A 55,386-nucleotide genomic window follows, 5' to 3' on the forward strand; every position below is an offset into this window, starting at 1 on the left:
TCACCAGAATCCAGCTTTATATCCATGGGGAAGTGGAATAAGAATCTTTCCTCCGTAAGCCATGCGTGTTGTAAAAGTCAACTAAAATGCCGGGAACAATGGGCTAGTAACCCCTTTTCCTGTAAAGATTACTAAAAAGAATAAGAAAATTGTCAAAGTGGGAAGTCTGAATGTGCGTGGATGTTGTGCAAATGATAAGAAAGAGATGATTTTGGATGTTATGAATGAGAAGAAGCTGGATGTCCTGGCTTTAAGTGAAACAAAGCTGAAGGGGGTGGGAGAATTTCAATGGAGAGGAATAAATGGGATTAGGTCAGGGGTTTCAAATAGAGTTAGAGCTAAAGAAGGAGTAGCAATATTATTGAAGGATAAGCTATGGCAGGAAAAGATGGACTATAAATGTATTAATTCAAGGATTATGTGAAGTAAAATAAAGATTGGATGTGAAAAGTGGGTTATAGTAAGTGTGTATGCACCTGGAGAAGAAAGAAGTGTAGAGGAGAGAGAGAGATTTTGGGAAATGTTGAGTGAATGCGTGGGGAGTTTTGAATCAAGTGTGAGAGTAATGGTGGTTGGGGATTTCAATGCTAAAGTGGGTAAAAATGTTATGGAGGGAGTAGTAGGTAAATTTGGGGTGCCAGGGGTAAATGTAAATGGGGAGCCTTTAATTGAGCTATGTGTAGAAAGAAATTTGGTAATAAGTAATACATATTTTATGAAAGAGGATAAATAAATATACAAGGTATGATGTAGCACGTAATGAAAGTAGTTTGTTAGATTATGTATTGGTGGATAAAAGGTTGATGGGTAGGCTCCAAGATGTACATGTTTATAGAGGGGCAACTGATATATCGGATCATTATTTAGTTGTAGCTACAGTTAGAGTAAGAGGTAGATGGGAAAAGAGGAAGGTGGCAACAAAAAGTAAGAGGGAGGTGAAAGTGTATAAACTAAGGGAGGAGGAAGTTCGGGGGAGATATAAGCGACTGTTGGCAGAAAGGTGGGCTAGTGCAAAGATGAGTAGTGGGGGGGTTGAAGAGGGTTGGAATAGTTTTAAAAATGCAGTATTAGAATGTGGGGCAGAAGTTTGTGGTTATAAGAGGGTGGGGGCAGGTGGAAAGAGGAGTGATTGGTGGAATGATGAAGTAAAGGGTGTGATATAAGAGTAGCTTTGGGTGTCTTTCGGGAGACTGGTGTATCTCTGGAAGCCACCTTTCGGATTCCGGGGGTGGTGGCCGAAGGAGGTATGCTTTGTGGTGGATATCTGGCCGCCCTCTCTCTTGTCCACCGAGGTAGCTCGGCAGATGTGAGGTTGCTATCCCGGATTGCTGGTTTACTGGCATGAAGGGTAGGGTATGGCACGGGTTCCATGCTGCATCTGCGCTACTAGCAGTGCTGAGGTCCTCTTGGGCGCGGAGGGAGATTTCCGGCCCTTTCATTCCTCCTGGGAACTATTCCTCCCCGCTCCCCCCCCCCTTTTTTCTTTTTTTTTATTTTTATTTTCTTTTCTTTTTGTTTTTAAGAAAAAAAAAAAAGAAAGCAAAGGAGTAACCTAACCATGGAGAACCCAATCCATGAACCCACTACCCCCGGGCCCCTTCTTGATACCGCACCCCATTCTGACCCTGCCTTGTTTTTAGACCACTCTTCGGACACTCCTGATGCCCCTGTACCTCTTGCTGGTGCTGTTTCCTCACCTGCTTCAGGTACCAGGGCTTCGACTGACTCCTTCGATTTGTCTGAACTCTGCTCTCCTTTGACTATGGTTCCGGCTTCTCCCTCTATGGTACGGCAATTTTCGAATCGCCTGCCCATTTCACACCGGACCAACTCCGGTCCTACTCCTAAACGCCAACATCAATCTCCTGATGATGCTCCTTCGTTACCTTCCCATTCTACTCGGAAAAGACCGACACGTCATGCACTCCCTCTCCACGCTCAGTTTCGGACCACACAATGGACTAAATTCTTTAAGACCGACTTCTTCTTCTGCCTACCTTTCTGACCATAGTATTGGCAAAGCGCTCCTGCGTCATGTTGGTAGAGATATTTCATTTCATGCTCTCAAAAGCGGTACGCGCATCGTCACTGTCCAGAATGCTACCCAAGCTCATGATCTTTCTCTCCTTTCGAATATCGATACTACTACTATCACTATTGAAAAACATCTCTCTCTCAATTCCTGTAGTGGTACTGTCATTCTGCCCCATACCATAGTCCAACAGAATTTCCAGTCATGTGGCAATGACATTCTTGAACAGCTGGAACTCCAGGATCTCCCAATCCTCAAAGTAGTCACTTATGTCCTTCCTGCCCGTGGGCGGAGACGTTATTATTATTATAATCAAGGGGAAGCGCTAAACCCGTAGGATTATACAGCACTGGGGGGGATGTGGAAGGCATTCAGGCTTAATTCGGGGAACTGGAGCACAGATCCAATTCCCTAAATCAAGAGCCCCTCACCAACATCAAGGAACCTTCCCTGAGGGGGCGGAGACGTTACCCTTGCAATGTGGCTCGTTTAACTTTTGACAGCCGAGAACTCCCGTCCTCTGTGTCGCGGGACATCGGTTACAAGTTCGAAAGGTGATACCTACACCGCAACAGTGTAGAAATTGCTGGCGTTTTGGTCACCCAGCGAAATATTGCAGATCTATGGCCGAATGCCCACTGGTGCCGACGACCATTCTAATACATCTTGCAGTCAACCTCCATCTTGCCTTAATTGTAATGAAGCTCGCCCTTTGTACTCCCGCCGTTGCCAGGTCTACTTAAATGAACGTGAAATCCGTTGCCTCAAAGAGGCAGAAGGTCTCCCTTATGCTATGGCAGTTACTCATCTCCACCTCCAAGGGAGACTACCCCGTGTTTCTTATTCTCGTGTTTCAAAACATCCCCCCACTTCTGGGGTCCCATCTTCTGCAGCCTCCTCTGTTGTTACCCCTCCCAGAGCCACTCCGGCATCTAATCCTTTTGCTGTCCTTGGCTCTGACATCCCGACTACAACTCAGTCTGTTCTTACATCTTCTCTTCCTCACAAGCCCCAGTATCGACAAGACCTCATACGACACCTAATACCAGTCGCCCCTCTACTTCTCAGAAGTCCAAAAAATCCACATTGCTCAAATCTTCTTTGCCCCTTCCTTCCCTTCTTCCACCTCCACACTTTACCTTTCCAGTCTCTGGGCCTAGTTCTTCCCCTCTCTCTGGCTCTATTACAAGTGTGGAGATTCACCCTCCTCCTCGTACTATGCCTTCCACCCCCGTCCCCTCCCAAGTTTCTCCCTCTTCTGCCACCTCCCAGGTTTCTGCCTCTTCTGTCCCCCCCCCACACTTCATCTCCAGTCCCTTACACTTTCCTCCCCCTCTACTTTGGTACAGTCCATTACTGTCCCAATCTTTACTCACCCTCCCCCTTCTATCTCCAATATGGTCTCCCATACATCTTTGAATTCAGAAACACTTGAAGCCATTTCAGAATATATTGCAGAGACTAAACCTTCAATGGACACTGATTCACTTCCTGTTCCTTCTCTTCCCTCTCCTCCATCTTCACAACCCCATTCGTCGCAACGCTCCGTTCCTTCGCTGCTTGAACGTCTTGCAGTGCCACCACACGTTGACTTTTCTAACCCCTCTAGTCCGTAAGTGCCTTTCCCTACGGATTCCTGGTATTTTCTTCATCGCCAATCATGGCCTATTTACAGTGGAATATCCACGGCCTCAGGGGTAATCGGGGTGAGCTTCAGATGTTGCTTTCCAGGTTTTCCCCTGTTGGTGCTTGCTTACAAGAACCAAAATTACACTCGGCTGTTTTCCAACCTATCTCAGGCTATAATTTATTGTATTCTTAGGATCCTTTCTCAGATGGGACCTTTAATGAAAGTGCCCTTCTTCTACGCAATGATATTCCGTACTGTCAACTATTTGTCCATACCTCGCTGCATTACACTGCAGCCCGTATCCACTTGAATAAGTGGTTTACAATATGTTCTTTATATCTCTCTCCTTCTCGAGCATTTTCTATCCCAGACTTTGCCTTTCTTGTTTCATCCTTACCACCACCACTTCTGTTATTTGGTGATTTTAATGCCCACCATTTCCTCTGGGGGGGTCTCATTGTGACTCACGTGGCGTCCAGTTGGAGGCTTTTCTCGCCTCTCACCCCCTCCATGTTTTAAATACGGGTACTCCCACCCATTTTGATCCTCGTACTCATACTCTCTCTTGCATCGATCTATCAGTCTGCTCTTCCTCCACTGCACTAGACTTCACCTGGTCTGTTCTACCGGACTTACATGACAGCGATCATTTTCCAATCATTCTTACTTCTCCTTCCTATTCACCACCTTTCCGTAGCCCTCGCTGGCAATTTGATCGGGCAAATTCGGATCTTTACTCGCACCTCACTGCTTTTAGTGAGGTTCCTTCTTCGTCCTCCATTGATGAGCTCCTACACCTCTTCTCGACGTCAGTTTATACCGCAGCTTCTCTTCTATACCCCAAACCTCAGGCAGGCATTCTCAGAAGTGCGTGCCTTGGTGGTCTCGTGCTTGTGCTCGTGCAGTATGTTTGAAACGCGCTGCATGGGGCAGGTACCGGTACAATAGAACCGCTGAGAGACTTCTTGATTTTAAGCAGAAGCGTGCGATCGCTTGCCGTGTCATCCGTGAAGCTAAACGCACTTGTTGGCGAGACTGTTTCCACCATCACCTCTGCTTTTTCTATGAGTGCAGTCTGGAAAAAAGTGAGGAAATTGAGTGGTAAATACTCTCCTGACCCGGCTCCTGTTCTACGGGTCGCTGGTGTTGATGTAGCAAACCCTCTCGACGTTGCCATTGAACTTGGCACACATCTGGTCCGTATTTCCCGGGGGCTCCATCTATGCCCCTCGTTTCTTTCCTCAAAGTCTGCCAGAGAGTTAGTACCCTTGGACTTTTCTTCTCTCAGAGAACAGTATAATGTGCCTTTTACACTTCAAGAACTAGAGGCAACGCTCTCAGCTTGCTGATCATCGGCAGCTGGGCCTGACGACATTCATATTCATATTTGTATGTTACAACATTTACATCGGTCAGCCCTTGTAGTCCTCTTACACCTCTTCAATCTTATTTGGGCACAAGGAGTTCTTCCCCAGCTGTGGAAATCTGCCATTGTTCTCCCTTTCAGCAAACCGGGTACTACAGGACATGATGCCTCCCACTATCGTCCCATCGCTCTTACTAGTGCAGTTTGCAAAGTGATGGAACGTCTCGTAAATCGACGTTTAATGTGGTATTTAGAGACACACAACAGTCTCTCCGCTAGTCAATATGGCTTTCGTAAGGGTCGTTCTACCATAGACCCCTTACTACGCTTGGATACGTATGTTCGTAATGCCTTTGCGAATAATCACTCGGTTATTGCCATATTTTTTGACCTTGAGAAGGCATATGACAACTTGGAGGTATAATATTTTGGCCCAGGCCCATTCCTTAGGCCTCCGAGGCAATCTACCATCCTTCCTTAAGAACTTTTTAACTGACAGACATTTCCGTGTTAGTCAATAATGTTCTTTCCCCGGACTTCGTCCAAGCTGAAGGTGTCCCTCAGGGATGTGTTCTAAGTACAACACTTTTTCTCCTTGCTATAAATGATTTGGCCTCTGTTCTTCCACCCAATATTTGGTCATCACTTTATGTTGATGACTTCGCTATTGCTTGTGTAGGCGCTGACTGTCGTCTCATTGCAGTTTCTCTCCTGCATGCAGTCGACCATGTTTCCACTTGGGCCACCACGCATGGGTTTAAATTTTCAAGTACCAAAACTCACCAAATTACTTTCACTAGACGCTCTGTCATCTCCGATCATCCTTTGTATCTCTATGGCTCCCGTATCCCCGAACGTGATAGTCAGGTTTCTAGGCCTTCTCTTTGACCGTAGGTTATCCTGGAAACCTCACATTACCTCTGAAGGCAACTTGTCACAGCCGGCTAAACCTTCTTAAAACCCTTGCTCATCTTTCCTGGGGAGCTGGTCGTTGAACTCTGCTTCGCCTACATTCAGCCCTCGTTTTATCGAAACTCGATTATGGTGACCAGATTTATTCCGCGGCCTCTCCTGCTACTCTCTCTAGCCTTAACTCTATCCATGACCAAGGATTACGTTTGTGCCTTGGTGCTTTTCACTCTTCCCCTGTTGAGAGCCTCTATGCAGAAGCGAATGTTCCATCCTTGTCTGATCACCGTGATGCCCATTGCCTTCGCTACTATGTACGCTCTCACGATCTCCACAATCCTTCCATTTATAGAATGGTCACCGATATTAGTAGACATTCTTTATTCGTTCGCCGCCCGTTTGCTCCGTCCCTTTTCTCTTCGCCTACATTCACTCTTGTCTTCCCTTCAGTTACCACCTTTATATGTTCATGTAGTATCTCACTTTTCCCTACCCCCCTGGGAAGTTCCAGCTGTTCGGGTCTGTTCTTTCTCACTCCCTTGCTCGAAAGCTCAACTGCCTACGGTGGCTTCCCGCTCTCTTTTTCTTTATCACTTCCACTCCCATTCTCATGCCACCGCTGTGTACACAGATGGCTCTAAGTCTTCAGACGACGTCGGATTTGCAGCAGTGTTTCCGGACAGCGTCGTGCGGGGGCATTTACTATCTTCGGCTAGCATTTTTATTGCTGAACTGTATGCCATTCTTGCAGCACTTATTCGTATCGCATCTATGCCTGTGTCATCATTTGTGGTAGTCTCAGACTCCCTTAGTGCTCTGCAGGCTATACGAAAATTTGATACATCTCACCCCCTAGTTCTCCGTATCCAACTTTGGCTATGCCGTATCTCTACGAAGCATAGATATTATTTTTTGTTGGGTCCCTGGTCATGTCGACGTACAGGGCAATGAACAGGCAGACACTGCTGCGCGGTCAGCAGTACATGACCTACCAATTTCCTATAGAGGTGTTCCATTTCTGGACTATTTTGCTGCAATAGCTACCCACCTTCACACCCGTTGGCAACAACGTTGGTCAACTCTGCTTGGTAACAAACTTCATTCTATTAAACCGAGCATAGGTTACTGGCCGTCTTCTTGTCATCAGTGGCGTGGTTGGGAGACCACTCTCTCCCGTCTTCGCATTGGCCACACACGTCTTACTCACGGGTATCTCATGGAGAGGCACCCTGTACCTCTCTGTGGGCAGTGTCAAGTTCCAGTATCGATTAGCCACATTCTGTTAGACTGCCCTCTCTATCAACGAGCAAGCAGAATTTACCTCCAACGCCGTCTTCATTCTACTACTCTCTCTTTACCTTCCCTTCTTGCTGATGGACCCTCCTTTAATCCTGACTCATTGACTTCTTGACAACGTCTGATTTACTCCACAAACTCTGATGATACCTTACTCACTCCCCTCAGCCCTTTCTAGCTCAGTCTCTTGCTGCCCTTTACCCTTTCACCATCCACTGCTATCCGTAACCTATTACTCATCCACCTCCCTTTTGCCACCTGATGCCCTCGCTTCCTTCCTGCCCTGCAGCGCTGTATAGCCCTTGTGGCTTAGCGCTTCTTTTTGATTATAATAATTGGAGAGGGTTTCAGGGGTCAATGCCCCCTTGGCTTGGTCTGAGACTAGCCTCATGGTGGATCAGGGTCTGATCAACCAGGTTGTTACTACTGGCTGCATGCATCTGACATACGAGCCACAGCCCAGTTGGTCAGGTACTGACTTGAGGTGCCTGTCCAGTGCCACCTTAAAGACAGCCAGGGGTCTATTGGTAATCCCCCTTATGTAGGCTGGGAGGCAGTTGAACAGTCTTCGACCCCAGACACAATAAGTGTTCTCTCAATGTACTCGTTGCACCCCTGCTTTTCGTTGGGGGAATGTTGCATCTCCTGCCGAGTTTTTTGCTTTCATAGGGAGTGATTTTCTTGTGCGGGTTTGGTACCAATCCCTCCAGGACCTTCCAAGTGTATATCATGCATGTCTCTCGCCTGCATTCCAGGGAATACAGATCAAGGACCTTCAACCGTTCCCAGTAATTTAGGTGCCTTACCATACTTATGTGCAGTGAATGTTCTTTGTACACTCCCCAGGTCTGCAATGTCGCCAGTGTTGAAGGGAGCCGTGTACAGCAATATTCCAGCCTAGAGAGCACAAGCAATTTGAAGAAAATCATGGGCTTGGCATCCCTAGTCTTGAAGGTTCTCATTACCCATCCTACCATTTTCCTAGCATATTATTATTATAATAAAAAAAAAAAAAGCGCTAAGCCACAAGGGATATACAGCTTCCTAGCAGACGAGGTGGAAACATTGTTGTGGTCTTTGAAGGCCAGGTCCTTCACATTACTTTCCCGCTCTATTGTATATCTAGAATTTGTACACCCTGATACATTTTTGATTTCACAAGTTTCCCCATATCTGAGCAGATGAAATTTCTCCTCGTTGAACTTCATATTGTTTTTTCAGTGGCCCATTCAAAGATTTGGTTGCTGTCCACTTAGTCTCGTGGTGTCTTCGATGGAGGTCACTGCCATGGTAATCCGGGTGTCATTCACAAAGGAAGACATGGAGCTATTATGACTCATCTCTCAGAAATGAGAATGAGGAATAATTGAGAGCGAGTACTGTGCCTTGTGGAACAGAGCTTTTTACCGTGGCTGCCTGGGACTTTACTGTGTTCTATATCAGACACAGCATGCATGGGAGGGAGAAAGATAAACGGCAAACTGTAAACCATAGGTGTAAATAAATACGAGCTGCAGTACAATGCAGCTGGGAAGGAATAAAAACTTGATACAGTACATCAGCGCGTAAAAGCACACTTTTATTAAATGATTCATCAGGTAAAGGATCGGAAGTGTATCAGCAAGTAGCCCGAAACACGGCGAATGACATTTATTATTATAATCAAGGGGGAAGCGCTAAACCCGGAGGATTATACAGCACCTGGGGGGGGGGGGATGTGGAAGGCATTCAGGCTTAATTCGGGGAACTGGAGCACAGATCCAATTCCCTAAATCAAGAGCCCCTCACCAACATCAAGGAACCTTCCTTGAGGGGCGGCGAATGACAGCAGAATGAATTTTGGGCTCTTCCAATCCAACACATACTGAGGGAGCAACAATTGGACCTCTCGATTGCCCCTAAGGCCACAAATATTGCATTGTAAAAGACTATGTACAGAAATAAGTGACTACTGATCCTCAAAGCCCATTGCTTTTATTTCTTAAAGTTAACACATGGGGACGTGGAAGGAAGAATTAGAATATTGTGGAGGAATACTCTTGCATGGGTTGTGAAATAGAAGGGGTAGGACACGCATTGGTGTCCATCGGGATGTCGTTTCTGCTCTATCTGGAGGTGGTATTATAATCAAGGGGAAGCGCTAAACCCGGAGGATTATACAGCGCCTGGGGGGGCCCCTCAAGGAAGGTTCCTTGATGTTGGTGAGGGGCTCTTGATTTAGGGAATTGGATCTGTGCTCCAGTTCCCCGAATTAAGCCTGAATGCCTCCCACATCCATTCCCCCCAAGGCGCTGTATAATCCTCCGGGTTTAGCCCTTCCCCCTTGATTATAATAATATAGTGCTGGGGCAATAGCAGTTTTTTTTTTTTTTTTTTAGACAATGGGGTTTAGTGCTCCCCTGGATTTTTTTTTTTTTCAACAAGGCCGTCTCCCACAGAAGCCCCCCCCCCCCCCCAAGGAAGGTATCTTGATTTAGGGAATTGGATCTGTGCTCCAGTTCCCCGAATTAAGCCTGAATGCCTTCCACATCCCCCTCCCCCCAGGCGCTGTATAATCCTCCGGGTTTAGCGCTTCCCCTTGATTATAATAATAATAATCCCACCGAGGCAGGGTGACCCAAAAAAAGGAATCCCCAAAAAGAAAATACATTCATCATTCAATACTTTCACCACGCTCACACATTATCACTGTTTTTGCAGAGGTGCTCAGGATACAACAGTTTAGAAGCATATACGTATAAAGATACACAACATATCCCAAACTCATCCTTTAAAGTGCAGACATTGTACTTCCCATTTCCAGGACTAAAGTCCGACTATATGAAAATAACAGGTTTCCCTGAATCCCTTCGCTAAATATTACCCTGCTCTCACTCGGGTCCCAAGTACCATTCGTCTGCATTCACTCCCATCTAACACGCTCAAGCACGCTTGCTGGAAGTCCAAGCCCCTTGCCCACGAAACCTCCTCTCTCCAACCCTTTCGATGACGACCCCTACCCCGCCTTCCTTCCCCTATAGATTTATATGCTTTCCATGTCATTCTTTGATCCATTCTCTCTAAATGACCAAACCACCTCAACCACCCCTCTTCTGCCCTCTGACTAATACTTTTATTAACTCCACACCTTAACCTAATTTCACCACTCCGAATTTTCTGCATATTTACCACACATTGCCCTTAACAGGACATCTCCACTGCCTCCAACCGCCTCCTCGCTGCTGCATTCACAACCCAATCTTCACACCCATATAAGTGTGTTGGTACTACTATACTTTCATACATTCCCTTCTTTGCCTCCATAGATAACATTTTTTGACTCCATATATACCTCAATGCACCACTCGCCTTTTTTCCCCTCGTCAATTCTATGATTAACCTCATCCTTCACAAATCCATCCGCCGACACCAACTCCCAAGTATTTGAAAACATTCACTTCTTCCATACTACTCCTCAATTTGATATCCAATTTTTCTTTATCCAAGTCGTTTGATACCCTCATCACCTTACTCTTTTCTATGTTCACTTTCAACTTTCTACCTTTACACACATTCCCAAACTCATCCACTAACCTTTGCAATTTTTCTTTAGAATCTCCCATAAGCACAGTATCATCAGCAAAATAACTATTCCCATTTTGAATTTGATTCCCCAAAATTTAATCCCACCCCTCTCCCGAACACCCTAGCATTTACTTCCTTTACAACCCCATCTATAAATATTAAACAACCATGGTGACATAATTTAGACAATGGGAAAACTGGAGCACCACAATACTGCTACCCCAAGGCAAACTTTCCTGTTGCACTCCTACCTGCACAATAGTCTGTATTCCTCCATGCTCTGTATAGCCCTTGTGGCTTTAGCGCTTTTACTATAATCTGTATTACTCCGTTCAGTCATCCCACCCTGGAGCACTGTATAACTTCGGGGTTTAATGCTCAAATTGGTTATAACAGATCAGAATTATTTTTGCACAATATTGTTTCATGGCATTTATTTTACATCTATTTTAATTTGATTTCTTGTCGGCCATTTAAAAAAAGCAAAAATGATGTATTTCACACAAATTTCTGGAAACTTCAGTTACCCTTCCTGATGGTCTGTTGAAGTGTGAGCAGGGTAATATTTAGTGAAGGGATTCAGGGAAACCGGTTATTTTTATATAGCGGGACTCGAGTCCTGGAAATGGGACATACAATGCCTGCACTCTAAAGGAGGGGCTCGGGATATTGACAGTTTGGAGGGATATGTTGTGTATCTTTATATGTATATGCTTCTAAGCTGTTGTGTTCTGAGCACTGCTACAAAAACGGTGATAATGTGCGAGTGAGGTGAAAGAGTTGAATGATGAAAGTATTTTCTTTTAGATTTCTTTCAGGGGATTTCTTTTTGGGTCACCCTTCCTCGCTGGGAGACGGCCGACTTGTTAAAAAAAAAAAATTTATCCAGGGAATCCAGCATCTTGGATCAAGTTCTTCGCCAGCAAATGGCACCTTTAAGGTGCAAAGGTAACCATCGCACCCACCACGGAAGTTGCCCTGGTTGTCACATTAAATGGAGGCACTAAACATGGTCATTTTTTCCATGAAGCACTAAATACTTAAGGGCTATACAACATCTGTGTAAATGGAGAGGCAATGAGGGTAACAACACTGGCATTAAGGAACCTCCTTTGAAAAAGACATTCTGCATAGTAGGGGAAGCTCTAACCTAAACCCAGTGGTTATACAGTACTTGTTGAATGGGAAGCAATCAGGTTCAATCCCGAGAGGATAAATCTAGTCAATAGGGCCTCAAATATATCAGGATTTCACATGGGATGAACTAGGCAAGTATCAAATATTCCACCATTTACAAAAGGGGTTATAAATGGTAATTGAAACATTCTATGGTTTTAAAAAAACATCCTGCTACTTTTTATTTTTTTGTGCTACAGGGGTGCCAAGAATGAAGCCTTTTCAACACTTGTCTGGAAACTACCATGACATCTTCCTACTGGTAACAATGAGGCTAGGCAGATCTTTTCAGAGGCACTGCACCACATTTGAAGAAGGATCTGAAATGTAAATCTTGTGGAGTCAAGTTTTCACAGAAGGCACTTCTTCCAATTTATAGTCGAATCAGTCCTATCATTGAATATCACATTAAATTCATAAATTCGGCTTCATTTTCTCATCATATTAAATACCTTTAAAGTATTACCAAACTGCCTAGCAATTAAACTGCCAGCTACATACCTTCCTTAGACGTGTTTCTTGGGTTCTGCATAGCAACCCTTAATCGTAACAGTCCTGGTTCACTTCACCTTGAGGGAAACACCATTCACTGCAGTGAGACTTCAATCTGTGGCAGCGTTGTTCTTAACCTAGTATACGTTTGTACATTATTCACCTACACCAAAAATCTACTCTAAATTAAAGCCAAAGTGGTAAACTTTAATAAAAATTCTAGTTACTAAAAACTCAATCCACTATACTTTTAACTACATTTTCGGAACACCTGAGATTATAACCAATGCAAACATGTACGAAGTAAATGAATGAATTTAAAAAAATAATAAAGGGGAGCATGAGCCTACCTCTAACAAGACAGCTGATTACACACCTCTGAGGACTCGCCTTTCCATGCTTGGTGTGTACACCCTGTCCACTGCAATACGTTTCTGTTCATTTCAGGCCAGCATGTGCAACTGAGCTGAACTCTGCCTGGATGCCATGCTCCAATGCAGACAACTTTTCGAAGACCATTGTGGATCTTCCATAGTAGCTTCTTTGTATGTCACTCAAATGTTACTCCTGTTGAAAGTCAAATCTTTAGAACTGAATTTCTATATTCAATATATCAATCACTATCCTCTCATCAGAAGGAAGGCAACAGCTTTTAGTATCAACATATGTTATCTGAGCAGCTGATCATCATAGAATAACAATATTCACCATTCCAGTACAAGCAATACAAAATGTGCGTGTCTTAGTCAGATCATGACCTGCCATTGGAGCATTGGTCATCTGACCGAGGCCTTCCGCTGGATTACGGGCCCACCCCTTTAAAAATTAAGGTCGGTTATAACCATTTTTATATAAAACATGTGAAGAAATTAAAATCTATCTGGGCACACCAAATGCATAGATCAGAGGTGAGGAGTTGGTTAGGTCATTTTGAGGTTGGACATGTATAGGATAGCTGTTAAATTTGGTAGTGAAAGGAAGAGTAGGGGAGGGGGCAGAATAAAGGAAGCTTTGAGCATTAGGGGCTTGAGCACTGATCAGTAGGATTGTGCAATATTAGATAGTGAATAAAGATAAGTTGGTGGGATGTGAATAAGGTAATATTTATGAAAATATTTAGGGAAATCCTGGAGGCAGGAAGGATCCAGCTAACCACTTTCCCTGAATCCCTTCTTGTTACCTTGTTCTCACTCCAACACATCAATGAATACTAAATTTTATCCATTCACCATTAACACTCAAGCCTGCTGGATGCTTATGCCTAAATCTCAAAATATCCCTCGCACCCTCCCTCCATTCCATGACAGCCCCCACTCCTACCTTCCAACCCAGATTTATGCACCATTTCCCTCTTCTACCTTCCCAACATGTTAACCCCTCCTCAGCCTTTTCAATCATCTCCACATTGCTTTTAAACCTCTATACCAATTTCAACATTCACACCACATCACCCTCAAGAATATTACTGCCTCTAGCCTGCTCGAGCATCCAAAACCCAGGCATCACACAGCATTTTGGTACTAAAATACTTGGATGTGAAAAGTGGGTTATAGTAAGCATATATGCACCTGGAAAAGAGAGAAGTGTAGAGGAGAGAGAGATTTTGGGAAATGTTGATTGAATGCATGGGGAGTTTTGAACCAAGTGTGAGAGTACTTCTGGTTGGGGATTTCAATGCTGGTGGGTAAAAATGCCATGGAAGAAGTAGTAGGTAAATTTGGGGTGCCAGGGGTAAATGAAAATGAGGAGCCTTTAATTGAACTGTGTAGAAAGAGGTTTGGTAATATGTAATACATATTTTATGAAAAAGAGGATAAATAAATATACAAGGTATAATATAGCACAAAATGAGTTTTTTTAGATTGTGTATTGGTGGATAAAAGGTTGATGGGTAAGGGCAACTGATATATCAGATCATTAGTTGTAATTACAGTTAGAGTAAGAGGTAGATGGGACAAAAGGAAAATGTTAACAAGAGAGGTGAAAGTGTATAAACTAAGGGAGGAGGAAGTTCAGGCGAGATGAGCAACTACTGGCAGAAAGGTGGGCTGGTGCAAGTATTATTGGGGAGGGGGGGAGGGGGGGTGATTGGTGAAATGATGAAGTAAAGGGTGTGATAAAAGAAAAACGTAGCTTATGAGAGGTTTTTACAAAGCATAAGTGTCATAAGAAGAGCAGAGTATATGGAGAGCAAAAGAAAGGTGAAGAGACTGGCGAGTTAAAAAGGAGAGTAGACGAGAGTGGGAGAGGCACCGTCAAGAAATTTTAATGAAAGTAAGAAAAAAAAATTTTGGAGTTAAACAAGTTAAGAAAGCCTAGGAAATGAATGGATGTCAGTTAAAAACAGTAGGGGAGCTAGCAGATGGGGAGATGGAGGTATTGGGTAGATGGCAGGAATATTTTGAGGAACTTCAAAATGTCGACAATGAAAGGGAGGCGGTAATTTCATGCACTAGTCAGGGAGGTATACCATCTTTTATGAGTGAAGAGCAGGATGTGAGTGTGGGGGGGAAGTGCACTAGGCATTACATAGAATGAAAGGGGGTACAGCAGCTGGAACTGACAGGATCATGATACAAATGTTAAAAGCAGAGGGGGATATAGTGTTAGAGTGGTTTTTTTTTTTTTCAAGTCGGTCGTCTCCCACCGAGGAAGGGTGACCCAAAAAAAGAAAGAAAATCCCCAAAAAGAAAATACTTTCATCATCATTCAACACTTTCACCACACTCACACTATCACTGCTTTTGCAGAGGTGCTCAGAATACAACAGTTTAGAAGCATACACGTATAAAGATACACAACATATCCCTCCAAACTGCCAATATCCCAAACCCCTCCTTTAAAGTGCAGGCATTGTACTTCCCATTTCCAGGACTCAAGTCCGACTATATGAAAATAACCGGTTTCCCTGAATCCCTTCACTAAATATTACCCTGCTCACACTCCAATAGATCGACAGGTCCCAAGTATCATTCGTCTCCATTCACTCCTATCTAACACGCTCATGCACGCTTGCTGGAAGTCCAAGCCCCTTAATTTTTGCAGGCCAAAGAGTGAAAAGGTTAAGAACCAAATCAAATACAGTGGACCGTCAAATTTAGTAGTGCCTTTTTTGTATACAAAACATTTTTATTATCTATAAAATGTATGTTTTGTTAATATTTCCCATAGGAAATAATGTAAATCCAATTAAACCATTCCAGACACCCAAAAATATTAAACAATACATTTTATAGGTAATATATAGTTTTGCATACAGAAAAGGCACTACTAAATTCAAGGGTCCACTGTACATAGTATTTGATTTGGTTCTTAGTAGTACTTCACCTTGGCAAGGGCTCTAAATCACTTTCTCGCTAACCTGGTCCTACCACTGCAATGAGAGATTTGCGAGTGCCTCCTTTGCCTTATGCCAGCTAGAAAATCAGTAAAACATACCATCCTTTAAGTCAAAATAGTCTAATATTCATGGGCAATTGAAACTGCCATGGTAGTAAAGGGCTTCCAGTGGAAATATAAATCTATTAACAATTTTTTCTAACTAACAGATGATAGTAGGAATGTTAAGCATAAAATGGATAAAAATTTACAAGTACGTATTTACCAACTTTAAAAATTTTAGAATTTTAAACTGATTATCTTACCAGGTCTTACAGAAGTGTGTTCTGCATTCTTCCAAAATATGCTCAGACCAAACAGTTGGTGGGTTCAGCCAACTACATACAGAAAAAACCACAGGGATATTTTCCAAGATGGTTACACCAACTTCCATGTTTGCTTCTGTAAAGTACCATACATTACAAATTATTATTATTATTATTATTATAATCAAAAAGAAGAGCTAAGCCACAAGGGCTATACAGCGCTGCCATACATTACAAAACAAGTGCTTGCAAATACATCAAATGCTTATAAACTAAACAGTCTTGTACATACATAAAATTAAAGTAACATGGTTTTGTAGAGTATATGGCTTATCCCCTTGATCATAGCCCACTAGGAGCTTCAAGAAGTTATGGAATATACACACTCCAATCCTCACCTGGTTGTTACACCAGGGGACTAGTTTATCTCTGATGCACGACACGGAATTGCTGTACTAACAGCTTCCAAAGTCATACGGTGGGCAAGCTTGAGGTAGCTGCCAGACATCAGGTTTATATTAACCAACACATGAAATTACACTAATTCAATTCTTAGTGAACACTGACTACTTCAGTAGTCAGTGTTCTAACAAAATGCAAAAAAGTTTGATAAGCAAAGCTTTACAAGGTCAAACCATTTTTAAAACACACACATGATAATCAGAAGAGTTCTGAACCACTCAAGATTATACATTGTATGGGAAATGGGAGGATAGCAGGAAAGATTCAAGGATAGGTCTGCTTTGACCGAGAGCCCATCCCTGCATCAATGCAACTGGAGAGGTAAACGTCTAAGCGTCAGGACGGGATATTCATTGCATCATTACTTAAATTCTGCTAACTTGTGTTAAAATATTACTGAAGTCAGTGAAATCGTTGATGCATAAAATACGTGAAGACTGATAACTTTGCGCCTGCATAAATAAAGTTTTCCATCAAATTTCATTCTTTTGGTGTTATTACCTTCATAAAACATTCTCTATCTTCAAATTTTTTAAGGACACACAGTAATAATCTTTGAAAACTTAAAAATATCAGTTGCAATGACAATTCACTGGTAAGTATGCTGGTGTTTCAACAAACACCTTCCACATGTGGCATATGAACTACTCTACAAATTTCAACACTTAACTAAAATCTACAACTCTCAGCCAAAACCAACAAAAATCAATTAAACACGTGCTAAAAATATATCACGGAAGTGAGCCATCACAATCTGAAAAAGGAGGACAGGAGGGCACATCTTTGCTATAATAGACCAGAGCAATGCATTTTTAGTAAAGTCCCTAAACATAGAATGAAAAATTTATTATCAAAGATTATTTGGGTATTTATTAAAATAAGACTAATTGGCAGTTTGGAGGGGTATGTTGTGTATCTTTATACATATATGTTTCTAAACTGTTGTATTCTGAGCACCTCTGCAAAAACAGTGATTATGTGAGTGAGGTGAAAGTGTTAAAATGTTAAAAGTATTTTCTTCCTGGGGATTTTCTTACTTTTTGGGTCACCCTGCCTCAGTGGGACGGCAGACTTGTTAAAAAGAAAAAATGATGAATGCCTAGTTTTTGCTAAAATAGATGGAATTGTGCTTTTCATTAGGGCTGTGGCACCCCCCCCTGGTAGTGCGTGCACCCGAGTTTGGGAACCCCTGCCCTAAATAAAGACTAACCTTCCCTGATTCTGCTTCATTATTCGACAGGGCAAAAACCCTTGACGAACTGAAAATGGAAGGCTAGTGTAATATGAGAGGCCTGAGAAAGTGATTAATGAAGAGGAAAAATTGCTTTAGTCTCTGGAATGCCAAATGTTTATTCTGAACTTTTTAAATTGTAATTTTTGTAATTGTTTAAACTGACCAAATTAAAGACTTGTGCACTTTACTGGGTAGTTCTGATAGTTTAATGAGCAGTTTCATGTGCTTGAGCAACAGAACAGAAGGTTTACCGAATGAAAAGGCACAATTCCACATCTTGAACACACAAATAACCTACACAAGAATGAAACTTGCGTTTCGATCTAACTGACCAACTAGTTAATGGTCAAATTCGGACCAAAATGTCAGCACAAGTCATTATGTATACCTCGAGATTGTTTCAGGGGTCAATGCCCCCACAGCCCAGTCTGTGACTAGTCTAGTGGTGGATCAGGGCCTGATCAACCAGGCTGTTACTGTTCACCACATGTAAACAGGTATGAACTACAGCCCAGCTGATCAAGAACTGACTTTAGGTGCCTGTCCAGCACCTTAAAGACAGCTAGGGGTCTATTGGTAATCCCAGTATACAGAAGGGGGAGGCAGTTGAACAGTCTTGGGCCCCTGACAGTGTTGTCTCCTACCATACTCATGGCATCCCTGCTTTTCATCAGGGGATGTTGCATCTCCTGCCCAATCCTTTGCTTTGATAGTGAGTGATTTTCATGTGCAGATTTGGGCCTAGTCCCTTTAGGATTTTTCAAGTCTATATTGATATGCATCTTTCTTGCCTGCATTCCAGGGAATACAAATCAAGGGACTTCAACCATTCCCAGTAATTTAGGTGCTATATTGTACTTATACATGCAGTGAAAGTTCTCTGTATGTTCTCCAGGTCTGCAATTTTGCCTGCCTTGCAAAGGACTGTAGTGTACAACAATATTCCAGCCTAGAGAGAAAGATTGGAAGAGAATCAATGCCTTGGCATCCCTAGTTTTGAAGGTTCTCATTATCCATCCTCCATCCTATCATTTTCCTAGCAGATGTGGTAGAGATATTGTTTAATCTTTGAAAGCGAGATTCTCTTGACGTTATCACTCCCAGGTCCTTCACGTGTATGGAAGGCATACCGACAAATTTGACACGAATTTGGTCATATGGAATTAGCTTAAAATAGGACTCGAAGTGGGCAAAATTATGACCGAGTAAACTGCACCCAGACTTTTTGCCCATTTAATTCTACAAGTTTTAATCTAATTTTGTATTTGCAGTGTCTTTAATTACCTTCAGAAAAAGATTCACCTTTGATATACCTTTGAAGAGTTGAGTCTTACTACTATGAGCCCAGCTCATCTGGCACTAGCCTGGTCAACCAGGCTGTAGCTGCTGGAGGCCTGCTGCCCCTACACATCCATCACAGCCCAGTTGATCAGGCACCTGAAGATATTTGTCCAGTTCTCTCAAAGACTTCGTGTTCTAGCAGTGTTTCAGATCTGGCGAGATGTCAAATAATTTGGGGCCACGAATGCTGATACAGTGTTCCGTTGCTGCACCCATAGCACCCCTGCTTTTCACTGGGTTTATTTAGCACTTCCACCCATATCTTTCACTCCAGTATGTCAGTATGTTATGGCACTGTGCAGATTTGGAACCAGGCCCTCTAGTACTCTCCAGGTATATATCATGTACCTCTCCTCCACTCCAGTGAGTACATGTTTGAGACCAAAGCATTTCCATTAATTTATATGGCTTTATATGGGCCGTAAACGATCTTTGTTCAAGCACCGATATTTCTCCTGCCTTCATAGGAGATGTCAACAATGAGCAATATTCCAAACAAGGAAGCACTAACAATTTGAACCGTCACCATTAGCATTTTTCCCTTGCTTTGAAAGTTCTCAATACCAACCCATCATCCTCCTGGCTGCTGTGATCTTCGTCTTATGTTCTTTGAAAGTCGACTGACAATTATTCCCAAGAATTTCAAGTGTTCCTTTCATTCTATTTAGTGATCCTCCCAAGTTTTGTATACTGTGTTCCTTTTGAGTTCATTCTTTCCATACCTAAGCAGTGAGAACTTATCACCATTCATGACTTTTTTAAATATTCCAGACATTTTGGCAGGCCAAAGAGTGAAAAGGTTAAGAACCAAATCAAATACAGTGGACCATCGAATTTAGTAGTGCCTTTTCTGTATGCAAAACATTTTTATTATCTATAAAATGTATGTTTTGTTAATATTTCCCATAAGAAATAATGTAAATCCAATTAAAACATTCCAGACACCCAAAAATATAAAATAATACATTTTATAGATAACATATAGTTTTGCATACAGAGAAGGCACTACTAAATTTGAGGGTACACTGTACATAGTATTTGATTTGGTTTAGTAGTACTTCACCTTGGCAAGGGCTCTAAGTCACTTTCTTGCTAACCTGGTCCTACCACTGCAATGAGAGATTTGCGAGTGCCTCCTTTGCCTTATGCCAGCTAGAAAATGAGTAAATATACCGTCCTTTAAGTCAAAATAGTCTAATATTAATGGACAATTGAAGTTGCCATGGTAGTAAAGGGCTTCCAGAGGAAACAGAAAAAATTGTTAATAGATTTATAACAGATGATAGTAGGAACGTTAAGCATAAAATGGATAAAAATTTACAAGTACAGTGGACCCCCGGTTAACGATATTTTTTCATTCCAGAAGTATGTTCAGGTGCCAGTACTGACTGAATTTGTTCCCATAAGAAATATTGTGAAGTAGATTAGTCCATTTCAGACCCCCAAACATACACATACAAACGCACTTACATAAATACACTTACATAATTGGTCGCATTGGGAGGTGATCGTTATGCGGGGGTCCACTGTACGTATTTACCAACTTTAAAAATTTTAGAATTTTAAACTGATTATCTTACCAGGTCTTACAGAATGTGTCTTCTGCATTCTTCCAAAATATGCTCAGACAAAACAGTTTTTAAGGTTTGCACACCTCTTGGTGGGTTCAGCCAACTACATACAGAAAAAACCACGGATATTTTCCAAGATGGTTACACCAACTTCCATGTTTGCTTCTGTAAAGTACCATACATTGCAAATTATTATTATTATTATTATTATTATTATTATAATCAAAAAGAAGCGCTAAGCCACAAGGGCTATACAGCGCTGCCATACATTACAAAACAAGTGCTTGCAAATACATCAAATGCTTATAAACTAAACAGTCTTGTACATACATAAAATTAAAGTAACATGGTTTTGTAGAGTATATGGCTTATCCCCTTGATCATAGTCCACTAGGAGCTTCAAGAAGTTATGGAATATACACACTCCAATCCTCACCTGGTTGTTACACCAGGGGACTAGTTTATCTCTGATGCACGACACAGAATTGCTGTACTAACAGCTTCCAAAGTCATACGGTGGGCAAGCTTGAGGTAGCTGCCAGACATCAGGTTTATATTAACCAACACATGAAATTACACTAATTCAATTCTTAGTTAACACTGACTACTTCAGTAGTCAGTGTTCTAACAAAAGGCAAAAAAGTTTCTGATATGCAAAGCTTTACAAGGTCAAACCATTTTTAAAACACACATTATAATCAGAAGAGTTCTGAACCACTCGAGATTATACATTGTATGGGAAATGGGAGGATAGCAGGAAAGATTCATGGATAGGTCTGCTTTGACCGAGAGCCCATCCCTGCATCAATGCAACTGGAGAGGTAAACGTCTAAGCGTCAGGACAGGATATTCATTGCATCATTACTTGAATTCTGCTAACTTGTGTTAAAATAGTACTGAAGTCAATGAAATCGTTGATGCATAAAATACGTGAAGACTGCTAACTTTGCGCCTGCATAAATAAAGTTTTCCATCAAATTTCATACTTTTGGTGTTATTACCTTCATAAAACATTCTCTATCTTCAAATTTTTTAAGGACACACAGTAATAATAATCTTTGAATGAAAAGTTAAAAATATCAGTTGCAATGACAATTCACTGGTAAGTATGCTGGTGTTTCAACAAACACCTTCCACATGTGGTATTTGAACTACTCTACAAATTTCAACACTTAACTAAAACCTACAACTCTCAGCCAAAACCAACAAAAATCAATTAAACACGTGCTAAAAATATATCACGGAAGTGAGCCATCACATTCTGAAAAAGGAGGACAGGAGGGCACATCTTTGCTGCTATAATTGACCAGAGCAATGCATTTTTAGTAATGTCCCTAAACATAGAAATTAAAATTTATTATAAAAAATTATTTGGGTATTTATTAAAATAAGACTAAATAGACACCAAAGAATTTGCTGACTAAAATTTAAAAGGTTTACACAATTACAATTTTAGCATTTTAAAAAAAACTTATTATTAAGCTTACTTGATATTATAGAAGTGCCTTTTGCATTCTTGATGAAGATATTCAACCAGTTTTGAAGGTCCACATACCTCTTGGAATGTTTATATAATAAAATCATTATATCAACACAACCCACGGAGTGTTTCCAAGGTAAGTTACACCTCCAATAACTCTGCATTTCTGAAAATTGAATGTACATAAATAAACAGAATTGCTGATATACAATTCAATACAGCAATACCATGCATAGTAGTTTTGAAGAGTGGTGAGAGTGCAAAAGCGGAGCAGTTGATAGAGTAGGAGAGGCACTGTCAAGAAATTCTGAAGAAAACAAGAAAAAAAGTTTGGAGTGAGATAAACAAGGTAAGAAAGCCTAGGGAATGAATGCATTTGTCAGTTAAAAACAGGGTAGGGGAGTTAGTAGATGAGGAGCTGGAGGTATTGGGTAGACGGCGGAAATATTTTGAGGAACTTCTTAATGTCCACGAAGAAAGGGAGGCGATCATTTTAAGCACTGGCCAGGGAATTATAACATATTTTAGGAGTAAACAAGAGCAGGATGTGAGTGTGGGGAAGGTGCACAAGGCATTGCGTAGAATGGAAGGGGGTAAAGCAGCAGAAACTGATGGGATCATGATAAATGTTAAAAGCAGGGGATGGGGTGGGATATAGTATTGGAGTGGTTGGTATTTTTGTTTAATACATGTATGAAAGAGGAAGGTACCTAGGGATTGGCAGAGAGCATGTATAGTTCCTTTATATAAAGGGAAGGGGGACAAAAGAGATTGTAAAAATTATAGATGAATTAGTTTACGGAGTATACCAGGAAGTGTACAGTCCAATTATTAAAAGAATTACAGCTAAGAGTGTAGGACTGCTGATGAGCAAGGTTTTAGAGTGGGCAGGTGATGTGTAGATCAAGTGTTTACATTGAAGCATACAAGAACATAAGAACATTAAGAAGGAACACTGCAGCAGGCCTACTGGCCCATGCAAGGCAGGTCCAAGTCTCCTACCGGCTTAAGCCAATGCCCCAACCTAGTCAGGGCAGGTCACATTCACTTAAGGAACAAGACAACTGACCTAATAGCACAAGCAAATCGGTTCCAACTCACACCCACCCACACATACTCATGAATTTATCTAATCTATTTTTAAAACTACACATTTTAGCCTCTAACTACACTTGGGAGTTTGTTCCACTCATCCACAACTATTACCAAACCAGTGCTTTCCTATATCCTTCCCGAATCTAATTTTTCCAACTTAAAACCATTGCTACGAGTCCTGTCTAAGCTAGATATTTTCAGCACATTTACATTATTTATTCCTGTCTTCCATTTATATACCTCACTCATATCCCTCCTAATTCTACGCCTTTCTCGAGTGCAGATTCAGGGCCCTCAGTTCATCCTCATAGGGAAGATTTCTGATACATGGGATCAACTGTCATCCTCCTTTGTATGTTTTCCAGAGCATTTATATCCATTCTGTAATACGGTGACCAAAACTGTGCAGCATAATCTAAATGAGGTCTAACCAAGGATATATAGAGTTGAAGAACAACCTGAGGACTCCTATTATTTATGCTTCTTGAATTGAAGCAAAGGATTCTGTTAGCTTTATTGCAAACACTTATGCACTGTTGTCTTGGTTTCAGATTACTGCTAACCAGAACACCTAAATCTTTTTTGCAGTCCATAATATTAAGATCTACATTATTTAGTTTATGTGACATGGTTATTTTCCTGTCCAACATTTAGAACGTTGGCAGAAAAAGAATCACAACCAGGATATAGTCTCCAAAGACTGTTTTAATACTTTTGTTAGGTGGTAATGCATCTGGTGACTTTAAAGCTCATGCTGGTGTACACAGCAGAAAATCCAAGGGCTGTTAAATTCTTTTCAAAAAAAAAAAAAAAAAAAAAAAAAAAAAAAAATGCTCCTCCTTTTATACGAGTCAAATAAGAAAGCCTGGATAACGAGACAAGTTTGAAGATTTTAAAATTTTATTGGACAATGCACCAGGTCATCCTGCTTCTAACTCGAATGAAAATGTCATCGTAATTTTCCTACCACCAAACACTGCAGAAAATGGATCAGTCATTGCTACAGTTAAGACTTACTTTTCTATATACATGTATATGTATGGTACATGATTTATTCACAACTGTAATAATGTTTAGTACTACTATTTTTTTCATTTTTATCTTTTAATTTCTTCATTTGCATGTGTGCAAGAGTTCTGTGCATTGATCTGTACTAAGCAAAAGGTAAATATTTTTGCAATCAGATGCACTTAATTGCTAGAATGCATTACATTAAAACTCATTAATATACGTACCTTGATCAGTAAAGTAATGCATAATACGGTATTTTTGACACATTAACCATATTAGGAATAGGAGAAATTTTTTCCTGGATAGAGGCATGGTTGGCAGATAGGCAGCAGTTTGCATAAATAGGGAGAAATCGGAGTGGGGAAGTGTTACAGTGTTCCACAGGGGGTCAGTGTTGTGCCCCTTGTTCGCAATCTACATAAACAACAGATGAGGGAATAAATAGTGATATAAACAAGCGATATAAACAGCTATTGGAGGATAGATGGGCTAATGAGAACATAGGCAATGGGGTCGAAGAGGTATGGGGTAGGTTTAAAAATGTAGTGTTGGAGTGTTCAGCAGAAGTTTGTGGTTACAGGAAGGTGGGTGCGGGAGGGAAGAGGAGCGATTGGTGGAATGATGATGTAAAGAGTAGTAAGGGAGAAAAAGTTAGCATATGAGAAGTTTTTACAAAGCAGAAGTGATGCAAGGAGGGAAGAGTATATGGAGAAAAAGAGAGGTTAAGAGTGGTGAAGCAATGTAAAAAGAGCAAATGAGAGAGTGGGTGAGATGTTATCAACAAATTTTGTTGATAACATCTGTTGATAAAGTTTTGGAGTGAGATTAACAAGTTAAGGAAGCCTAGAGAACAAAAGGATTTGTCAGTTAAAAATAGGAGAGGAGAGTTATTAAATGGAGAGTTAGAGGTATTGGGAAGATGGAGGGAATATTTCCAGGAATTGTTAAACGTTGATGAAGATAGGGAAGCTGTGATTTCATGTATAGGACAAGGAGGAATAACCTCTTGTAGGAGTGAGGAAGAGCCAGTTGCGAGTGTGGGGGAGGTTCGTGAGGCAGTAGGTAAAATGAGAGGGGGTAAGGCAGCCGGGATTGATGGGATAAAGATAGAAATCTTAAAAGCAGGTGGGGATATAGTTTTGGAGTGGTTGGTGCAATTATTTAATAAATGTATGGAAGAAGGTAAGGTACCTAGGGATTGGCAGAGAGCATGCATAGTTCCTCTGTATAAACACAAAGGGGCCAAAAGAGTGCAAAAATTATAGGGGAATAAGTCTGTTGAGTATACCTGGTAAAGTGTATGGTAGAGTTATTATTGAAAGAATTAAGAGGAAGACACAGAATAGGATAGCAGATGAACAAGGAGGCTTTAGGAAAGGTAGGGGGTGTGTGGACCAGGTGTTTACAGTGAAACATATAAGTGAACAGTATTTAGATAAGGCTAAAGGTCTTTGTGGCATTTATGGATTTGGAAAAGTCGTATGACAGGGTGGATAGGGGGGCAATGGGGCAGATGTTGCAGGTGTATGGTGTAGGAGGTAGGTTACTGAAAGCAGTGAAGAGTTTTTACGAGGATAGTGAGGCTTAAGTTAGAGTGTAGGAAAGAGGGAAATTATTTCCCAGTAAAAGTAGGCCTTAGACAAGGATGTGTGATGTCACCGTGGTTTAATATATTTATAGATGGGGTTGTAAGAGAAGTAAATGCTAGGGTCTTGTCAAGAGGCTTGGAATTAAAAGATAAAGAATCACACAAAGTGGGAGTTGTCACAGTTGCTCTTTGCTGATGACACTGCTCTTGGGAGATTCTGAAGAGAAGTTGCAGCGATTGGTGGATGAATTTGGTAGGGTATGCAAAAGAAAATTAAGTGAATACAGGAAAGAGTAAGGTTATGAGGATAAAAAGATTAGGTGATGAAAGATTGGATATCAGATTGGAGGGAGAGTATGGAGGAGGTGAATGTATTCAGATATTTGGGAGTGGACATGTCAGTGGATGGGTCTATGAAAGATGAGGTGAATCATAGAAATGATGAGGGGAAAAGGGTGAGTGGTGCACTTAGGAGTCTGTGGAGACAAGAACTTTGTCCTTGGAGGCGAAGGGGAATGTGTGAGAGTATAGTTTTACCAACGCTCTTATATGGGTGTGAAGCATGGGTGATGAATGTTGCAGCGAAGAGAAGGCTGGAGGCAGTGGAGATGTCATGTCTGAGGGCAATGTGTGGTGTGAATATAATGCAGAGAATTCGTAGTTTGGAAGTTAGGAGGAGGTGCGGGATTACCAATACTGTTGTCCAGAGAGCTGAGGAAGGGTTGTTGAGGTGGTTCGGACATGTAGAGAGAATGGAGCGAAACAGAATGACTTCAAGAGTGTATCAGTCTGAAGTGGAAGGAAGGCAGGGTAGGGGTCAGCCTAGGAAAGGTTGGAGGGAGGGGGTAAAGGAGGTTTCGTGTGCAAGGGGCTTGGACTTCCAGCAGGCATGCGTAAGCGTGTTTGATAGGAGTGAATGGAGACAAATGGTTTTTAATACTTGACGTGCTGTTGGAATGTGAGCAAAGTAACATTTATGAAGGGGTTCAGGGAAACCGGCAGGCCGGACTTGTGTCCTGGAGATGGAAAGTAGTGCCTGCACTCTGAAGGAGGGGTGTTAATGTTGCAGTTTAAAAACTGTAGTGTAAAGCACCCTTCTGGCTAGACAGTGATGGAGCAAATGATGGTGAAAGTTTTTTCTTTTTCGGGCCACCCTGCCTTGGTGGGAATCGGCCAGTGTGATAAAAAAAATAAACAAGTTTGCCAATGACACCAAAATAGGCCGACGAATTCATTCTGACTAGGACATTAGAGCACTCCAAGAAGACTTGGAAAGATTGATGCAGTGGTTGGAGAAGTGGTAGATGAAGTTTAATGTAGACAAATGCAAAGTTCTAAACATTGGTCAGGAAAATAACCATGCCACATATGAACTAAATGTAAATCTTATTACTGATTGCAAAAAGGAGTTGAGACTTCTGATCAACAGTAATCTAAAACCAAGACAACAGTGCACAAGCGTTTGCAATAAAGTGAACAGAATCCTTGGCTTCGTATCAAGGAGCATAAATAATAGTCCCCAAGTTGTTCAACTCTTACATATCCTTGGTTAAACCTCATTTAGATTATGCTGCACCATTTTAAAGCCAAAGTGGTAAACTTTAATAAAAATGCTGCAGTTACTAAAAACTCAATCCACTATACTTTTAACTACATTTTGGGAACACCTGAGATTATAACCAATGCAAACAGCTACAAAGTAAATGAATGAATTTAAAAAAATAATGAAAGAGAGCATGAGCCTACCTCTAACAAGACAGCTGATTACACACCTCTGAGCAGAACTCGCCTTTCCATGCTTGGTGTGTACACCCTGTCCAATGCAATACGTTTCTGTTCATTTCAGGCCAGCATGTGCAACTGAGCTGAACTCTGCCTGGATGCCATGCTCCAATGCAGAACTTTTCGAAGACCATTGTGGATCTTCCATAGTAGCTTCTTTGTATGTCACTCAAATGTTACTCCTGTTGAAAGTCAAATCTTTAGAACTGAATTTCTATATTCAATATATCAATCACTATCCTCTCATCAGAAGGAAGGCAACAGCTTTTAGTATCAACATATGTTATCCGAGCAGCTGATCATCACAGAATAACAATATTCACCATTCCAGTAAAAGCAATACAAAATGTGCGTGTCTTAATCAGATCATGACCTGCCATTGGAGCATTGGTCATCTGACCGAGGCCTTCCGCTGGATTACGGGCCCACCCCTTGAAAAATTGTCGTCGGTTATAACCATATTTATATAAAACATGTGAAGAAATTAAAATCTATCTGGGCACACCAAATGCATAGATCAGAGGTGAGGAGTTGGTTAGGTCATTTTGAGGTTGGACATGTATAGGATAGCTGTTAAATTTGGTAGTGAAGGAAGAGTAGGGGAGGGGGCAGAATAAAGGAAGCTTTGAGCATTAGGGGCTTGAGCACTGATCAGTAGGATTGTGCAATATTAGATAGTGAATAAAGATAAGTTGGTGGGATGTGAATAACGTAATATTTATGAAAATATTTAGGGAAATCCTGTTAGATTAGCCCTGGAGGCAGGAAAGATCCAGCTAACCACTTTCCCTGAATCCCTTCTTGTTACCTTGTTCTCACTCCAACACATCAATGAATACTAAATTTTATCCATTCACCATTAACTTTAAAACACTCAAGCCTGCTGGATGCTTATGCCTAAATCTCAAAATATCCCTCGCACCCTCCCTCCATTCCATGACAGCCCCCACTCCTACCTTCCAACCCAGATTTATGCACCATTTCCCTCTTCTACCTTCCCAACATGTTAACCCCTCCTCAGCCTTTTCAATCATCTCCACATTGCTTTTAAACCTCTATACCAATTTCAACATTCACACCACATCACCCTCAAGAATATTACTGCCTCTAGCCTGCTCGAGCATCCAAAACCCAGGCATCACACAGCATTTTGGTACTAAAATACTTGGATGTGAAAAGTGGGTTATAGTAAGCATATATGCACCTGGAAAAGAGAAGTGTAGAGGAGAGAGAGATTTTGGGAAATGTTGATTGAATGCATGGGGAGTTTTGAACGAAGTGTGAGAGTACTTGTGGTTAGGGATTTCGATGCTGGTGGGTAAAAATGCCATGGAAGAAGTAGTAGGTAAATTTGGGGTGCCAGGGGTAAATGAAAATGAGGAGCCTTTAATTGAACTGTGTAGAAAGAGGTTTGGTAATATGTAATACATATTTTATGAAAAAGAGGATAAATAAATATACAAGGTATAATATAGCACAAAATGAGTTTTTTAGATTGTGTATTGGTGGATAAAAGTTTGATGGGTAAGGGCAACTGATATATCAGATCATTATTTAGTTGTAACTACAGTTAGAGTAAGAGGTAGATGGGACAAAAGGAAAATGTTAACAAGAGAGGTGAAAGTGTATAAACTATGGAAGGAGGAAGTTCAGGCGAGATGAGCAACTACTGGCAGAAAGGTGGGCTGGTGCAAGTATTATTGGGGAGGGGGGGGTTGAAGAGGGTTAGAACAGTTTTAAAAATGCAGTACACATATTAGAATGTGGGGCGGAAGTTTGTGGTTGTAGGAAGGTGTAGGAGGAAAGAGGAGTGATTGGTGAAATGATGAAGTAAAGGGTGTGATAAAAGAAAAACGTAGCTTATGAGAGGTTTTTACAAAGCATAAGTGTCATAAGAAGAGCAGAGTATATGGAGAGCAAAAGAAAGGTGAAGAGACTGGCGAGTTAAAAAGGAGAGTAGACGAGAGTGGGAGAGGCACCGTCAAGAAATTTTAATGAAAGTAAAAAAAAAAAAATTTTTTTTTTGGAGTTAAACAAGTTAAGAAAGCCTAGGGAACAAATGGATGTCAGTTAAAAACAGTAGGGGAGCTAGCAGATGGGGAGATGAAGGTATTGGGTAGATGGCAGGAATATTTTGAGGAACTTTTAAATGTCGACGATGAAAGGGAGGCGGTAATTTCATGCACTAGTCAGGGAGGTATACCATCTTTTAGGAGTGAAGAAGAGCAGGATGTGAGTGTGGGGGGAAGTGCACTAGGCATTACATAGAATGAAAGGGGGTACAGCAGCTGGAACTGACAGGATCATGATACAAATGTTAAAAGCAGAGGGGGATATAGTGTTAGAGTGGTTGGTATTTTTGTTTAATAAATGCACTTAATTTTGGCAGGCCAAAGAGTGAAAAGGTTAATTACCAAATCAAATACTGTGGACCCTCAAATTTAGTAGTGCCTTTTCTGTATACAAAACATTTTTATTATCTATAAAATTTATGTTTTGTTAATATTTCCCATAGGAAATAATGTAAATCCAATTAAACCATTCCAGACACCCAAAAATATTAAACGACACATTTTATAGATAATATATAGTGTTGCATACAGAAAAGGCACTACTAAATTCGAGGGTCCACTGTACATAGTATTTGATTTGGTTCTTAGTAGTACTTCACCTTGGCAAGGGCTCTAAACCACTTTCTCGCTAACCTGGTCCTACCACTGCAATGAGAGATTTGCGAGTGCCTCCTTTGCCTTATGCCAGCTAGAAAATCAGTAAAACATACCATCCTTTAAGTCAAAATAGTCTAATATTCATGGGCAATTGAAACTGCCATGGTAGTAAAGGGCTTCCAGTGGAAATAGAAAAAATTGTTAATAGATTTATAACCAACATATGATAGTAGGAATGTTAAGCATAAAATGGATAAAAATTTACAAGTACGTATTTACCAACTTTAAAAATTTTTAGCATTTTAAACTGATTATCTTACCAGGTCTTACAGAAGTGTGTTCTGCATTCTTCCAAAATATGCTCAGACCAAACAGTTGGTGGGTTCAGCCAACTACATACAGAAAAAACCACAGGGATATTTTCCAAGATGGTTACACCAACTTCCATGTTTGCTTCTGTAAAGTACCATACATTACAAATTATTATTATAATCAAAAAGAAGCGCTAAGCCACAAGGGCTATACAGCACTGCCATACATTACAAAACAAGTGCTTGCAAATACATCAAATGCTTATAAACTAAACAGTCTTGTACATACATAAAATTAAAGTAACATGGTTTTGTAGAGTATATGGCTTATCCCCTTGATCATAGCCCACTAGGAGCTTCAAGAAGTTATGGAATATACACACTCCAATCCTCACCTGGTTGTTACACCAGGGGACTAGTTTATCTCTGATGCACGACACGGAATTGCTGTACTAACAGCTTCCAAAGTCATACGGTGGGCAAGCTTGAGGTAGCTGCCAGACATCAGGTTTATATTAACCAACACATGAAATTACACTAATTCAATTCTCAGTGAACACTGACTACCTCAGTAGTCAGTGTTCTAACAAAAGGCAAAAAAGTTTGATATGCAAAGCTTTACAAGGTCAAACCATTTTTAAAACACACATTATAATCAGAAGAGTTCTGAACCACTCAAGATTATACATTGTATGGGAAATGGGAGGATAGCAGAAAAGATTCAAGGATAGGTCTGCTTTGACCGAGAGCCCATCCCTGCATCAATGCAACTGGAGAGGTAAACGTCTAAGCGTCAGGACGGGATATTCATTGCATCATTACTTGAATTCTGCTAACTTGTGTTAAAATAGTACTGAAGTCAGTGAAATCGTTGATGCATAAAATACGTGAAGACTGCTAACTTTGCGCCTGCATAAATAAAGTTTTCCATCAAATTTCATACTTTTGGTGTTATTACCTTCATAAAACATTCTCTATCTTCAAATTTTTTAAGGACACACAGTAATAATAATCTTTGAATGAAAAGTTAAAAATATCAGTTGCAATGACAATTCACTGGTAAGTATGCTGGTGTTTCAACAAACACCTTCCACATGTGGTATTTGAACTACTCTACAAATTTCAACACTTAACTAAAACCTACAACTCTCAGCCAAAACCAACAAAAATCAATTAAACACGTGCTAAAAATATATCACGGAAGTGAGCCATCACATTCTGAAAAAGGAGGACAGGAGGGCACATCTTTGCTGCTATAATCGACCAGAGCAATGCATTTTTAGTAATGTCCCTAAACATAGAATGAAAAATTTATTATCAAAGATTATTTGGGTATTTATTAAAATAAGACTAATTGGCAGTTTGAGGGGTATGTTGTGTATCTTTATACATATATGCTTCTAAACTGTTGTATTCTGAGCACCTCTGCAAAAACAGTGATTACATGAGAGTGAGGTGAAAGTGTTAAAATGTTGAAAGTATTTTCTTCCTAGGGATTTTCTTTCTTTTTGGGTCACCCTGCCTCGGTGGGACGGCAGACTTGTTAAAAAGAAAAAATGATGAATGCCTAGTTTTTGCTAAAATAGATGGAATTGAGCTTTTCATTAGGGCTGTGGCACCCCCCCCCCTGGTAGTGCGTGCACCTGAGTTTGGGAACCCCTGCCCTAAATAACCTTCCCTGATTCTGCTTCATTATTCGACAGGGCAAAAACCCTTGACGAACTGAAAATGGAAGGCTAGTGTAATATGAGAGGCCTGAGAAAGTGATTAATGAAGAGGAAAAATTGCTTTAGTCTCTGGAATGCCAAATGTTTATTCTGAACTGACCAAAATTAAAGACTCGTGCACTTTACTGGGTAGTTCTGATAGTTTAATGAGCAGTTTCATGTGCTTGAGCAACAGAACAGAAGGTTTACCGAATGAAAATGCACAATTCCACATCTCGAACAACACACAAATAACCTACACAAGAATGAAACTTGCGTTTCGATCTAACTGAACAACTAGTTAATAGTCAAAGTCGGACCAAAATGTCAGCATACGTCATTATGTATACCTCGAGATTGTTTCAGGGGTCAATGCCCCCACAGCCCGGTCTGTGACTAGTCTAGTGGTGGATCAGGGCCTGATCAACCAGGCTGTTACTGTTCACCACATGTAAACAGGTATGAACTACAGCCCAGCTGATCAAGAACTGACTTTAGGTGCCTGTCCAGCACCTTAAAGACAGCTAGGGGTCTATTGGTAATCCCAGTATACAGAAGGGGGAGGCAGTTGAACAGTCTTGGGCCCCTGACAGTGTTGTCTCCTAGCATACTCATGGCATCCCTGCTTTTCATCAGGGGATGTTGCATCTCCTGCCCAATCTTTTGCTTTGATAGTGATTTTCGTGTGCAGATTTGGGCCTAGTTCCTTTAGGATTTTTCAAGTCTATATTGATATGCATCTTTCTTGCCTGCATTCCAGGGAATACAAATCAAAGGACTTCAACCATTCCCAGTAATTTAGGTGCTTTATTGTACTTGTATATGCAGTGAAAGTTCTGTATGTTCTCCAGGTCTGCAATTTTGCCTGCCTTGCAAAGGACTGTAGTGTACAAAAATATTCCAGCCTAGAGAGAAAGATTGGTAGAGAATCAATGCCTTGGCATCCCTAGTTTTGAAGGTTCTCATTATCCATCCTATCATTTTCCTAGCAGATGTGGTAGAGATATTGTTGATCTTTGAAAGTGATTATTATTATAATCAAAAAGAAGCGCTAAGCCACAAGGACTATACAGCTTTGAAAGTGAGATTCTCTTGACGTTATCACTCCCAGGTCCTTCACGTGTATGGAAGGCATACCGACAAATTTGACACGAATCTGGTCATATATAATTAGCTTAAAATAGGACTCGAAGTGGGCAAAATTATGACCGAGTAAACTGCACCCAGACTTTTTGCCCATTTAATTCTACAAGTTTTAATCTAATTTTGTATTTGCAGTGTCTTTAATTACCTTCAGAAAAAGATTCACCTTTGATATACCTTTGAAGAGTTGAGTCTTACTACTATGAGCCCAGCTCATCTGGCACTAGCCTGGTCAACCAGGCTGTAGCTGCTGGAGGCCTGCTGCCCCTACACATCCATCACAGCCCAGTTGATCAGGCACATGAAGATATTTGTCCAGTTCTCTCAAAGACTTCACGTGTTCTAGCAGTGTTTCAGATCTGGCGAGATGTCAAATACAGTGGACCCCCGCTTAACGATCGCCTCCAAATGCGACCAATTATGTAAGTGTATTTATGTAAGTGCGTTTGTACGTGTATGTTTGGGGGTCTGAAATGGACTAATCTACTTCACAATATTCCTTATGGGAAAAAATTCGGTCAGTACTGGCACCTGAACATACTACTGGAATGAAAAAAGTTCGTTAACCGGGGGTCCACTGTAATTTGGGGCCACGAATGCTGATACAGTGTTCCGTTGCTGCACCCATAGCACCCCTGCTTTTCACTGGGTTTATTTAGCACTTCCACCCATATCTTTCACTCCAGTATGTTATGGCACTGTGCAGATTTGGAACCAGGCCCTCTAGTACTCTCCAGGTATATATCATGTACCTCTCCTCCACTCCAGTGAGTACATGTTTGAGACCAAGGCATTTCCATTAATTTATATGGCTTTATATGGGCCATAAACGATCTTTGTTCAAGCACCGATATTTCTCCTGCCTTCATAGGGGATGTCAACACTGAGCAATATTCCAAACAAGGGAGCACTAACAATTTGAACCGTCACCATTAGCATTTTTCCCTTGCTTTGAAAGTTCTCAATACCAACCCATCATCCTCCTGGCTGCTGTGATCTTTGTCTTATGTTCTTTGAAAGTCGACTGACAATTATTCCCAAGACCTTCAAGTGTTCCTTTCATTCAATTTAGCGATCCTCCCAAGTTTTGTATACTGTGTTCCTTTTGAGTTCATTCTTTCCATACCTAAGCAGTGAGAACTTATCACCATTCATGACTTTTTTTTTTTAAATATTCCAGACATTGCCAGCACTTAATTTTGGCAGGCCAAAGAGTGAAAAGGTTAAGAACCAAATCAAATACAGTGGACCCTCGAATTTAGTAGTGCCTTTTCTGTATGCAAAACATTTTTATTATCTATAAAATGTATGTTTTGTTAATATTTCCCATAGGAAATAATGTAAATCCAATTAAACCATTCCCGACACCCAAAAATATTAAATAATACATTTTATAGATAATATATAGTTTTGCATACAGAGAAGTCACTACTAAATTTGAGGGTCCACTGTACATAGTATTTGATTTGGTTCTTAGTAGTACTTCACCTTGGCAAGGTCTCTAAGTCACTTTCTCGCTAACCTGGTCCTACCACTGCAATGAGAGATTTGCGTGTCCCTCCTTTGCCTTAAGCCAGCTAGAAAATCAGTAAATATACCGTCCTTTAAGTCAAAATAGTCTATTATTAATGGACAATTGAAGTTGCCATGGTAGTAAAGGACTTCCAGTGGAAATAGAAAATTTTTTTTAATAGATTTATAAGACGATAGTAGGAACGTTAAGCATAAAATGGATAAAAATTTACAAGTACGTATTTACCAACTTTAAAAAGTTTAGAATTTTAAACTGATTATCTTACCAGGTCTTACAGAAGTGTGTTCTGCATTCTTCCAAAATATGCTCAGACCAAACAGTTGGTGGGTTCAGCCAACTACATACAGAAAAAACCACAGGGATATTTTCCAAGATGGTTACACCAACTTCCATGTTTGCTTCTGTAAAGTACCATACATTACAAATTATTATTATTATTATTATAATCAAAAAGAAGCGCTAAGCCACAAGGGCTATACAGCGCTGCCATACATTACAAAACAAGTGCTTGCAAATACATCAAATGCTTATAAACTAAACAGTCTTGTACATACATAAAATTAAAGTAACATGGTTTTGTAGAGTATATGGCTTATCCCCTTGATCATAGCCCACTAGGAGCTTCAAGAAGTTATGGAATATACACACTCCAATCCTCACCTGGTTGTTACACCAGGGGACTAGTTTATCTCTGATGCACGACACGGAATTGCTGTACTAACAGCTTCCAAAGTCATACGGTGGGCAAGCTTGAGGTAGCTGCCAGACATCAGGTTTATATTAACCAACACATGAAATTACACTAATTCAATTCTTAGTGAACACTGACTACTTCAGTAGTCAGTGTTCTAACAAAAGGCAAAAAAGTTTCTGATATGCAAAGCTTTACAAGGTCAAACCATTTTTAAAACACACATTATAATCAGAAGAGTTCTGAACCACTCGAGATAATACATTGTATGGGAAATGGGAGGAGGCAGGAAAGATTCAAGGATAGGTCTGCTTTGACAGAGCTCATCCCTGCATCAATGCAACTGGAGAGGTAAACGTCTAAGAGTCAGAACATAAGAACATAAGAACGAAGGAACACTGCAGAAGGCCTACTGGCCCATGCGGGATGGGATATTCATTGCATCATTACTTGAATTCTGCTAACTTGTGTTAAAATAGTACTGAAGTCAGTGAAATCGTTGATGCATAAAATACGTGAAGACTGCTAACTTTTTCGCCTGCATAAATAAAGTTTTCCATCAAATTTCATACTTTTGGTGTTATTACCTTCATAAAGTAGGAGAAACTTTTAGAGAGGGTGTGGTAGGTAAGTTTGGGGTGCCAGGTGTAAATGATAATGGGAGCCCTTTGATTGAACTTTGTATAGAAAGGGGTTTAGTTATAGGTAATACATATTTTAAGAAACAGAGGATAAATAAGTATACAAGATATGATGTAGGGCGAAATGACAGTAGTTTGTTGGATTATGTATTGGTAGATAAAAGACTGTTGAGTAGACTTAAGGATGTACATGTTTATAGAGGGGCCACAGATATATCAGATCACTTTCTAGTTGTAGCTACACAGAGTAAAAGGTAGATGGGATACAAGGAGAATGGAAGCATCAGGGAAGAGAACAAATGGATTTGTCAGTTAAAAATAGGAGAGGAGAGTTATTAAATGGAGAGTTAGAGGTATTGGGAAGATGGAGGGAATATTTTGAGGAATTGTTAAATGTTGATGAAGATAGGGAAGCCCCACACACACACCAGCCTAGCATGGGTCTCGTAGCCCCCACACACACACCAGCCTAGCATTGGTCTCAGCCCCCACACACACCAGCCTAGCATTGGTCTCGTAGCCCCCACACACACCAGCCTAGCATGGGTCTCGTAGCCCCCACACACACACCAGCCTAGCATTGGTCTCGTAGCCCCCACACACACACCAGCCTAGCATTGGTCTCGTAGCCCCCACACACACACCAGCCTAGCATTGGTCTCGTAGCCCCACACACGCCAGCCTAGCATGGGTCTCGTAGCCCCCACACACGCCAGCCTAGCATTGGTCTCGTAGCCCCACACACGCCAGCCTAGCATGGGTCTCGTAGCCCCCACACACACCAGCCTAGCATTGGTCTCGTAGCCCCACACACGCCAGCCTAGCATGGGTCTCGTAGCCCCACACACACCAGTCTAGCATGGGTCTCGTAGCCCCCACACACGCCAGCCTAGCATGGGTCTCGTAGCCCCCACACACGCCAGCCTAGCATGGGTCTCGTAGCCCCCACACACCAGCCTAGCATGGGTCTCGTAGCCCCCACACACACCAGCCTAGAATGGGTCTCGTAGCCCCCACACACACCAGCCTAGCATGGGTCTCGTAGCCCCCACACAACCAGCCTAGCATGGGTCTCGTAGCCCCCACACACACCAGCCTAGCATGGGTCTCGTAGCCCCCACACACGCCAGCCTAGCATGGGTCTCGTAGCCCCACACACGCCAGCCTAGCATGGGTCTCGTAGCCCCACACACACCAGCCTAGCATGGATCTCGTAGCCCCACACACACGCCAGCCTAGCATGAGTATCGTAGCCCCCACACAACCAGCCTAGCATGAGTATCGTAGCCCCACACACACCAGCCTAGCATGGGTATCGTAGCCCCCACACAACCAGCCTAGCATGGGTATCGTAGCCCCCACACACACACCAGCCTAGCATGAGTATCGTAGCCCCCACACAACCAGCCAAGCATGGGTATCGTAGCCCCCACACAACCAGCCTAGCATGGGTATCGTAGCCCCACACACACCAGCCTAGCATGGGTATCGTAGCCCCCACACACAACCAGCCTAGCATGGGTATCGTAGCCCCCACACAACCAGCCTAGCATGGGTATTGTAGCCCCCACACAACCAGCCTAGCATGGGTATCGTAGCCTAGCATGGGTATCGTAGCCCCACACACCAGCCTAGCATGGGTCTCGTAGCCCCCACACGCGCCAGCCTAGCATGGGTCTCGTAGCCCCCCACACACCAGCCTAGCATGGGTCTCGTAGCCCCCACACACGCCAGCCTAGAATGGGTCTCGTAGCCCCCACACACACACCAGCCTAGCATTGGTCTCGTAGCCCCACACGCCAGCCTAGCATGGGTCTCGTAGCCCCCACACACACACCAGCCTAGCATTGGTCTCGTAGCCCCACACAACCAGCCTAGCATTGGTCTCGTAGCCCCACACACGCCAGCCTAGCATGGGTCTCGTAGCCCCCACACACGCCAGCCTAGCATGGGTCTCGTAGCCCCCACACAACCAGCCTAGCATGGGTCTCGTAGCCCCCACAAACACCAGCCTAGCATGGGTCTCGTAGCCCCCACAAACACCAGCCTAGCATGGGTCTCGTAGCCCCCACAAACACCAGCCTAGCATGGGTCTCGTAGCCCCCACAAACACCAGCCTAGCATGGGTCTCGTAGCCCCCACAAACACCAGCCTAGCATGGGTCTCGTAGCCCCCACAAACACCAGCCTAGCATGGGTTTCGTAGCCCCACACACGCCAGCCTAGCATGGGTCTCGTAGCCCCACACGCCAGCCTAGCATGGGTCTCGTAGCCCCACACACACACCAGCCCAGCATGGGTCTCGTAGCTCCACACACGCGCCAGCCTAGCATGGGTCTCGTAGCCCCACACACACCAGCCTAGCATGGGTCTCGTAGCCCCACACACCAGCCTAGCATGGGTCTCGTAGCCCCACACACACCAGCCTAGCATGGGTCTCGTAGCCCCACACACACACACCAGCCTAGCATGGGTCTCGTAGCCCCACACACACACACCAGCCTAGCATGGGTCTCGTAGCCCCACACACACACACCAGCCTAGCATGGGTCTCGTAGCCACACACACCAGCCTAGCATGGGTCTCGTAGCCACACACACCAGCCTAGCATGGGTCTCGTAGCCCCCACACACACACCAGCCTAGCATGGGTCTCGTAGCCCCCACACACACACCAGCCTAGCATGGGTCTCGTAGCCCCCACACACACACCAGCCTAGCATGGGTCTCGTAGCCCCACACATACACCAGCCTAGCATGGGTCTCGTAGCCCCACACATGCACCAGCCTAGCATGGGTCTCGTAGCCCCACACATACACCAGCCTAGCATGGGTCTCGTAGCCCCACACATACACCAGCCTAGCATGGGTCTCGTAGCCCCACACACCAGCCTAGCATGGGTCTCGTAGCCCCACACACACACCAGCCTAGTATGGGTCTCGTAGCCCCACACACACACCAGCCTAGCATGGGTCTCGTAGCCACACACACACCAGCCTAGCATGGGTCTCGTAGCCCCCACACACCAGCCTAGCATGGGTCTCGTAGCCCCACACACACCAGCCTAGCATGGGTCTCGTAGCCCCCACACACCAGTCTAGCATGGGTCTCGTAGCCCCACACAACCAGCCTAGCATGGGTATCGTAGCCCCCACACAACCAGCCTAGCATGGGTATCGTAGCCCCCACACAACCAGCCTAGCATGGGTATCGTAGCCCCACACACACCAGCCTAGCATGGGTATCGTAGCCCCCACACACAACCAGCCTAGCATGGGTATCGTAGCCCCCACACAACCAGCCTAGCATGGGTATCGTAGCCCCCACACAACCAGCCTAGCATGGGTATCGTAGCCCCACACACGCCAGCCTAGCATGGGTATCGTAGCCCCCACACAACCAGCCTAGCATGAGTATCGTAGCCCCACACACACCAGCCTAGCATGGGTATCGTAGCCCCCACACAACCAGCCTAGCATGGGTATCGTAGCCCCCACACACACACCAGCCTAGCATGAGTATCGTAGCCCCCACACAACCAGCCAAGCATGGGTATCGTAGCCCCCACACAACCAGCCTAGCATGGGTATCGTAGCCCCACACACACCAGCCTAGCATGGGTATCGTAGCCCCCACACACAACCAGCCTAGCATGGGTATCGTAGCCCCCACACAACCAGCCTAGCATGGGTATTGTAGCCCCCACACAACCAGCCTAGCATGGGTATCGTAGCCTAGCATGGGTATCGTAGCCCCACACACCAGCCTAGCATGGGTCTCGTAGCCCCCACACGCGCCAGCCTAGCATGGGTCTCGTAGCCCCCCACACACCAGCCTAGCATGGGTCTCGTAGCCCCCACACACGCCAGCCTAGAATGGGTCTCGTAGCCCCCACACACACACCAGCCTAGCATTGGTCTCGTAGCCCCACACGCCAGCCTAGCATGGGTCTCGTAGCCCCCACACACACACCAGCCTAGCATTGGTCTCGTAGCCCCACACAACCAGCCTAGCATTGGTCTCGTAGCCCCACACACGCCAGCCTAGCATGGGTCTCGTAGCCCCCACACACGCCAGCCTAGCATGGGTCTCGTAGCCCCCACACAACCAGCCTAGCATGGGTCTCGTAGCCCCCACAAACACCAGCCTAGCATGGGTCTCGTAGCCCCCACAAACACCAGCCTAGCATGGGTCTCGTAGCCCCCACAAACACCAGCCTAGCATGGGTCTCGTAGCCCCCACAAACACCAGCCTAGCATGGGTCTCGTAGCCCCCACAAACACCAGCCTAGCATGGGTCTCGTAGCCCCCACAAACACCAGCCTAGCATGGGTTTCGTAGCCCCACACACGCCAGCCTAGCATGGGTCTCGTAGCCCCACACGCCAGCCGAGCATGGGTCTCGTAGCCCCACACACACACCAGCCCAGCATGGGTCTCGTAGCTCCACACACGCGCCCGCCTAGCATGGGTCTCGTAGCCCCACACACACCAGCCTAGCATGGGTCTCGTAGCCCCACACACCAGCCTAGCATGGGTCTCGTAGCCCCACACACACCAGCCTAGCATGGGTCTCGTAGCCCCACACACACACACCAGCCTAGCATGGGTCTCGTAGCCCCACACACACACACCAGCCTAGCATGGGTCTCGTAGCCCCACACACACACCAGCCTAGCATGGGTCTCGTAGCCACACACACCAGCCTAGCATGGGTCTCGTAGCCACACACACCAGCCTAGCATGGGTCTCGTAGCCCCCACACACACACCAGCCTAGCATGGGTCTCGTAGCCCCCACACACACACCAGCCTAGCATGGGTCTCGTAGCCCCCACACACACACCAGCCTAGCATGGGTCTCGTAGCCCCACACATACACCAGCCTAGCATGGGTCTCGTAGCCCCACACATACACCAGCCTAGCATGGGTCTCGTAGCCCCACACATACACCAGCCTAGCATGGGTCTCGTAGCCCCACACATACACCAGCCTAGCATGGGTCTCGTAGCCCCACACACCAGCCTAGCATGGGTCTCGTAGCCCCACACACACACCAGCCTAGTATGGGTCTCGTAGCCCCACACACACACCAGCCTAGCATGGGTCTCGTAGCCACACACACACCAGCCTAGCATGGGTCTCGTAGCCCCCACACACCAGCCTAGCATGGGTCTCGTAGCCCCACACACACCAGCCTAGCATGGGTCTCGTAGCCCCCACACACCAGTCTAGCATGGGTCTCGTAGCCCCACACAACCAGCCTAGCATGGGTATCGTAGCCCCCACACAACCAGCCTAGCATGGGTATCGTAGCCCCCACACAACCAGCCTAGCATGGGTATCGTAGCCCCACACCCACCAGCCTAGCATGGGTATCGTAGCCCCCACACACAACCAGCCTAGCATGGGTATCGTAGCCCCCACACAACCAGCCTAGCATGGGTATCGTAGCCCCCACACAACCAGCCTAGCATGGGTATCGTAGCCCCACACACACCAGCCTAGCATGGGTATCGTAGCCCCCACACACCAGCCTAGCATGGGTATCGTAGCCCCCACACACCAGCCTAGCATGGGTATCGTAGCCCCCACACACACACCAGCCTAGCATGGGTATCGTAGCCCCCACACAACCAGCCTAGCATGGGTATCGTAGCCCCCACACAACCAGCCTAGCATGGGTATCGTAGCCCCCACACAACCAGCCTAGCACGGGTATCGTAGCCCCACACACACCAGCCTAGCATGGGTATCGTAGCCCCCACACACAACCAGCCTAGCATGGGTATCGTAGCCCCCCACACACACCAGCCTAGCATGGGTATCGTAGCCCCCACACAACCAGCCTAGCATGGGTATCGTAGCCCCCACACAACCAGCCTAGCATTCGTATCGTAGCCCCACAAACACCAGCCTAGCATGGGTATCGTAGCCACACACAACCAGCCTAGCATGGGTATCGTAGCCCCCACACAACCAGCCTACCATGGGTATCGTAGCCCCCACACACGCCAGCCTAGCATGGGTATCGTAGCCCCACACACACAACCAGCCTAGCATGGGTCTCGTAGCCTCCACACACCAGCCTAGCATGGGTCTCGTAGCCTCCCCACACACAAGCCTAGCATGGGTCTCGTAGCCTCCACACAACCAGCCTAGCATGGGTCTCAGCCTCCACACACACAAGCCTAGCATGGGTCTCGTAGCCTCCCCACATACAAGCCTAGCATGGGTCTCGTAGCCTCCACACATACAAGCCTAGCATGGGTCTCGTAGCCTCCACACCAGCCTAGCATGGGTCTCGTAGCCTCCACACAACCAGCCTAGCATGGGTCTCGTAGCCTCCACACACCAGCCTAGCATGGGTCTCGTAGCCTCCACACAACCAGCCTAGCATGGGTCTCGTAGCCTCCACACAACCAGCCTAGCATGGGTCTCGTAGCCTCCCCACACAAGCCTAGCATGGGTCTCGTAGCCTCCCCACACAAGCCTAGCATGGGTCTCGTAGCCTCCACACACACGCCAGCCTAGGATGGGTCTCGTAGCCTCCACACAACCAGCCTAGCATGGGTCTCGTAGCCTCCCCACACAAGCCTAGCATGGGTCTCGTAGCCTCCACACACACGCCAGCCTAGCATGGGTCTCGTAGCCCCCACACACAAAAACACCACAGAATTTAAGTTAGCATCCTCTAGTGCACAACTACCCATTTATTTCCCATAAAACGAGACAAAAATTGAAAAAAAAAAAAAACCGTCAACACCGTGTATCTCACCTTGCCGCTGCCGTGCTGGAGAGGATCACAAGATGGCCGCCTCGCTATATATACCCTCCCCCCCCCCCCATAGCCTCCCGCACTGTTGCCACATCTTACCCCAGCATGCAAATTTAAAGTTATATTTTTTTGTTTCTCCACTAAATAAATTTGCTTCACTCACATGAGTTGATAGAAAGGCACTCAATATGTGTTTCTGTTATCTTCATTTATTTTAATGAATTAGCTTCATCGAAATTGTTCAGATTATTTAAACCGTTGCACATAAATTTAGAGGTCATGCTAACGTTCAAAAAAAATTTGAAAAGATTATGGGTACATAGATTGACACTGAATTAACAAGAAATCAACTACATTCACATTAATCAGCCATGAATGTCATCACCAACAATACACATCACAAAATACACTGACACAAAATACTCACTGCTAAACACAACCAAAAATGCAAAATTAGACAAAAACCCTGAGACATAAACTCAATTTTTTCTCTAAACCCACAAAACAGATTACAATATATAATATGAACAATTTATATAAAACTTGGCACATGTGCAATACAATGCATAGACAAAGACTACATAATATGATAGAATCAACAATATACAACTACCATTAGTGAACTATTACTTAATATTACTCGCCATAACAAGAAGAATTACAATAAATATACACATATATATAACATATATAACATATATAACATATTTATATATATATATATATATATATATATATATATATATATATATATATATATATATATATATATATATATATATATATATATATATATATATATATATATATTCATACGCACGCATGTGTAGGTTTAAAGTCGGGTTATACAAACGATAAAATAACTTAAAATACTATGTATTTTGATTAAAATAAAAGAAAAGATAAAAATCTCAACAGCAATACATAAATATATATATACTTTAAGTTTCCGTAACGTAACAACAAGCAATAAAAATAGTTTATCAAAAAAAATCGTTATTATGAGGCAGACACCGACACCAGTTCTCCAGGACAGTTGTTTATACAAGTCAAAGTTAAGACAAAGTGTATTTCCAAATAATACATTGTTTATACAGAAATTTGTGACACTTGAATGCATGCAGAAAAACCCATGATTATGCAGAACATTTCGAGCAAGCTTAAGCCAAATGGAAGCGCTGTATACCCCTTTTGGTTTAGCGCTTCTTTTTTATTATGATAATAATTCAGCCTAACGTAAAGCTACATCGAGATTTTCCCTCATATAAGTCGCCTTTACATGGTGGGAGGAACTTATACAGTATATTTTTGTCAAATTCACCACTACGGCACTACATACAGAACTATACTTTTATACAGTTTTAACAGACACGCAGATTCAAGGGACCAGTGAAGAGGCGGGGCCAGGAGCTAGGACTCGACCCCTGCAACCTCAACTAGGTGAGTACAACTTCTCGAATTCAACCCTGCCAAATGTAAAGTCATGAAGATCGGAGAAGGGCAAAGAAGACCGCAGACGGAGTATAGGCTAGGTGGACAAAGACTGCAAACCTCACTCAAGGAGAAAGATCTTGGGGTGAGTATAACACCTAGCATGTCTCCGGAAGCACACATCAACCAGATAACTGCTGCAGCATATGGGCGCCTGGCAAACCTGAGAACAGAATTCCGATACCTAAGTAAGGAATCTTTCAAGACACTGTACACCGTGTACGTCTAGCCCATACTGGAGTATGCAGCACCAGTTTGGAACCCGCACCGGGTCAAGCACGTTAAGAAATTAGAGAAAGTGCAAAGGTTTGCGACAAGGTTAGTTCCAGAGCTAAGAAAGGTTGAGGGAAATCGGCCTGACGACACTAGAGGACAGGAGGGATAGGGGAGACATGATAACGACATACAAAATACTGCATGGAATAGACAAAGTGGACAGAGACAAGATGTTCCAGAGAAGGGACACAGAAACAAGGGGTCACACTTGGAAGCTGAAGACTCAGATGAGTCACAGGGATGTTAGGAAGTATTTCTTCAGTCATAGAGTGGTCAGAAAGTGGAACAGTCTGGCGAGCGATGTAGTTTACCTGGAGTTTACCTGGAGAGAGTTCCGGGGGTCAACGCCCCCGCGGCCCGGTCTGTGACCAGGCCTCCTGGTGGATCAGAGCCTGATCAACCAGGCTGTTGCTGCTGGCTGCACGCAAACCAACGTACGAGCCACAGCCCGGCTGATCAGGAACTGACTTTAGGTGCTTGTCCAGTGCCAGCTTGAAGACTGCCAGGGGTCTGTTGGTAATCCTCCTTATGTGTGCTGGGAGGCAGTTGAACAGTCTCGGGCCCCTGACACTTATTGTATGGTCTCTTAACGTGCTAGTGACACCCCTGCTTTTCATTGGGGGGATGTTGCATCGTCTGCCAAGTCTTTTGCTTTCGTAGTGAGTGATTTTCGTGTGCAAGTTCGGTACTAGTCCCTCTAGGATTTTCCAGGTGTATATAATCATGTATCTCTCCCTCCTGCGTTCCAGGGAATACAGGTTTAGGAACCTCAAGCGCTCCCAGTAATTGAGGTGTTTTATCTCCGTTATGCGCGCCGTGAAAGTTCTCTGTACATTTTCTAGGTCGGCAATTTCACCTGTGGAGGCAGGAACCATACATAGCTTTAAAAAGAGGTATGATAAAGTTCATGGAGCAGGGAGAGAGAGGACCTAGTAGCGTTCAGTGAAGAGGCGGGGCCAGGAGCTGAGTCTCGACCCCTGCAACTACAATTAGGGGAGTACAGGGGCAAGGAGCTGTGACTCGACCCCTGCTACCACACATAGGTGAGTACAGTTGATAGACTGCTTGGGTCACTACTGCCAGGTTCAGGTACAGGTAAGTTTGCCAGGACGGGTCCTGGTCCAGGTCTTCATGTGGTGACCTGACAGTGGTTTCTGACGGAGTGTCAACCTCATGACAGGGACACCAATGGAAATAAGTCAGTTTGTATGACTTTTTTGGGTTATCCTAGGTAATTTACATTAGGTATGGTAATTATTCTTATGTGTACCTGTGCCTAAATAAACTTACTAACATTCTTGTCAAGTGGAGCCCTATGGAAGGGGCAGCCCTATGGAAGGGGCAGCCCTATGGAAGGGGCAGCCCTATGGAAGGGGCAGCCCTATGGAAGAGGCAGCCCTATGGAAGGGGCAGCCCTATGGAAGGGGCAGCCCTATGGAAGGGGCAGCCCTGTGGAAGGGGCAGCCCTATGGAAGGGGCAGCCCTATGGAAGGGGCAGCCCTGTGGAAGGGGCAGCCCTGTGGAAGGGGCAGCCCTATGGAAGGGGCAGCCCTGTGGAAGGGGCAGCCCTGTGGAAGGGGCAGCCCTATGGAAGGGGCAGCCCTATGGAAGGGGCAGCCTTATGACAGGGGCATGGCGAGTCTTCTTCAGCACAAGTGATGTAGCAGTTATCTATAATCTTGGTGGACGTCCACCAGTGCTGGTGTTCTCGCTGGTATGAGGTTTTTAACTCTCAAAAACTGTGCTCCACTTCAGCCATTCCTGACTCAGGAGATTCTCTGGAGGTGTACTGAACAATTGACGTCCTCACACTACTGCTTTAAGACACATGTGCAACACCTAGGTATCTATTATTGTACATGTTTTACTTATTAATGGTTGGTAAGTTGGTAGAGGACTCAGCTCACACTGAGGGATCAGAGTTCACTGCCCAGACGAGTGGAAACGTTGGGTATGGTCTCTTACTGCCCCTATCCACCTAGCAGAAAGTAGGTACCTTGGTATTAACGGACTGCTGTGGATCGCATCCTGGGGAAGAGGTTTGAAGGTCCAGATGAAAATAAGCCAGTCTGATGACATGACTTTTTGGGTTATCCTGGATTGATAAATCCTCCGGGTTACCTGGAGTCTACCTGGAGGGTGTTCCAGAGGTCAGTGCCCCCGCGACCCGGTCCATGACCAGTCCTCACGGTGGATCAGGCCCTGATTAATCAGGCTGTTACTGTTGGCCGCACACAGGCCAACCACAGCTCGGCTGGTCAGGTACTGACTTTAGGAATCCATCCAGTTTCCTCTTGAAGACAGCCAGGGGTTTATTGGTGAGCTCCCTTATGTATGATGGGAGGCGGCTGAACAGTCTTGGGGCCCTACCACTTACTGTGTTTTCGTATACGACATAGACAAGGATGTCAGCCACAGCACCGTGTCTTCCTTTGCAGATGACACCCGAATCTGCATGACAGTGTCTTCCATTGCAGACACTGCAAAGCTCCAGGCGGACATCAACCAAATCTTTCAGTGGGCTGCAGAAAACAATATGAAGTTCAACGATGAGAAATTTCAATTACTCAGATATGGTAAACATGAGGAAATTAAATCTTCATCAGAGTACAAAACAAATTCTGGCCACAAAATAGAGCGAAACACCAACGTCAAAGACCTGGGAGTGATCATGTCGGAGGATCTCACCTTCAAGGACCATAACATTGTATCAATCGCATCTGCTAGAAAAATGACAGGATGGATAATGAGAACCTTCAAAACTAGGGAGGCCAAGCCCATGATGACACTCTTCAGGTCACTTGTTCTATCTAGGCTGGAATATTGCTGCACACTAACAGCACCTTTCAAGGCAGGTGAAATTGCCGACCTAGAAAATGTACAGAGAACTTTCACGGCGCGCATAACGGAGATAAAACACCTCAATTATTGGGAGCGCTTGAGGTTCCTAAACCTGTATTCCCTGGAACGCAGGAGGGAGAGATACATGATTATATACACCTGGAAAATCCTAGAGGGACTAGTACCGAACTTGCACACGAAAATCACTCACTACGAAAGCAAAAGACTTGGCAGACGATGCACCATCCCCCCAATGAAAAGCAGGGGTGTCACTAGCACGTTAAGAGACCATACAATAAGTGTCAGGGGCCCGAGACTGTTCAACTGCCTCCCAGCACACATAAGGGGGATTACCAACAGACCCCTGGCAGTCTTCAAGCTGGCACTGGACAAGCACCTAAAGTCAGTTCCGGATCAGCCGGGCTGTGGCTCGTACGTTGGTTTGCGTGCAGCCAGCAGCAACAGCCTGGTTGATCAGGCTCTGATCCACCAGGAGGCCTGGTCACAGACCGGGCCGCGGGGGCGTTGACCCCCGGAACTCTCTCCAAGTAAACTCCAGGTACCCCTGATTTTCATTGTGGGTATGTTCCACCGTCTGCGGAGTCTTTTGCTTTCGTAGGGAGTAGTTTTCACGTGCAGATTTTGGGATCAGTCCCTCTAGGATTTTTCAGGTGTAAATTATGATGTATCTTTCCTCCCTGCATCAGGGAATTTAAAACGTTCCGAGTAATTAAGGTGCTTGATTGAATTTTTACAAGCAATGAAAGTTTTCTGTACATTCTCCAGATCTGCAATTTTGCCTGCCTTGAAAGGGACAGTCATTGTACGGCAGTTTTCCTCAAGGTGAAATCCTTGGACATTATCATCCCCAAGTCCTTCACGTTAGTGTTCGCTCTATTGTGTGGTTAGAATTGTTATATACTCAGGTCTAACTTTTACTTACTCAGGTGTTCCATAATGTAGTAGATGAAATTTGTCGTCATGGAACTTCATATTGCTTTCTGCGGCTCATTGAAAGACTAGGTGTATATCCACCTAGAGATTTAGTAAGTTTATTCAGGTATACACAAATACAGTTACATAGATTATCATACATAGCAGCATATGTATAGAGATCCTAGGATAACCCAAAAAAGTCAGAGTGACTTATTTCCATTATTTTCTACAATGAATGACATGCAAATTCTAGTATCGTCTGCAAATGATGATACAGTTCTATGGTTTATAGCTTTTTCTATGTCAGATATGAGAATGAATAATAATAATCTTTATTTCTACACGTACATGTACTTGGTATACAGACCATAGCTAATATCAATGACATACTACTATACAAAAAGCTACTTGTTATGCAGAGCATTTCCCGCAAATTATGTCAATTTTATCCCAGGATGCGACTCACACCAGTCCATTAACACCCAGGTACCCGTTTTACTGATGGGGAACATAGACAACCGGTGTAAGGAAACACGCCCAATATTTCTACCCTCGCCGGGAATCGAACCCGGACCTCGCCGTGTGAAGCGAAAGCTTTTGCCACCAGGCCACAGTGGGGAAAAAGTAAAAAGAATGGAGGCGAGTCCTGCACTTTGTGGAACACAGCTCTTCAATGTGACAGTCTCTGGGTTAATAATCAAAAGTAAATCTTTCTTCATATTATTGACGGTATACAATACAGACAGGCTGATAAATAAGACATATGTAACACTTGGGTATGGCTTCAGTACTCCAGGGAATCCTTGTTCTGACTGCAGTGTTAATAAGTTCTTTTTGCCAAAATCCCGCATTTAGGAGAGGAACTTTATGACAACAACTCTGCCCATCCTGGACCACTGAGAAGCCATAATTTACTTTCAGTTTGAGACACCTGACTATCCACCTCTCATCTGCAGGGATAATCCACGTATTACATAACTCCAGCTCCCAGTGCCTCAGAATACTTGATAGGAATCATACAGTGTGCGACATAAGTTCGGAATGCATATACATATTAACTTTGTATATTTGAAGCAATCATAAGAGGTTAGTTAGTTAGTTTAATATGTTTATTATGCACCCCATACCCATCCTGTGGGCGGCAGTCAAAAGATTACAGAGGTACATAATTGGTCCAGGGACTGGACTCCAAAGTTTTGATAGCTGAGCAAGTTACAGAGGTAATGAACTCACAATTTACAAAGGTAATGAACTCACAATTTACAAAGGTAATGAACTCACAATTTACAAAGGTAATGAACTCCAGGTAAGTCTGGTCACAATCATGACAAGTTACAAAGGTATTTACAGATTACAGAGGTACGTAATGGGTCCAGGGACTGGGCCCCCAAAGTTTTGATAGCTGAACTAGGTACAAAGGTAATGAGCTCACAAGTTACAAAGGTAATGAATTCTGTAGAATGGTTACTTACGTTTATACTTTGGCTACAATCATGAACAAATTATAGAGTAATGAGCAATTCACACTTCCACACCCGGTCACAACTGTAATGAGTTATTGGTGCAAATATTGATTGTTGAGTCACACACACCACACACACACATAAGAGGTACTCGCAATTTACAACATGTATCCCATTTTCTTCGATAAAAATGGCAAATCTAATTCAAACTTTCCAATAATAAACAAGTTTTGAAGCCAGACTCAAAAAGTTATTCTCGAGTTATCTCAGAGAGATCAATATATTAAAATGCACCAATAATTTAAGATAGAAGCCTCTCTGAAATAACATTATGAAGTTACAAGGGTTGGCAGAAATCTGAAAAGTCACCCAGAAATTATCGCAAGTTTAGTTTAGTATGTTTATTATGCACCCCATACCATCCTGTGGGTGGTAGTCACCCCATACCATCCTGTGGGTGGTAGTCACCCCATACCATCCTGTGGGTGGTAGTCACCCCATACCATCCTGTGGGTGGTAGTCACCCCATACCATCCTGTGGGTGGTAGTCACCCCATACCATCCTGTGGGTGGTAGTCACCCCATACCATCCTGTGGGTGGTAGTCACCCCATACCATCCTGTGGGTGTTAGTCCCCCCATACCATCCTGTGGGTGGTAGTCACCCCATACCATCCTGTGAGTGGTAGTCACCCCATACCATCCTGTGGGTGGTAGTCACCCCATACCATCCTGTGGGTGGTAGTCACCCCATACCATCCTGTGGGTGGTAGTCACCCCATACCATCCTGTGGGTGTTAGTCCCCCCATACCATCCTGTGGGTGGTAGTCACCCCATACCATCCTGTGGGTGGTAGTCACCCCATACCATCCTGTGGGTGGTAGTCACCCCATACCATCCTGTGGGTGGTAGTCACCCCATACCATCCTGTGGGTGGTAGTCACCCCATACCATCCTGTGGGTGGTAGTCACCCCATACCATCCTGTGGGTGGTAGTCACCCCATACCATCCTGTGGGTGGTAGTCACCCCATACCATCCTGTGGGTGGTAGTCACCCCATACCATCCTGTGGGTGGTAGTCACCCCATACCATCCTGTGGGTGGTAGTCACCCCATACCATCCTGTGGGTGTTAGTCACCCCATACTATCCTGTGGGTGTTAGTCCCCCCATACCATCCTGTGGGTGGTAGTCACCCCATACTATCCTGTGGGTGTTAGTCCCCCCATACCATCCTGTGGGTGGTAGTCACCCCATACCATCCTGTGAGTGGTAGTCACCCCATACCATCCTGTGGGTGGTAGTCACCCCATACCATCCTGTGGGTGGTAGTCACCCCATACCATCCTGTGGGTGTTAGTCCCCCCATACCATCCTGTGGGTGGTAGTCACCCCATACCATCCTGTGGGTGGTAGTCACCCCATACCATCCTGTGGGTGGTAGTCACCCCATACCATCCTGTGGGTGGTAGTCACCCCATTCCATCCTGTGGGTAGTAGTCACCCCATACCATCCTGTGGGTGTTAGTCCCCCCATACCATCCTGTGGGTGGTAGTCACCCCATACCATCCTGTGAGTGGTAGTCACCCCATACCATCCTGTGGGTGGTAGTCAACCCATACCATCCTGTGGGTGGTAGTCCCCCATACCATCCTGTGGGTGGTAGTCCCCCCATACCATCCTGTGGGTGGTAGTCACCCCATACCATCCTGTGGGTGTTAGTCCCCCCATACCATCCTGTGGGTGGTAGTCACCCCATACCATCCTGTGGGTGGTAGTCACCCCATACCATCCTGTGGGTGGTAGTCACCCCATACCATCCTGTGGGTGGTAGTCACCCCATACCATCCTGTGGGTGGTAGTCACCCCATACCATCCTGTGGGTGGTAGTCACCCCATACCATCCTGTGGGTGGTAGTCACTCCATACCATCCTGTGGGTGGTAGTCAAAATGTTACAGAGGTACATAATGGGTCCAGGGACTGGACCCCAAAGTTATGATAGCTGAACTAGTTACAAAGGTAATAAACTCCAGGTAGATTATTATTATTATTATAATCAAAAAGAAGCGCTAAGCCACAAGGGCTATACAGCGCTGCAGGGCGGGAAGGAAGCGAGGGCATCAGGTGGCAAAAGGGAGATGGATGAGTAATAGGTTACTCCAGGTAGAACTGGTCACAATCATGGCAAGTTACAAAGGTAATGAACTCCAGGTAGATCTGGTCACAATCATGACCAAGTTACAAAGGTAATGAACTCCAGGTAGAACTGGTCATAATCATGACCAAGTTACAAAGGTAATGAACTCCAGGTAGAACTGGTCACAATCATGACCAAGTTACAAAGGTAATGAACTCCAGGTAGAACTGGTCACAGTCATGGCAAGTTACAAAGGTAATGAACTCCAGGTAGAACTGGTCACAGTCATGGCAAGTTACAAAGGTAATGAACTCCAGGTAGAACTGGTCACAATCATGACCAAGTTACAAAGGTAATGAACTCCAGGTAGAACTGGTCACAATCATGACCAAGTTACAAAGGTAATGAACTCCAGGTAGAACTGGTCACAATCATGACCAAGTTACAAAGGTAATGAACTCCAGGTAGAACTGGTCACAGTCATGACCAAGTTACAAAGGTAATGAACTCCAGGTAGAACTGGTCACAGTCATGACCAAGTTACAAAGGTAATAAATCATCTATACGTCTATACATGGTTACAATCATGAACAAATTACAGAGTAATGAGCCATTCACATGTCCACACCCGGTGTAAACATTGCATGACAAACAATATTTGCAATTTTCCCATTTTCTTTTAGAACAATCATGCAACCTTCATATACCAAAATTAATCCAAAATTTACCCTAATTCTGACGAGCATTTAAGCTTAAATAAAAGTATGTAAGTAAAGAAGCTTTATAAAAGCTTTTATACAAGCTGTAGCTTGTATACTTCATCAAGAAATACTTGTAATAAAGTATTGTTATTCACAAAGAAAACCACTAGATATATCACTAAAAAAAAAATACTTATAGGTCCCCATTCAAGGGTCACCTAAAAAAAAAAGTCTACTAGAAATATATTAATGTTCTAGTATCAGTAAATAAATAAGTTTATTTAGGTACAGGTACACATTAGTTACAGGTGGCTACATATGATATAGTAATAAGTGTAAATTACCTAAGATAAACTCAAAACAAGGTCAGCAGTGATTTATTTTCACTGGGGTTTGATTTTGATGGTATCGGTATTGTCCTAAAACTGAGCATTGTAATAGGCAATTTTTTGGTATCGTCCCTTGACCATAATATTTGTTTGCTCTCAAGGTCACTGTAAACAAAATTTATGTATACAATAACCTAGAAACTTGCTTGGATTGTCTTAAGATGTTTGCTGAAGGACCCCAGTGGAAATACAAGGACCCCAGTAGAAATACAAGGAACACAGTGGAAATACAAGGACCACAGTGGAAATACAAGGACCCCAGTGGAAATACAAGGACCACAGTGGAAATACAAGAACCACAGTGGAAATACAAGGACCCCAGTAGAAATACAAGGACCACAGTGGAAATACAAGGACCACAGTGGAAATACAAGGACCTCAGTGGAAATACAAGGATCACAGTGGAAATACAAGGACCACAGTGGAAATACAAGGACCCCAGTAGAAATACAAGGACCACAGTGGAAATACAAGGACCACAGTGGAAATACAAGGATCACAGTGGAAATACAAGGACCCCAGTGGAAATACAAGGACCACAGTGGAAATACAAGGACCCCAGTGGAAATACAAGGACCCCAGTGGAAATACAAGGACCACAGTGGAAATACAAGGACCACAGTGGAAATACAAGGACCCCAGTGGAAATACAAGGACCCCAGTGGAAATACAAGGACCACAGTAGAAATACAAGGACCCCAGTGGAAATACAAGGGCCACAGTGGAAATACAAGGACCACAGTGGAAATACAAGGACCACAATGGAAATACAAGGACCACAATGGAAATACAAGGACCCCAGTGGAAATACAAGGACCACAGTGGAAATACAAGGACCACAGTGGAAACACAAGGACCACAGTGGAAATACAAGGACCCCAGTGGAAATACAAGGACCACAGTGGAAATACAAGGACCACAGTGGAAATACAAGGACCCCAGTGGAAATACAAGGACCACAGTGAAAATACAAGGACCCCAGTGGAAATACAAGGACCACAGTGGAAATACAAGGACCCCAGTGGAAATACAAGGACCACAGTGGAAATACAAGGACCCCATTGGAAATACAAGGACCCCAGTGGAAATACAAGGACCCCAGTGGAAATACAAGGACCACAGTGGAAATACAAGGACCACAGTGGAAATACAAGGACCACAGTGGAAATACAAGGTCCCCAGTGGAAATACAAGGACCCTAGTCGAAATACAAGGACCCCAGAGGAAATACAAGAACCACAGTGGAAATACAAGGACCACAGTGGAAATACAAGGACCCCAGTGGAAATACAAGGACCACAGTGGAAATATAAGGACCCCAGTGGAAATACAAGAGCCACAGTGGAAATACAAGGACCACAGTGGAAATACAAGGACCACAGTGAAAATACAAGGACCACAGTGGAAATACAAGGACCCCAGTGGAAATACAAGGACCCCAGTGGAAATACAAGGACCCCAGTGGAAATACAAGGTCCCAGTGGAAATACAAGGACCCCAGTGAAAATACAAGGACCCCAGTGGAAATACATGGACCCCAGTGGAAATACAAGGACCCCAGAGGAAATACAAGGACCCCAGTGGAAATACAAGGACCACAGTGGAAATACAAGGTCCCCAGTGGAAATACAAGGACCCCAGTGGAAATACAAGGACCACAGTGGAATTACAAGGACCCCAGTGGAAATACAAGGACCCCCAAGGGAAATACAAGGACCCTAGTGGAAATACAAGGACCCTTAGGAAAATACAAGGACCACAGTGGAAATACAAGGACCCCAGTGGAAATACAAGGACCCCAGTGGAAATACAAGGACCACAGTAGAAATACAAAGACGACAGTGGAAATACAAGGATCCCAGTGGAAATACAAGGACCACAGTGGAAATACAAGGGCCCCAGTGGAAATACAAGGACCCCAGTGGAAATACAAGGACCCCAGTGGAAATACAAGGACCCCATTGGAAATACAAGGACCCCAAGGGAAATACAAAGACCCCAATGGA

General features: G+C 43.8%; 1 long non-coding RNA gene across 6 annotated transcripts; it reads right to left on the minus strand.

The window, feature by feature from the left end:
• Window positions 1-12,121: 12,121 nt before the first annotated feature.
• LOC128691727 (uncharacterized) lies at window positions 12,122-43,217 on the minus strand. Of its 6 annotated transcripts, none has more exons than XR_008407473.2 (10): window positions 43,144-43,217; window positions 35,302-35,437; window positions 30,663-30,798; window positions 27,664-27,855; window positions 22,205-22,363; window positions 20,727-20,882; window positions 16,110-16,245; window positions 12,816-13,032; window positions 12,475-12,542; window positions 12,122-12,293 (listed from the first exon to the last, which is right to left on the minus strand). It is a non-coding gene; the product is annotated as an uncharacterized lncRNA (long non-coding RNA). The 6 variants fall into 6 exon arrangements; XR_008407472.2 differs by having other exon boundaries at window positions 12,475-12,602; XR_008407474.2 differs by having other exon boundaries at window positions 12,842-13,032; window positions 43,144-43,216.
• Window positions 43,218-55,386: the final 12,169 nt, after the last annotated feature.

This window comes from Cherax quadricarinatus, chromosome 26, assembly GCF_038502225.1.
Source record: "Cherax quadricarinatus isolate ZL_2023a chromosome 26, ASM3850222v1, whole genome shotgun sequence".
Classification (NCBI taxonomy): domain Eukaryota; kingdom Metazoa; phylum Arthropoda; class Malacostraca; order Decapoda; family Parastacidae; genus Cherax; species Cherax quadricarinatus.